General features: G+C 34.2%; 8 protein-coding genes across 12 annotated transcripts; 2 read left to right on the top strand and 6 right to left on the bottom strand.

Annotated features, from left to right (window-relative positions):
- Positions 1–12,515: 12,515 nt before the first annotated feature.
- LOC100242331 (uncharacterized) lies at positions 12,516–18,047 on the bottom strand. 2 transcript variants are annotated; one of them, XM_002274310.4, is made up of 9 exons: positions 17,410–18,047; positions 16,582–16,676; positions 16,102–16,181; positions 14,559–14,600; positions 14,366–14,493; positions 14,009–14,189; positions 13,667–13,845; positions 13,233–13,463; positions 12,516–13,126 (listed from the first exon to the last, which is right to left on the bottom strand). In XM_002274310.4, exons 1-9 carry the CDS (start codon positions 17,838–17,840, stop codon positions 12,823–12,825), a joined length of 1,671 nt encoding a protein of 556 aa, XP_002274346.1. In that variant the 5' UTR covers positions 17,841–18,047; the 3' UTR covers positions 12,516–12,822. The 2 variants fall into 2 exon arrangements, with proteins under 2 accessions (XP_002274346.1, XP_019081784.1); XM_019226239.1 differs by having other exon boundaries at positions 16,582–16,697; positions 17,410–17,516.
- A 943-nt stretch (positions 18,048–18,990) lies between these two features.
- On the top strand, positions 18,991–28,090 carry LOC100254350 (dnaJ protein ERDJ2A). The gene is made up of 11 exons (XM_002275922.4): positions 18,991–19,359; positions 20,603–20,830; positions 20,947–21,042; positions 21,342–21,462; positions 21,607–21,713; positions 21,828–22,045; positions 23,792–23,969; positions 24,072–24,191; positions 25,171–25,257; positions 26,173–26,283; positions 27,053–28,090. The coding sequence occupies exons 2-11, from the start codon at positions 20,645–20,647 to the stop codon at positions 27,893–27,895; spliced, it is 2,067 nt and encodes a 688-aa protein (XP_002275958.1). The 5' UTR covers positions 18,991–19,359; positions 20,603–20,644; the 3' UTR covers positions 27,896–28,090.
- Positions 28,091–28,212: 122 nt separating this feature from the next.
- LOC100247467 (pentatricopeptide repeat-containing protein At4g21190) lies at positions 28,213–31,705 on the bottom strand. Its single transcript, XM_002274282.5, has 6 exons — positions 31,502–31,705; positions 31,313–31,397; positions 30,738–30,836; positions 30,394–30,537; positions 30,087–30,299; positions 28,213–28,633 (listed from the first exon to the last, which is right to left on the bottom strand). Exons 2-6 carry the CDS (start codon positions 31,394–31,396, stop codon positions 28,286–28,288), a joined length of 888 nt encoding a protein of 295 aa, XP_002274318.1. The 5' UTR covers position 31,397; positions 31,502–31,705; the 3' UTR covers positions 28,213–28,285.
- A 715-nt stretch (positions 31,706–32,420) lies between these two features.
- On the top strand, positions 32,421–39,122 carry LOC100252576 (uncharacterized protein At3g49140). Of its 3 annotated transcripts, XM_002274251.5 has the most exons (11): positions 32,421–32,577; positions 32,792–32,882; positions 33,070–33,268; positions 34,660–34,762; positions 34,855–34,922; positions 35,588–35,758; positions 35,860–35,985; positions 36,308–36,649; positions 37,339–37,491; positions 37,615–37,710; positions 38,629–39,122. In XM_002274251.5, exons 1-11 carry the CDS (start codon positions 32,496–32,498, stop codon positions 38,731–38,733), a joined length of 1,536 nt encoding a protein of 511 aa, XP_002274287.2. In that variant the 5' UTR covers positions 32,421–32,495; the 3' UTR covers positions 38,734–39,122. The 3 variants fall into 3 exon arrangements, with proteins under 3 accessions (XP_002274287.2, XP_010662670.1, XP_019081637.1); XM_010664368.3 differs by lacking the exons at positions 37,615–37,710; positions 38,629–39,122 and adding an exon at positions 37,031–37,077 and having other exon boundaries at positions 37,339–37,430; XM_019226092.2 differs by lacking the exons at positions 37,615–37,710; positions 38,629–39,122 and having other exon boundaries at positions 37,365–37,486.
- Positions 39,123–39,647: 525 nt separating this feature from the next.
- On the bottom strand, positions 39,648–41,211 carry LOC100259461 (protein SAR DEFICIENT 4). Its single transcript, XM_002275781.5, has 2 exons — positions 39,971–41,211; positions 39,648–39,857 (listed from the first exon to the last, which is right to left on the bottom strand). Exon 1 carries the CDS (start codon positions 41,022–41,024, stop codon positions 40,002–40,004), a length of 1,023 nt encoding a protein of 340 aa, XP_002275817.1. The 5' UTR covers positions 41,025–41,211; the 3' UTR covers positions 39,648–39,857; positions 39,971–40,001.
- Positions 41,212–43,454: 2,243 nt separating this feature from the next.
- LOC100257712 (uncharacterized) lies at positions 43,455–52,327 on the bottom strand. 2 transcript variants are annotated; one of them, XM_010664370.3, is made up of 14 exons: positions 52,104–52,327; positions 50,624–50,775; positions 50,025–50,188; positions 49,704–49,850; positions 49,555–49,606; positions 49,294–49,468; positions 48,408–48,490; positions 47,949–48,161; positions 47,039–47,155; positions 46,626–46,782; positions 46,084–46,191; positions 44,953–45,018; positions 44,602–44,867; positions 43,455–44,047 (listed from the first exon to the last, which is right to left on the bottom strand). In XM_010664370.3, the coding sequence occupies exons 1-14, from the start codon at positions 52,156–52,158 to the stop codon at positions 43,955–43,957; spliced, it is 1,848 nt and encodes a 615-aa protein (XP_010662672.1). In that variant the 5' UTR covers positions 52,159–52,327; the 3' UTR covers positions 43,455–43,954. The 2 variants fall into 2 exon arrangements, with proteins under 2 accessions (XP_010662672.1, XP_010662673.1); XM_010664371.3 differs by lacking the exon at positions 47,039–47,155.
- Positions 52,176–53,944, bottom strand: LOC104882187 (protein SRC2). Its single transcript, XM_019225983.1, has 2 exons — positions 53,473–53,944; positions 52,176–52,315 (listed from the first exon to the last, which is right to left on the bottom strand). The coding sequence occupies exons 1-2, from the start codon at positions 53,942–53,944 to the stop codon at positions 52,176–52,178; spliced, it is 612 nt and encodes a 203-aa protein (XP_019081528.1).
- A 14,079-nt stretch (positions 53,945–68,023) lies between these two features.
- On the bottom strand, positions 68,024–68,621 carry LOC104882214 (protein SRC2-like). The gene is made up of 2 exons (XM_010664488.1): positions 68,277–68,621; positions 68,024–68,200 (listed from the first exon to the last, which is right to left on the bottom strand). Exons 1-2 carry the CDS (start codon positions 68,619–68,621, stop codon positions 68,024–68,026), a joined length of 522 nt encoding a protein of 173 aa, XP_010662790.1.
- Positions 68,622–70,147: the final 1,526 nt, after the last annotated feature.

The following is a 70,147-nucleotide window of genomic DNA, read 5'->3' as shown; positions in this document are numbered from 1 at the left end:
TATAGACGTGAACAAAAGATAAGTTATTAGCTAATTTATAACATTATTTTATTATCAATCAACATAAATAAGTTTTAATCTCAATTTCACAACTTGTTTAACTTCTTTAACAGTTTTAATTAAATTTGAAATTTATTAGTATTTGATAAGTCAACTTAATAACTTAATTTAAGTTATTAAGTAAATTAAGTATGTTTGGTAAAATAAGTTAATGTTATGAATTAAAGTAAAAAACAATTTGAAGTAATAAATAAAAATAATTTATTTATTTTTAAGTAGACGTGCATTTTCATTTTACCTTTTTATTATCATTTACCGTAATTATCTCTAGGCCAATCTCCTTTGTTACTCTACGATCTCTATTTTTATTCTTTTTTTTTATCATAATTATAATTTATGATAATAAATATGTTAATTTGATGATTTAAAATAAATTTTAAGTTAATTTTATTAAACAATCTTAATACTTAAAAATAAAAATTAAGTAATAAGTTTTAAATTAACAACTTAATTATAATTTAACTTAAAGTCAACTTAATTTATTAAGTAATAAGTATTAAGTTTTATCAAATATCGAGAATATTTGATAAACATAATACGTAATGATTAATGACTTAAAATGAATTTTAGTTGAATTATACTTAAGTTACTAAATCATTAAATTGGTTTACTAAAATCATATTTAATTTATTAGTTATTAACCAAACATACTTAATATACATAATCACTTAAATTATTAAATCATATTAAATTAATAAGTTAATTTATTAAAAGACCTCTTCTTCTTAGACTCTTCTTCTTATTTTCAAATTGCAATCATGTCTTTATATCCTCTTTCTTTAGTCGTAACACTTTTAGTGGCTTGGGTGTCATAAAACGCACAACTAATCTAAATAATTTATTAGACTTTTATATGAAAATATGGTGAATAAGTCATCTAGATTGCAAATGACACTTCTTATCCTTAGTCATGGTAACATCAATTTGATTAGTAATTATTCTAGTTGAAAAAAGTTTTCCATGTTCTAACTTCCCACTCAACTCATATCAATTGGAGCAAGCACTAAGATTTTCTTATATTTAATTATGGAATTTTACTATTTTAGAGTCCAACCATGAGCAAAAAGATTAGCAAGTGCACTTAATCTCCAAGCTATTTATCTAAAGAAAAAGATGAAGCATTTAGTCTCCTTTCACAATAGGATATTAGTTAGCATTATGTCACGGACTTAGTTGTTCACTAAGCTCGTGTAACACTTAGGCAAGTGAAGACGCTTAATCTTGCTAAGTTGGCCTTGCTCCTCAATGCTTAGCTTGCTCGGCTAAGACACTTGTGACTCAAAAGCTTGAGAAGCTTAGTAGGCAACTCTTTAAAGAATCGAAGCTTTCACTAACTCAAGGAAACCTTTACAAGTGCTTGAAGGCTCACTTGCTTGGTTAGGAAGTGATTTGGGTGGTGCCTTGGCCAAATGAGGGTCTCACCTATTTATAGGCACCAATGGAACTCTCTGGAACCTTGGAGGGTTCCTTACAAATCAAGAATATTCTAGAACTCCCTACATTAATCTATGTACAACCCTATGTACAAGAATATACAAGAGATCTCTAGAATTCTCTAAAAAGCCTTGGACTCCTCTCATGCCTTTCACCATAGTGTAGAGATGTGTGGACATCTCTAGGCATCTCTAGAACCTTCCACACTCTTCCCACCAATGTCTTAGTGTAGATGGCTCTAGGAGTCTCCAAAAGCTTCCCTCCTCCTATATAAGCCCATGGGGAGGGTCATTTGAAGCATCCTGTAACAATTAGCAGCTAAGTAATCCTTCAAATATGATTTTGACTCATTTCTTTTTGTACTTTCCATCTTTTTAAAGGTTTATTTGAAGAGTTTGATAATTTGGAAATGGAAGACATGAATTTTATTATTTAATTTATACAAGAATGTATTGTGAATTATACAAAGAAAGAAATAATAATGAATATCCTAAAATTAAGAAAAATATTATTTCCTAAAGTAAAAAATCAAACGTCTTTATTATTGTTATTCTATGTTCTGACATCCTGTGTCTTCTTTGATGAAGGTTTCTTTTGACAAAGACTTGATAAAACTATCAAATTATTCATTTTTTTTTAAATTGCAATATGTAGGAAAAGTAAAGCCTCTTCCCTTCAAATAATCCTCGAGCATTTCAACCATAACTATATTATCCAAATAAAAACTTATACATACTCTAAGAACATTTTTTCTCATCCTTCTAAGTAGTGAGTGATTGTATGTGTCCTTGAAGAGCTACTATGATTTAGCTAAAAGAATGATACGGTAATTTAGTAAGCATAGTAATAAAAAAAAAATCATACCTTTATCCTAAATCATGTGTAAATGGACAAACTTTGTCTAGGTCTAAAATTAGCTTTAGTAAGATTTTTTATAAGAACTCATGAAGTGACGAATTTATCGTTATTGATCGATAACTAGTATTGTAGGATAAGACTTTTGCTTACCTCATCATCTTTAATGTCTTTAGCAAGTTTTTCTCTACTTAAGAGATGTTGAAGAACACTAAAGCTACAAACTAAATAGATCATTTGATTTTGTTACAATAGGAAATTTACGATGTTTAGTTTGATTTCAATTAAACTAAGAAGAACATTAATAAGAAGGCTAGAACACCGACACTATGAAATAAGGAGATGATTTGTTTTTGCCATAATAGGAAATTTTTTATGCTTAGCTTAATTGGAATCAAATTAAAAAGAATATTGATAGAACACTCGACATAGTAGGAAATTTGTGATGTTTAATTGGATTTGGCAAGGCTAGGTCAAGCCTTTTAGGCATTTGACCATTTATGGAGAAGACCCAAGTACGAGCCTCCTCCCCTAACTCTACACCATGAAGAGTTGGGTGAATTTTACTATTTCATTTTACAAATTTATACAAGAATATATTATGAATAATAAGAATAATAATAATAATAAATATCCTAAAATTAAAGGAAAAAATATTATTTTTTAAATTATCGATCTTGACTTATGGAATAATATTGATTGAAATGGATTTTTATCATAATTCTATGCATTGCCTTTATTATTCTCATTCTTAATCTTGTTATTTCATGTTTTATTTTCCCTTAAGTGGTGTGTTTTTTTTACTTAATTCTAAATAGAACTTTAATGTTTAATAGTGTTAAATATTAGATTGTTTGTTTTTGTAGTATTTTATTTATATTAAGTATTAAAAAGTAAAGAAAAACCAATGTATTATTTTTTTTATTTAAAAAAAGTTACATATTTTGGTTTTTTCTATTTAGTAAAAAGTTTATAATAAGTTATAAAAAAGTAGAAAAACAAATAATCTATATTCTGAAAACAAATTGTTTTCAGCAAAAAGTCGAAAAAACAAACACCACGTTAGTATTATATTTTAGTATCATATTTTGTACCTATTTAATCATTCGGCATTTAAATCTATGCAAGCCATTTAATTTTTTTCATTTAGTTTTATATCTATAACGTTGGTCAATCTTCTAAGCAAATAAGTGTCTAATTTAATTAATCACTTAACATGAAATATATACAAACATTTTAAGTTAATTCATTCAAAATTGTGGGGTTTATATATCCCAAATGATTCTTATGATAGTTTCAACACTTTGTTATTTTTATTATTGAATTTTCTCGAGCTATTTGGCTTTATGTACTTAATTAAAAATAAATTTAAGGTTTTCATGTTTTTGAGGATTTTCCTAGCATGACTTCATGTTCCAAAAAAAAAAGTAACACATATAGATGTCACTTTCAAGGTATCAACTTGTTGAGATTTTTATCAAAATTTTATCCTCAACAAAATTTTTGTATCAACGAAGCGAAAATGTAAAATGAAAAAGTTAGAGGTATTTAATAAAATTTTAAACCAATATGGGTTAAGCGGATCTAACCAAAACTTGAGAAAAAGGGAATGAAATAAATATTATAGTATAAATACATTATATATCAATTTAAGCTGACAAGACCAATACACCTTGCAACATATAGAATCGACAATTGATACTACAACTTTTAACCATGTTATGATGCATTAAGAAGATGATAAGATTGTTATATGTTTCATTATGTAATGAGAGAGAGAGAGAGATTTATGCTTTATTATGTAGAGAGAGAGAGAGAGAGGGAGATATTTTAACCATGTTATGATGCATTGAGAAGATAACAAGATTGATATATGCTTCATTATGTAATGAGAAAGAGATTGATTTATGTTTTATTATGTAGAAAGAGAGATATTTGAACCATGTTATGATGCGTTGAAAAGATGACAAGATTGATATATGCTTCATTATGTAATAAGAGAGAGATTGATTTATGCTTTATTATGTAAAGAGAGAGAGAGATTTTAACCATGTTATGATACATTGAGAAGATGATAAGATTGATATATGCTTCATTATGTAATGAGAGAGAAATTGATTTTTGCTTTATTATGTAGAGAGAGAGAGAGAGAGATATTTTAACCATGTTATGATGCATTGAGAAGATGACAAGATTGATATATGCTTCATTATGTAATGAGAGAGAGATTGATTTTTGCTTTATTATGTAGAGAAAGAGAGAGAGATATTTTAACCATGTTATGATGTATTGAGAAGATGACAAGATTGATATATGCTTTATTAGAGAGAGAGAGAGAGAGAGAGAGAGAGAGAGAGAGAGAGAGAGAGAGAGAGAGAGAGAGGAGGTGTGTGGTGGTAGTAATGTATCATAATCCATGGGTTTGGCAAGAAGCATGTTAAAAAAAAGGGCAGATTTTCCGTTCTTATGAATAAGGAACTCATCCCACCCCACTTACCCATCCTCCTTCCAACCAAACTTATATTCCATTAATTTTACATCCATGTCTAATGAGAGACTTGAGTGAGTGAGAGGCCACAATCCATCACTTTATAGCGTGGGGAAGAGGCCATGCCACACACTAGCTAGGAGTAGGGGACGCCCCACAGCTCCAAGGAAGCACCCACCACGTGTTGAGCTCACTCACTACGAATCGATGATTGTGTCTGTGGCCTTTGTTGGTGCCTTCTCCATTCTTAGATACCCTGTAGAATAACTGATACCAGAAATGGAAACACACTCCTATCATACTCTTTTTAAGTGAACGTAGGGGACTTTCAAGCAACAGCCAGAAATGGGATATTGCTGTAAAGGTGGATCCCATTTTCCCCACCTTGCATCTGTGGGTGTTCATTGGGACCACCTGAAAGGGAAAGGAAAAGAAAAAAAAGGCACAGTTTTGATTTGACTTAATTTACCTCTGTTTAAGTACATGGTCTTCCTTCATCTTTGTTCCCATCAAGAAATGGAATTCAGTCTTTTGAGCCAAGCGGTGTTGGATTGGTTTGCTTGTTCATCCAAATTCTGTTGATTTCAAAGCAAGGTGGAACCAGGGTATTTGGTAAACCATTAATTAAAAGTGATTTATTGATTTAATTTATATCGATCTCAATTTTTTAAAATATAATTTTAGATTTAAATAAGAATAAGTTAATTATTTTATCTTGATATTTAAAGTCATTTTTAATTTTAAGTTATGGTATTAAATTATTTTAATAAAAATATTTGAAATTGACATAAATTAAATGCACGATTACCCTATTCAAGAATCCTTATATCATATTTGGTTTATGAAAGTATCGAGAAATAAAAAATAAAAAATAATAATTTTTTTATATTTGATTATCTTATAAATAATACAAATATATATATATATATATATACAAAACAAAGAAGAGGGTTAGAAAATACAGAAGATATCCAACAAAGAAATTTAAAGAAAAAGAACCAAAAAACTTGTTAGTTCATAATAAGCTTAAAACCGACCATGTAGGCGGTACAAAATAAAAACATAAACTTAAAAATAAAGCTTAATTAAAACCGACCATATAGGCGGTATCAGAACATAAAATAAAATAAAAAATAAAATAAAAATTAAAACTTAATTAAAAACCATCCATATAGGAGGTAATCAAAACATACTTATATTATACATAAGGAGAAATATCTTACAATGGACAAGGGAAGAAAGCTGATCTTAATAGTTGGACCATAATAAGTCCACCAACTGTAGAACCAAAATGGGAAAGAGGAAAGCTGATTCTTAGATGGAAAATAGAACATCCATGAATGATGGAAGTCCCTATTCTGGATCAGAAAAGCATTAAACCATGCTCTCTGATAATCCAATAAGTATGTTTTGATTACCTCCTATATGGATGGTTTTTAATTAAGTTTTAATTTTTATTTTATTTTTCATTTTATTTTATGTTCTGATATCGCCTATATGGTCGGTTCTAGATAACAGATCCGTTGAAAAGCATAAGAAAGATGGCTATAATTTCATACACTTTGGTATGATTCAAGTAGCAGCTAAGCCTTTGACAAGATTAGGTTTAAACACCGCTATTGTCATGTGTTTAAGGGACAATAGGCATCTCGAATACAGAGATTTTATTATAGGCGCAGTCCAAGCTGGACTGAATGATGGCCCAGTTTATTTCCAGTGTTATCCTAACTTCACAGTTAGATTAAGAGATGCAGACATCTTAGATTCAGTTGTCCTGCATATTAAGACTCATGGTTTTAAGAAACTCCTGAAATGCTTCTTGAGTACGGGTTAGTCTACCAGCTTATTTGTTCAGATCCTAGTCAAGTAAGCAATTTTGGCAGAAAGATTAACTTAAGCTTAACCCAAGGCTTTAAGTTAAAAAAGAAATTTGCAGAAGCCATTTTCTTCAGCAAAGCTCCTGAATGGACTTCTAATGGCAATGTTCTTCCAGCCCAGCATTATGTTAATCTTCATTTTCAAAATAGAAGACCTACACTTCTTGGATATTGAGTAGATTAGAGTAGCCACTGCATCCTCAATATCTTGGCCATCTTCGTCCTTAACCACTTCATTACTCTCATTAATCCTATAGGCTTTAAGGATACTATTTCTATCATCAAAAGTGAGATAATTATCCCACCATCCCTTAAGCTGACCTGTAAACCCAACAACAATGGTCTGAGCTACAGCATGATCTGGCAGTCTATTGTTTAATTTATAGGCTGTACTAACCATGGTCATTTCTTGAAACTTAGTGAGTATGTTATACTCGGTCATACCGTCTATGTTCCATTCATAGATAGTACCACTGGTGTATGAGGCTTGAGTATACTGATTTCTTTCCTCAAACTGCATGTCAGGAAAAGTAGGCCTAGGATAGTAATTCCTAGTCTTAAAGGTTTCCAAGTTGTTAATAATTTGATTATGGGGTTCCTCAAACATCTTAATTAGTTCATCAGCTTCTTCTTCTGAACTAATATCACCTTTAACCATGTTGATCCTCTTATCAGGCTGAACAGTCAAAGGAGTAACAAGATTATCCTTAATCTTCTGATTAATCCTATCGACAAAAGCTTGGTTGACTTGGGGATTTTCTTGGAAATCTTTAGAGAATTCATATGGCTTATTTTCATTATTACTACTGGTAACCTTTATACGCTTAAAGGGATAATTTGGATATTCCTCTTGTTTGAAGAGTTCAAACCAGATCCAAAACTTAATATTTTTCTTTTCTTGTCTTAAGTAGGCATAGAATTCTTCTTGGTAAATGGTTCTAATGACCTTAGGGACAGTGCTAAAGAACCAATCATTTCTTTGCTTATTGACTTCAGAATAGAAGTCCTTTCTTAAGAGATCCTTGTTGATCTCAAAGTCCTCATCACTTAGGCTTATTGTGTTAATCATCTGAGAATAGGTAGGAGACATAACAGGGGACTCATCCTGTTGGGATTCCTGAGTAGACTCATTTAGAGTTAGGGTTATGACTTCTTCTTTGAAAGCGAGGTTAATAGGCTGATAATGCTGAAGATCAATGCAGACTCTGCTGATGGTGAAATTTCTATTGCAGTTGCACAATTGCTTGTTATTATGCTGATGCAGAAGCGGCTCGTTAATATTTCTGCAAATCTTTGAACCATCAAATTCCATTTCCTTAATTAAATTTAGTCCTGGGACACAGAGACCAGGAATAACTGAGAGATGGACATGCAGATCCTGAAGATATGCTGAAATGAAAACTTGTTTTTCTTCAGCACTGGACCTGGCTTTTTCACAAATTAGATGATAAATATCTGGATTAAGAGTGGACAGGATCTCATTCCTTTGGTGAAACATTCTAAAAATAATGCATTCCTGCTCATCCTTACTTAATTTCTCATTCACCAGTGGGGTGAATGGGTTTTTCTCACCATTTTCCAGTGGGGAAAATGAGGCTTGAGCGTTTAACATGAGCTTATGAAAGTCAACTGACTCAAGTTTTCTTTCAAGAGTCTCATACCTTCCCTGCCATTCAAAAATGCAATTGACATAATCAGACAAAGTGTTAGCATTATCAAAAGATGAATTTGTGGGTAAGGAATCTTCCACAAAAGGTAGAGATTCCGATCTTGAGTCTATATCCATACTAGTGGATGGTGAAGTAATGTGATGATTGAAGTGGCTGGAAGAATCTGCTATTTCAAAATGGTCATAAAAAGGCGCGAATTTCTCAGAGAGAGCTGAATGGGAATCCTTAGAATTAATGGACCTAAGAGGTTGTTTGTCTTTCTTGGGGGCCATGTTCTTGTGAATCCTGCAAGTTCCATGAATTGAGTGATTAGGAATGAAACTTTCTCCTTTAATAAACTTAATTTGAAAACTAGGTTTTAAAATAATCCAATCAGTTAAATTATACTTGAAAGCTATATACTTAATAGTTTTCTCAGATGTGAAAACAACTTTTAAAATTCCTTGATTCAAAATATCAGTTTGAAATTTTGAAATGCATAAAGGAATGCTTAAAATGTTATTATGCATGAACTGGTTGCTTATTATCTTACTTGGGACATCTAATCCAACAAGGTTAATTTCTTGGTTAAGAGGGGTGATGCAACCAATTGGATTAGCAAATTCAAAAAGAATTTCCTTATCTAAAAACTTAGTTCTTATACCTTGGTTATCTACCCACAAGGGATAAATAGAGCTTAAGAAGGGTATTCCTAGAAGGGCTTTTTCCTTAAGGTTCTTAACAAGGATAAAGGTTTGTTTAATACAGATGTCATGGTTACGGATATGAACATCTGTTAACTTATACTTAATGGCAAGTCTTTGGCCATTGGCTCCAAATAGAGACTCACTAGTCTCTTCGCATAAAGGAATAGGAACCAGACTTTCTTGAAGGCAATTTTCAGCTGCTCCTGAATCAATCAAGGCAATAATATCAAAGACAAATTTATCTTTGACTACTATAGTAAGGGAGATTTCCCACCTCTGGAAGATAACCCTACTTACAGTATTCAAAAAAGTATTTGTCTCATTATCATTAACATGAGACGATTCTGGAATATCCGTATGGATTTCTTGGTTGCCAATTCTATTGATTTGATCTTGGAGATCAGAGAGACCTAGACTTATGAACTGTCTTAACTCCTTAATCTCCTTTTTATGCTGCTTAACTTCTTCATGAAGTTCCTTAATGCTGACATCCTTGGGAGACTGCTGGTCGAACCTGTTTAAGATATCGTTAAGGTTATAAGAATTAACAGTCTTCTTGGCTTCTACCTTAACAACAGATTTCTTAAAAACTTCATAAAGGTTTTGCTTAGTTTTTTCATCTTCAACTTTTCTTAAAGTATCTAGGATAAATTCTTGATCTTGGCTTATGATATTTATGGTTTTAGGACGACAATTACAATTACCCTTAATACGAACATCTTGGTCACTAGAAGATTGGCTAGAAACATCGCCACTGCTATCTAGTTGATTAATATCATCTTCAATATCTGAATCAGTCCTTGATTCAGAATCTGAGTTTAACATTACCTTACAAAGCATATTTTTTAGGTCATCTGAGACACTTAAGTTGTTAATCTTCTGCTTAACTCTACAATCTTTTTTATAATGGCCAACTTTGCCACACTTAAAACAGATAATTGGCTTGACATCTAAAGGAGTTTCTACCTTTTTCTGGGTATCTTTGTTAACTCTTCTTTGGACGTGCCTTGACTGCTTAGTATCATTCATCCTATAGTTGTCATAGGTACCTCTCTTACTGTGGTAAAACTTATCCTTGCTAGGCTTCCTGCTTGGTTTTTGCTTAGAGGGAGGCATAGTTTCCTTTTGGCTGAAACCAAACTGGCTACAGAATGATCCAAATTCATTCTTGTAGATTTTTTGTTCATTCTTCATTTGTTGCTTAAGCTTGAAGTCATTGCACAGCTTAATCCCTTCACCTGTGACAATGCTTATAATCTCACCATAGGTTAGCTTATCATAAGGGATTTGACCGTTATACTGTTCCCTTATCTTGATCCTAATTCTTTCAGAGAAAAGCTTGGGTAATCCTGAGATGAATTTTTCTTTCCAAAAAGACTGGTTACAATCAGACCTTAGCATGACTTTGGTTAGGAAGACTTCCTTATACCACCTAAAATCATGAAGCTTAGGACACTTAAGGTTGGTTAATAGATCTGCAGTTTTATCCTTAATTTTTGCAGGATCTCCAATGAAGTGCTAGACCAGTTCTCCTCCTCCATCTGGATATTGAACAATTTGTTCAATACTTTCAGAACGCTGTGCTATGGCTGGAACAACATTAGCAAAATGCCAATTTTCAGGGAAATCAACATCTTTCCACAAGATCTTCTTGGGGATGATGAAATCCGACTTATCTAGCATATCAGAGTGAAAATAGGTGGTCTCACCTTTAGGACTGGTGCAAAGAGCCCCAGATCTAACGCTTGTGTTCATGCTCTTATAGGCAAACCTGGTTATGATAGAAACAGGACTGTTTCCTGGTTTGATCTTAAAGCCATGAGTCTTAATATGCAGGACAACTGAATCTAAGATGTCTGCATCTCTTAATCTAACTGTGAAGTTAGGATAACACTGGAAATAAACTGGGTCATCATTCAGTCCAGCTTGGACTGCGCCTATAATAGAATCTCGATATTCGAGATGCCTATTATCCCTTAAACACATGACAATAGCGGTGTTTAAACCTAATCTTGTCAAAGGCTTAGCTGCTACTTGAATCATACCAAAGTGCATGAAATTATATCCATCTTTCTTATGCTTTTCAACGGATCTATTATCTAGAAGTCTTATGACTTGGTCGTCTTGTTCTAAACTGACTGTCATTTCAGAGGTCTTAATGGTATAATCTGTGAAGAACTTAAAGGTTCCTTTCTTATAAATTTCTTGATTAGACACCTTGGGTAATTTCCAATCATCTAAATCATTTTGAATCTTAGGATAATTGATCTCTTCACTGTTTACAACAGTATCTTGAGAATCACTGGATCTCTTAGACATGGTTCGGAAAATTGAACTCATTTTAGGGTTTTTGATCTAGAGCCTAATAGCAGATTGACAAACCTTATGAGACGTCACCCCAACCCTCTTACAGCCTAACAAACGCCTATCCACGGCTAACAACGGCTCAATCGGCAGGGCTCGTGCTCCCAGGCACACTGCTACCTATCCTAGGATAGGCCAAGAACACCCAAAACAAGACCCAACTCCCCTCCCACATGGCTCTGATACCATAGACACCCAGGATAAGGTCATGTGCAATGAACAAATGAATTACGCCATGATTCAAAACAAAGAAGAGGGTTAGAAAATACAGAAGATATCCAACAAAGAAATTTAAAGAGAAGGAACCAAAAACTTGTTAGTTCATAATAAGCTGAAGCTCTCCCTTCTCTCTTCTTTCTCTCTCTCCCTTCTCTCTTCTCTCTCTCTCATCATGTAACCTCTTCAAGCTTTCTCCAAGCTTTCTTCAAGCTTTCTTCCCTTGTCCATTGTAAGATATTTCTCCTTATGTATAATATAAGTATGTTTTGATTACCTCCTATATGGATGGTTTTTAATTAAGTTTTAATTTTTATTTTATTTTTCATTTTATTTTATGTTCTTGTACCGCCTACATGGTCGGTTTTAATTAAGCTTTGTTTTTAAGTTTATGTTTTCATTTTATACCGCCTACATGGTCGGTTTTAAGCTTATTATGAACTAACAAGTTTTTGGTTCCTTCTCTTTAGCAAGCCTTTCCAGCATAAGTATCTACAATTCAGCTTCCAAGCAATATATATATTCAAATTAATTAAAATTTATACATTTTTAAATTAAATTATTTAACTTTTATATAGTTAAAATCAATGGATGAAATGAGTGAAATAAGATATTAAAATAATCTTTTTTTATTTTTTCTTTTCTTACATTTTTGTTCCCTATTTTTTACTCCTAATATTTTTTGGATTTCACTTTTTCTTTCCTCAAGAATCAAAACCAAACATGGCCTTAGTGTTTGGATATAAACTAAAAGAAATGTTTTTAATAATGCATTATATAACAGAAAATATTTTTGAAATGAGCAGGGTGGATTATGAAAGCTATTAACCCTTTTCAAAGTCGCTCCCAAACGAGCCATACGTGATGCAGCCTAATGTTACCGAGAATGCCACTAAATTTTAGTCATTCTGTTACAACTTACAAGTATCTAACCTTTGAAAATCATAAAATCTACCAACCATCAAACAAACACCCTTTACAATATTTTGGTAAGACATCCCCAGTCAACCTAAAACTAGACTACCAACGGGCAACAAATGAAGCAAATAAGGCATGTTAAAAGTGAATTACAAAGCAAATTTACAATTTTTTTTCCTTTTTATTTTGGGATCGTACATGAATTCACATCATTAACCCTCGGCTAAAGAGAAACTTATTGCTAATCAGACTCTTCAATTGTTTTCCCCACGAACCGATGGAACAGGACTTCTTGCTACCAAGCCTGAGCCGTAACTACCCACATTTGCTACAAACAACGGGTCCCTATTTTCGACTTCAAATTCACTGTTAATGCAACCAACTGCATTTTCCTGATCTGCCTGCTCCAACTCTTTTGTTAGATCCTCCATGGTCTTCTTTAAATTGACCTTGCTCATCCCAGACTCCCCTGCAGAGATGCCAACCATCGTAATCTTTGGAAGAAACGGGGCGAGCTGTAACTCTTGCTTTATGTGTTCCCTGGATGCATCTTCAATTCTGAATGAAAAGGGGAAGTTATGAAAGGAAGCACCATAATATGGCAGAAGAATGCAGAATTGCAATCCCCCATAGCAAATATCAACAACTGCCAATGTGAATGTACCTTGCGTTTGATCTGTTTTGGGGTTCCTGCCTTTTGTTCGACCATGGATGGTTAAACAAATCCCAAACGGGGAACCAGGATGCGGAATTTTGTCCTTGGTCTCTTTGAGTGTTATCTTCTAATTTGGGGTCAGAAGGGCCAAGCTCTTCAGTATCTTTATTGTCATTTCCCATTTCAGGGCTGGCAACAAATCTCTTTGACGGAGATGCTCTACGAAAGGAAGCTGCACTCCTGCAAAATAAACATGGTGTTGCAAAAGAAGACACTAAAGAGGTGAAAAACAAAGAGGGAAAGAAAGAAAAAAATCATGATCTCTGCTCAGATCTCATCATGGTATCAAGAAATAGACAGGATCCACCATCTGATGAATTGAAAGGGGGCAAGGCGGTGTTGGCAACACTCTTTTGAAATCAATGCACATGTTAAGGATGTACCTTTTCTCAAACGAATCCACCATGTAAGGAAATTTTGGTTGAATGCCAGTGGCTTTTCGTAACCACCGGTTCCCCAGCAGCACTCTGTCAACAGCATACAGAAGCTGCATTTCAGCAGCCTTTGATATGACACTCAAAGGTATTCCAGGATGGCCCACCTCATCAAGCACTTCTTGAACCTTGGAGAAAATATTTGCCACTATCAATGACATCAATCTAGTTACACAGGCACTGATTTTATTCAACTCAAATTCTTTGTTACTTTGTTTTTTCTTTGTCCAAAATTCTTTAACTTCCTATCATGCAATTCTGAGAATTAATACAACACACTAGGTTGTGTACCTCTGGTGGCTCCCATAGGCTCTCAGCATTGTCTTCAAGCACTTCTGCTGCCAAGTTGTCATCGATTACATCCCGCCGGCGTTGGACATGCCGACTTTGAATTAGATGATGAAAATGATGATCGATGGACTGTTCAAGAATACTGTCCAGCGTATGTTTATCAAAGAAGTATGGAGTATACCTGATATAAGGAACAGTAACATATTAAAAACTTAATTGAAAAGGAACAGAGAATACCATCTCTATGTTGAAACATAAATTACTGTTTAGTATATAGTGAATTAGAAAGAAGCATCTTTTATAGATGTCAAGATCCTGAAACTATGAAACAAACAGAATCATGGACAAATCAGATACCACTTAATCCCATCTGTTGTTGCTATTGCTATGTCTAAGTTTTGGGCAGTGAAAACAGGAACACCATCTATCCTTTTCCTTCCACCATTTTGTGGGATTTTCTTAAGAAGTTTGTTGGCTGCCTTGACCTGCAAGAGCAACAAAATATTGAACCAATGCTAATATACAACAAGCAGGGACAATTACCATTTACCTGTTTCTCATTTGGAACAAACCGGAATAAGTGAGGTTTTTCCTGAATTGCACATGGCAAACAATGTGTAAGTTAGTCCAGAAAAAAGAACCAAGATAGAAACCCAACAAAATATAAAAAGTTCAGGAAACCTTCTAAATAAATAAAATAAACAGAAGCCTTAACTTGAAATATTCATAGCATAAGCTGTTCTTGTTCTGTCTATAGAATTTATAATCAAAACAATGCATTGCTGATGTAGGAATAGAAGATACTCTAAACTAACAATGTTTAAATCAGGCAATATTAAAGGCTTTCAGGATTCTTCCCCATCCTTGTAGTACCCTCAATGTGGACCGCATTACTCTTAACTAGTGCAATCACTAGTCTAAATTGTCAATGACTAAAGCATCTATGCAACTTAGGCCATATCGGGATCGCTGGAATAGAGAATGCTCATTCATTATAGTGTTTGGATTGTTTTGCAGAATAAGAAAAGGAATAAAAGTTATTTTAGCACCTCGTCGTAATACAATACTTTTACTTACCAAAAAAAAAAAAAAAAATAGGAATAAAAAATTCATCATTATAGAAACCAAATCCAACTGTCTTTAGAATTTGAATCTCTCTTCTACATGGCAGTATGATTCACCTCCATTACCTTCCTATTTATATTCCTATTCCCCTGTGTGAAATGCACCCTTATAGACATTGTGTTCTCCCATTAACAAACACACTAGACCTTAACTTTATCATTTCTTGGGATGTCTAGGAAGTAGATGCACATGCCTCTATCTAGTACAAGAGAACTAAGTGTTAATTGAATGGCAACCAGCACTTTCTATCTATTGAAAATAAAATTAACCCAACTATCTTCAGCTGACTGGATTTTTCTGGATGCTGCTTCCTGCCCTGCCATTTATCCTTCTTAGAATCCCAACTTAATCTACACACACTTCATGAACAATTGGTTCCTTTATTTTCCAATACTCTTTACCAAAAAAAATGATTAGCTTCAAATTAACCACTATGTATATAAGAATGACTAGAAAAATGTGGAATGTGGACTACAATCAACAAAAACCAGCATGTATGTAAGTAATATTAAAAACAGTAGCAAGATAGTTTAAAACTGTTAAAGAAGTTGAATAATCTTCATTGTCACAAGCTACTTGCCGGAAACATCATCCAAATGAGTGACAACCAAATGACACTGCCCATTATATATTTCATTCCCAGGTTACAATCCCAAAGTGATTTGCAATATTAGAAAAACACACACTGACATTATTGAATTCATCAATGCAAGGTGAAAGGTTTAAGCTAAAATGGACTTACAAACCAACAAAAATTTCTCTATATTAAATAGGGATATTCACAGAAAGAGAGTTAAAAAACCAATGAAAAACAGAGTTGAACTGACAAAAACAAGCAGGAACTCAATACTCCTAGGTTTTTTTTTTTCCTTTTTCTTTTTTCCTTTTTTTAATAATAGGCAATACTCCTACCAGAATATACAACCAATAAACACCAATTAAGTCCACTATAGTCAAATGGGTCGTACCATGAAATGCCCATAAGCTAAATCAAGACGACATGCACCCACGCCACCACTTGGAATGTTCAGCTTTTTAACATACCGAACTAGACAAATGAAACCAATCAAAATGTCAGTCATCACTAGTTTCAAAGAAACTTAATCAGGGTTAAAAAACAGTTATAAAGACAAATAAAATACATAACACTAGAGCTTGCATGAGTGGCAAAACTGACAATCAAAATGAACAGACCAAAAACAGAAAACTTCCTACTGCCAACTCCAAACACCTTAAGAATCATAAATAGATCCGATCAATTTCAAAGACCTAAGACTAGAAGTGTTCCTATCCCTGTTCAAAAAAACCAATGGGAAGGAGTTGTTTACTGGGGTTGATACAGGAAATTGTGCCTAAGGCAATTGTAATCCAGCTGTATAGAATCTTCTGCCTAGCAGACAAGTTGATGATAGAGAAGGAAAAATGCATCAAGGTATTGTAAATGATACCTGCATCACCTAGATCCATGAAAAACCGAAATACAGGGCCATTCTTATCACTCTTAGTGATTGTTGCAAACATCTTCTTAATCCGCTGAGGCATCCTGAGGAGCTACAATCATCAGCTGAAAATACTTTAAAAGAAACAATTAAGCAACCACCAAAAAGAAAAATGCAGAGACATTAATAAACATAGACTTATTCATATAAATACAAGTGTGCAATCTTTCCTTGGATGACAATTATAATAACCTTCTAATCAATATTCCCTGCATAACAGTGAGTTGCATCCATTTAATAAGCAATTTACCGAAAACTGCCTAGAGTTAAAGGCTTAAGGAACTCTTGTAAACTTAAGATTACCGAAAAATCCCCGTCTTCAGAAACGTTATTTCAGCTAGGCCAAATTATCTAATACCTTCAGTTGAATAGACATATATTCATTTTATCGGGTCAGATCAATTCAAGTTCAAGAAAAGGAAAGAAAAAATAAAATAAAAGAAAAGAACAGAAACTTAGTCCATCTACTTGACCCAACTAGAAGAATCTTTCTTTGCCATACAAAGCTATCTACAAGCTTCCTCCCATCATTGGAAATGGAAAATCTTCTCATTAATCTTTCGATATTCCCCTCAGTTCTAGCCATTCTCAGGTCAAATTTAATGAAAAAGAAATCAAAAACCATTGTTCAATTTCTTCTCGTTTTATTCAAATGTTCGTGAAATCGGGCAAACCATCAAAGTTCTGATAGATAATTATCAATGGCAATTACTGACAAGAAACTCAAAAACTAACAGCAATTCAGCCAATACTCAGAAAGATAGACAAAGCTCGGACCTTTTCGAAATGAAAGGTATATCAAAATGATTCGAAACTGCCATGATACCATTCCCAGAAACATCACACATACTGAAAACCTGCCCCACAAACGCTGGTCCCCCACCTTTTGCGGAAGTGTTCAGGCCGCCGATTCTCACATCCTTCGGGAACGCTGAGCCCGACTCCGGCGACTCTCCCTTCGTCGCGGACGCCGAGTTAGACTGAGCTGACTCGGAGGATGGAAGTTGAGGGGCAGGGGAAGCAAAAAAGAGGGGGACGCAGATCTTCGATGGGTTTGGGAAGCACACCGGAGCTGGTTTAGGAGAAAACGGCGTCGTTTTGGAGGGGAGGAGGGAGAGGAGATTGGAGGCAGTGGAGCAGAAGAATTGGTGGGCGGCCTTGAGGGGGTGGTGGTGGGGAGGGTTCTGGGGTTGAGTTGGTGAATCCATTGACGGGTTCTTGGTGATGAGAGCGATGGGTTCTACGTTGAGATTTGCATTCTATAGGGTTTGCAGATAAGGGTTTTGGCTTTGGATTGGAGAAGGGGCTGTTTTGGAGAGACGAAGATGGTAGGTCACTAGCGGGTGACACAGTTTTGGCGAGGAAAGATGAAAGGGTTTTTGGGCAGGAGATCTTGACTGTTTCTTTCTATTATTAATTTATTATCCTTCAACCTCATATATTATTTATCTATTTATTTATTTATTATTATTATTATTATTATTATTTTTCACTATTTCTTTGGAGGATTATTATAATCATATGTATATATAATCTTTCTTTGTTTTATATTTTAAATTAATAATTTTAAATTTTTTTCATTTTCTTTTAATTTTTAAAATATAATTTAATTACTTTCTTTTTTTTTCTTCTTGAAAAACAATGAATTTCTTACTAAAATGAATTGATATAATTTTTTTTAAAATTTTTGGGCTTTTTTTTAATTTCATTTTTTTATATGGATTATCTTAATTATGATTTACCAATTAAAAAAAATTAAGACATTATCTTTAAAAAAATTAAGACATTATCTTTTTTTAATTTGTTTTATTTTTCCTCTTTTAAAAGGAATGAATACTATGAAAAATTGAAAAATCATAGCTATTTTTATTTTTATTATAAACTTGCTTTGTTTGGAAATTCTAATTTATATTTTATTTTTACTAAAATTATTTTTTAAAGAAAGATCGATATCTTCATTTATTCAATAAGAACAAACAAAGATAAAATCAAACCGATTCCCAAAATGGCTTTCTCAATATTTCACAATACCAATGTTGTGACTATTCACCAAATATAAAAAGCATATGACTATTCATTTGTTTCAAAAAGAAATTGAAGGATTTCTTAAAAATTCTATAAAATTCATTTGTTCTTTTTCTTCATACACGAGAAAACAATTTTTAATTGTCGGTACAAAAAATAAAGTAATGGATTCTATAACACGGGTTATAATAAAGGATCGGTGTCATTATGTTAATAAAAAAATTGGCTCAGTAGTATAGTATAATATCAAAATTGTTGGATTTTTTGTTATTCTATTAAAACCATAAAAAATAGATATTGTTTAAATTATGAATTGGTCTTTGATTTTCCTCCTCATTTTCTCCCGCTTTATTCTTTTGCATTTCTCTAATAATTTTTAAAATCCCCAAAAAAAGAAAAAGAAAAATCATTAATGAAAATTAGCATTATTCCACATTAATGAAATCATCAATTTTATTCCAATAAACGCCTCTTTCCCAAGATTTATTGACTCTAACAATACACATGAAGGCCCTACATCATAATGGGTAAAATTGGAATAAAAAAACGGGAAACCCTTCTGTTACGTTTCAACACCTTCACACAAGCTCCAAGAATACCCTCTCTCCAAAATTTCACCTTCACATTGGCGCCATCGCACGGAAAACCAATTTCTCTTTGAATAATAAGCAGCAGATCTTGATCCTCGTCTCCATTTTGCAGGTAATTTGTTTCCATTTCTTCAATTTTAATTTGAGTTTTTGGGGTTTATGATTCATGTGTATTTATTTTTCTTTATCGTTTTTTTCGGTTCAGAATTTAATTTGAGTTTTGGGGTTTATGATTCATATTGGAAGGAGCTGTTTCGGTTTTCTTGGGGTGGTTTGCAGATGGATTTTAATGTTTCAGTTCAGTTATGGCGTGATTTGGGTTTTTCTTGTTCAAAGATTGTATTGTGTGGGTTTTTAGCTGCCTTGATGAATTGGGGTTTCAGTTTTTGATTGATGTTATGAATAGAATTGGGTTCTAGCTATGATTAATACTATGAATAGAGCTTTGCTACACGAACCTGGGTTTGTTTAGGTCTGACCCGTAAAAAAACGTTGATTGAATCTGTTTACTGGAAACTTTTAAGGGTAAGTTGTCATGGAGTAGTAGCTTATTCAATTTCAGCTTACCCATGAAAAGTCAGATTGATTTGGTTTGGATTATAGGTTTCGGTTTGGTTCTATTTGATTTTTTTTTTCTTTTTTTAGTATAGATTCTTGAATTGTTTGAGCACTGCCCATTGAATCTCTATGAATTAATTTCGGATTTGTTGTGAATTTCATGTTTCAGTGGATTATGAAGTGTGTTTTAAAGTAATATCAGGAAAGAATGCATTCTAATAGCCCCCAAGAATGATTTTTACTGGGTGTTTCTTTATTTCAATGTGGAAGAAAGAATCAGAAAATGAAAGTAAAATGATTTGACTGCAACTCCATACATCTTTTATGTTCCCCCGGCAGCAAGTACTACTTACTTCTATTAAGAATTATTTGAATTGTGAAATCTCACGCAGAATTGAAACATTATAGAAAAAACTATACTAAATTTTTAATGTAAAATGTTATTGTATTGAATTATTCGAAGTTATTCACTTTTAAACCTATTAAGGCATGCATCAGTTTCTATCGGAGGCAGAGCCAGCTAAGACCTAGAAGGGGCATGCATGCCCCCAAACCCACTTCTCAAAAATTAAAATAAAATACTACATTAGGCTGGCATTGACTCCTTTACAGAGGCAAAACAAGGTTTCCACTAGGCCGAATATCTCAACTACATCTTATTCTGCCCCCTGCACCCCACCTAATTGAACTTCTGGCTCTGCCACTTGTTTCTAAATTGGATTTGCTAGTATTGTCCATACTTGCTCCCTTCAATGTATCAACTAACCAGGAAGCTCTAACTTGAATCATTTTTGCAGGCATCATAACTATATACTTGTTATTGCAAAGAGAAAGTCATCATGGCTGCTTCAGAAGAGAACAGTGCATTGTTCCCAATTTTCATATTGACTATAATGGCCCTCCCTTTGGTGCCTTACACTATAATGAAGTTATGCCATGCTGCCTCCAGGAAAACAAAGAGCATCCACTGCCAGTGTTCTGAATGCACTCGTTCTGGGAAGTACCGCAGATCAATATTTAAGCGGGTGAATAACTCCTACATTTAAAAGTTTTTTTATTCTCTACAATATGAGATAGTGGTGTAATCTTCATTTTATTGTAACTATACCTATTTTTTATGGTTCTTTATATTCTTTTGCAGATCTCAAACTTCTCGACATGTAGCAACTTAACCCTGGTGCTACTTTGGGTCGTCATGATCATCTTGGTTTATTACATTAAACACATAAGCCAAGAGGTAATGACCTTTATTTGATATTGAAGGCTGCATTAATAGGTTCATTTATTTGTTATCCTTCTGAAAAATGTTAGACTTTGGGTGGGTTCTTTTATTTAAATTTTTGGTATTTCCTTCTTTTGTGAATCAGAAGTTTATATTAGGTTTCAATATAAATTGATAGTGACTCAAAAGTCTTAATATTTCCAACTACTCGGGGCTTGTTTGCCATCAGAGAGGGTTTTCATTTTCTACTTCTGCTTCATAAGTTTGAATGCTATGAATCTTGCTGAGGTCAAAGTCTTCTGCTGTTTATGCAGATTCAAATATTTGAGCCATTTAGCATTCTTGGATTAGAATCTGGAGCTTCAGATTCAGAAATAAAGAAGGCATACAGGAGACTCTCGATTCAATACCATCCTGATAAAAATCCGGATCCAGGTTGAGGTTCTAGTTCTTCAGTTAATATGTGTTCCTTAGTTTTACTTTGATTTAGCAAGTACTGCGTCTTCTTTTGAATCATCTGTGTTTACTATCAATTTCTTTTTGCATTTATTTATTTATCTTTTTTTTTTTGTTTTCCAGAGGCCCACAAATATTTTGTGGAGTTCATATCTAAGGCTTATCAGGCTCTCACAGATCCAATCTCACGTGAGAATTATGAAAAGTATGGCCATCCTGATGGTAGGCAGGTAATGAATTTCCCTATGATAAGGAAGGACTTGCTTTGATATTTACCTAAAAATAAAGAAACTATTTATAAGAAATCATGTTTCTGAAACTGAATGTACTATCTGTTGATGCAGGGATTTCAAATGGGCATAGCTCTCCCTCAGTTCCTGTTAAACTTTGATGGAGCAACTGGTGGAATTCTTTTACTTTGGATTGTTGGTGTTTGTATTCTCTTGCCACTGGTGATAGCTGTTGTTTATCTATCAAGATCAGCAAAATATACTGGGAACTATGTCATGCATCAAACTCTGTCTACTTACTATTACTTCATGAAACCTTCTTTGGCCCCAAGGTATTATGTTTATTTAATTTTTTTCCTAATTCATAATTTATTCTTAAAGAATATTTCCACTCAAGTAGAGTCTTGGAAGGTGTTATTTGGATACAGCCTTAAACTCTGGATAGTTGTACCAAGTGGCTGCTCCTAAGACCTGGATCCAATATTAACACTTGGCACACATAGACTTTTACTGTTGCTGCAGATCATTGCTCCTATTAATGTCACTCATAAACTAAATTTTTATCCAATGAGAAGTGTGGATGAGAGTTGGGATCAAATTAGGATTGGTGTGAAACTTCTTATTCTTCCATCTTTCAGTAACTTCTTGTGAAAGTCCACATTTTGTAAAGCTCGCCTGCTGATAAGATGTCTTCCTCTTACCTTTTTTACTTGCCAAATATCAAGTTGATCAAGAATCAAAGCTATATCATCCATGTAATGCTCTAAATTGGAGCTCTATTTTATTTTTTATTTAAAAAACTTGTGGTTTTTGGATTGGATGGTTGTCAAAATCCCACCAACCTGATAAATGCAACAGTAAGCTTTACAAAATGTGGGCCCTATGAAAGGCATTGATGGGTCTGAGAATAAGAAGCTTTAAGTATTAATTGATCATAGGCACACTCATGGGTACACAGGAACATATTGCTTTGCATCAATTGTTACACATATTATTTTGAATTAGTTGCATCAGTGGTGTAACATATCTTGACTATTCAAAATAGAATACTCATTATCTAACATGTTTGTTAACATCAGAATGCTATATAAACCACCAGAATCTCATATTTAACATATTATATATGATAGACCAGTGGTATTATCTATGCCAGTTGACATCGCAATTTTATAGAAACTACCCACTTCTCAGGGGCATAAGGTATTGTCCAATCGAATACTGATATTATCTAACATGTTGATCGATTTCACGATGTTATGTAAACTTCCCACATCTCATGTCTAATGTTGACAATAGACTACTGGTGTTATCTAGGAGAGTTGGTTGGTGTCACAATGTTATGCAAACTACCCAGATCTCATTTCTCATGGGCTCTCTCCCTCTCCCTGTCCCTCGCCCTCCCACTACCCCCTCTCTTCGTCCCAGTTTTTCAGTACAACTGATTGAGCTGAATGTTACAGTTCAAACCATATTGAATCTCTGTGTGTGTCTTTCTCTCTCATCTCTTCTTGCTGATCAAAGCTAAAATCTGTAGTCATTAGATATGATTGATTAATTTGCGATTTATGGTCAAACCACATTGAATCGGTTGAAGTCATCATTTTGGGGGTAATATTCTCATAAGCTAATTGATTTGAGTATTATGCCTAGACCAAATTGAATCATTTTTGAAGTCATCGTGTTGGGGTAAATGTTTTCTTCAATGTTGCATGTGTGAATTTCTTTTTTCATTTTTCAATCATAAAATTAGATGATGTGTTGATTCTCGGATCTTTGGCAAAATTTAGTCTGTTCATATGTTTTCAGTTTTAGAAACTCTCTTTAACTTTGTTATTTTTTGTTTTTTCATGATATCTTTGGGATTTATAAGAAATCACTGAATCTTTCCTTTGGTGATTTTTTGGGATACATGTGTATATATGATGTGTAATGTGTGTGCATATATGTGGATGTATATGCACACATTATATTTGCTTAAGAAAAATGGGTGTTTATGTTTATATATGTTTTTATGTATCTTAGTGTGTGATTTCTATTATAAGTTTTGTTTATGATGATGTGATAACTTGGTTTTACAGCAAAGTTATGGATGTCTTCATTAAGGCTGCAGAATACATGGAAATTCCAGTCCGTAGGACTGACAATGAGCCCCTTCAGAAACTGTTCATGTTAGTAAGGAGTGAGTTAAACTTGGACCTTAAGAACATTAAGCAAGAGCAGGCAAAGTTTTGGAAGCAGCATCCATCACTAGTTAAGGTAATTTGTTCACCAAGTTTTGGCTATATAAAGCAGTTAAAGATCAGCGTCTTAGTCTTTAATGAAGCATCAGCTTCTTACTTCTTTGCCTTTTCCTTTCAGACAGAATTGTTGATTCAGGCGCAATTAACTCGTGAATCAGCAACCTTATCACCTGCGTTGCTAGGTGATTTCAGACGTGTGCTGGAACTCTCACCTCGCCTTCTTGAAGAACTAATGAAGGTGAATTCTGCATCCCGTCTAAAATCTCCAGTTAGACTTCTAATATTGATGATGAATTTATTATGCATTAAAAAACAGTGATATCTCCTGTAAACCAGCAGTGTTTCCTGTTGTATTTTAGACTCCAAACTTAAGGCTTCTTCATTTTAATGGAAAGCTTCAGAAAGAAATACTAAAAGCTGTAGGATGTGGCATGTATGACCAGCCTGCTTTTTGATAAATTAGCAGTGCTTGAGAAAATAAAGGAACTCAATTTTACTCTTCTTTTTTTCTTTTTTTTTCTTTCCCTTGTTTTTTGAATCATGGAATATATTTTCAAAAAATTATCAGTTATTTTGTGCTTCAAACACATGAATAATAGATTCTCAAAATCCATTATGTGGGTATACTTAACAGTAATACCAAAGTATATTCACACAGTTTTCTTTCAGAATTTCCCCAGCCCATTATTTGTCAAGTCTCTTCTGAACTAGGATTTGTTTTAACAGAATATAGGATGGCTGTGATTTTGGGATCTTGCTATGATATTAAAGTATGAGAAAAGGATATAGAAAATTAACTGCTCCATTCTTTGTTCTCTACGTTCGTTAATCTATGGCAGAAAGTATACCCCTCCCTTGTCTTGTTAGAGTTTCACATAATATATATATACTGAAAAAAAATTAATGAGGTAGCAAATGGCATAGTTTGTGGCAGTAATCTGCTAGAGGTGAGTCATACAAGAGATGAACCACTATTATCAGTGACTGAAAATAGAGTGATTTAGAGTAATTAAATCATAAAGAAATGTGTTTAAAAAAAAAAGAAGGAAAAAGAGAATCACTCCACAGGTTGTGGCTAGGATACTAACTTATAAAGTTGTACTGGCTCTTTATGTTCCAGTGTTGTATTTGTTGCTCTCACCTCATACTCAGTCACTTGTTCATGTGTATGTTGCTTCTCATGTGCCATTATGTTTTGCTTTTTTCTCTCTATACAGATGGCAGTTGTACAACGCACTTCTCAAGGACATGGATGGTTGAGGCCTGCAATTGGTGTTGTTGAGCTTTCTCAATGTATCATTCAGGTGCCGTGTTGAAGTACTACTTGATATCATATTGATGAAATTTCCTGAAGTTTTAAAAATTTTAATTGATTGAAGTACATTTTCATTAAGCTTCTTCTTCATTTTTTTTTTTTGCTTTGTATAAGTCTATAATTTACAGATAATTATTTTTATAGCCTGATAAAAAAAAATTATATTTATATTTCCTGATTTATCATAAACTCTGAATAATTTAGGAATGTCACTATCTCTCATGTTTTTTCACCATCAAATGCACCATTTCCTCAAACTTATCCCTAATAACTTCTAATTCCTTCCTGAATTTCAAATTATTCATATTGGTAAAACTTCTTGTCTAAGTTTCAAATTAATGCCACTTGCAATAAACCCTGAATCTTGATTTATGAGTCTGATACTTCTATAAAACTTAAATATGCTGCAATTTCCACTCATTTGTAGTCTATGAGTTGTGTCCTTATGTTTGAATATACTTGAGTTATAACTGGTGAAATTTGTACATTTTACATTTTTCTTGGAAAAGCTGATTGCTGCCTGCTGCAGGCATACTTGTATCTTTTGTTAGTCATTGATTGTGGAATATTGGTATTGGGTATATACGTTATTAATTTTTTTTTATAGGTCAATTTTTGTCCTCACTGGGACTCGAACCTAGAACCTCCCACAAACCATCCCCACCCTTTTACCACTTGAGCCTAGCCTTCAGGGCAGGGTACATAGATTATTATTTCTCATCATACATTGCCCAAATTTGTGTATCTCCTTTTTTCATGAAGTCCCTGCATTTTTGTAGCCAATTTGTAGAGCATGAAACTAATACTAGTTACTATATGTTGTTTATATTGAGTCCAGACTTTTTGTTCAATGTATAGCCCGCCTTAACGATAGAGTTAATATTTCTATTTGATTTTGATGCAGGCTGTTCCTCTCAGTGCAAAAAAGGCAGCTGGAGGATCTCCTGAAGGCATTGCACCCTTTCTGCAGTTGCCGCATTTCAGTGAGGCTATTATAAAAAAGATAGCCCGTAAGGTAACTAGAAATATTCATACTTTTTGACCAGAAATTTCCTAAAATTCAAAAAGCTTTAATTACCTGTTCCCCAATGGTTTCAGTTATGATTTACTATGTTGGAATTAATTCAGCTAAACAGAGACTTCTGCCACAATCTTTTGATAATAACAAACACAAGAATTAGGAGCACACTCCTCATTTCTGTTCCACATGCCTTTGTCACCAGTTCTATCTCTCATATGCTTTTTACTTTTCTTTATAGCTTTCAACTCCGAAATATTTGCTGCTTGTTTTGAGTTAAAAGTTACTGAATCACTGTAATCCCGTTTGCTTGGTGTCCTAAATTGGATTGCATACTATGCATCTGATCATTCGAGTTGTTAAAACTGATTTCATTTTCAACATAACCTTGCGGTTAGTTTTGAACCTCTTAAGTTTATAAAGATTTTAAAAATATTCACTTTATTATTACTAAATATGAACCATATAATTTTTATGTGAATGCACCATATCCGAAAAAGAATGAATAATTTAAGAATAATGGGGCATCTTGATCCTAGGATTGAATTTCTATGGCCCAACTAGTTCCTTCTGATTTAAAGACGGTGGTCAAGCCTGTCCAAACACTAGGCCAGATGGATCATCCTGTCCATACTCACCATTAATCAAGACTGAATAATCTGCATCAGTCTGTGAAACAAAGTAATAATATCTTTTACTTGGGTAGTTTACTTTTTGTGCTGCTATTCTGATTTTTCCATATTATTTTTTTCTTCTTCATTTGCAGAAAGTGCGGACATTTCAGGAGCTCTCAGACATGCCCCTGCAGGAGCGTGCTGAGCTGCTTACTCAAACAGCTGGTTTCTCTTCTGCTGAAATACAAGATGTTGAGATGGTACTGGAAATGATGCCTTCCATAACGATCATAGTTACATGTGAGACTGAAGGCGAAGAGGGTATACAAGAGGGTGACATTGTCACAGTTCAGGCCTGGGTAACACTCAAACGAACTAATGGCCTCATTGGTGCCCTCCCTCATGCGCCCTACTTCCCATTTCACAAAGAAGAAAATTTCTGGTTCCTGCTTGCAGACCCCGTGTCCAATAATGTCTGGTTTTCCCAGAAGATGAGTTTCATGGATGAAGCTGCAGCTATAACTGCTGCCTCAAAGGCAATTGAGGATACAATGGAGGGATCTGGAGCAAGCGTGAAGGAAACAAGTGCAGCAGTCAGAGAAGCAGTCGACAAGGTGAAGGCTGGCTCCCGACTGGTTATGGGGAAGTTGCAGGCCCCTGCAGAGGGGAATTATAACTTGAGCTGTTTCTGCTTGTGCGACTCTTGGATTGGCTGTGACAAAAAGATCAACTTAAAGGTGAAAGTTGTGAAACGGACTAGGGCTGGCACCAGGGGAGGTCCTGTGGCAGAAGAGGGACCTATTTTGGAGGATGGGGTCGAGGAGGAAGAAGAGGATGAAGGAGAGGAATATGATGATTATGAGAGTGAATACAGTGAAGATGATGCAGACGAACAGCGAACGAGTAAGAAAGGTGCTGTTGCCAATGGCAAGGCACATAATAAAGGCAGCCAAAACCGGTCAAGTTCAGAGTCTTCAGGCACAGATGAAGAGTGATATGATTGTCTGATTTCTATCCTACATTGAGCAAATAATCTTTATTCTTAAAAAGTATTTTGTTTGGAAAGGGAACTTAAAACAGAGCCCCTATAGACATGGGTCCAGAGGCCCCTCATGGCTGGTTTTTAATTACTGATCTGTGGAACACCTGCCTCTTTTTTTCAAGAGAATGATGGGGTTTTATGCATTTTAGACCTTGTCTCCCTCTGTCATTTACTTTCTCTTTTGATTTTGATTTGGTCTGAAGCACATATTTAACTTTCTGCAATTGCTGTGGAAATATAAAAAAAAAAAAAGAATTTCCAGAAAACAGGTTGACTAAAACCCATGAATCTCAAGCCGATGAGAATTAAATAAAAATGTATTACAATGAGCCTCTCTGGCTTGTCAAGAAGAGTTGTGAGCTTCATAAATTGGTTCATCTGCATCATCTACAGAACTATCTGCTTCATCATGCATTTCATTTGAATTCTCAGTTTTGTCATTGATTTCATTTACAGCCTCACCAGGATCATCAGATTCAGCCTCACCAGGATCATCGGATTCACCAGTCAGTTTTGCTCGAATTCTAACGCGCTTTCCTTTGATATACCGGTATTCCCATTTTGGTGGTGGGTATTTCTTCTGTAGTTTCTCGTATTTGTCTAACATACCCAGCTTCTGGAATACATCTCCAACCATTTTAACGATTGAAGTATTAGGCCGAATCCCGAGCTCTTCCATGTCAGCAAATATCTACAAGAGAGTTATAAAATCAAGTGATTATCAGATAAAGTCTATAGATCATCTAATTTACAAAATCAGTGTTGCTCTAATGCCCTACAAATGCAAAATGAAATTCACAAGCTCTGTGTTGAAGGAAAAGGAGACAGCAGAGACATCTAAGCATGTAATTGCTGACCAAAATGGTAAAGAATTTATATAGGCTATCAAATATAAAAAAAGTGGCAAACCAAATCTGAAAAGCAAGAGATGGTATACATGGTTTCATACGTAGGCTGTGCAATTGAAATTCTAGACTAACTTAAAAGAAAACACAGGTCTAGTTTCTCTCTGAAAATGTGAAAATGACAACTAGGGGTGTGCAAAAAACCGATTGAACCAAAACCAAACTGACCCGAATTGATAAAATTTTAAAGATTATTTTAACAATTTCAGTTTTCTAAACATAAATGGGAACTAGACTGATTCAATCCACGGTTTTCCATTTAAAAAAACGATAATGAATCAAACCGAACTAAAAGTTATGCATATAAAACTTGACATACAATATCCATTGATTACATTATTAATTTAATGCACATTTTTCACATTCAAAGAGATCCCAAACCACACTCTACAGAGTGTTTTTTTTTGGTTGTTGTGCTACTTAGTATAGCTTATGCAAGTTATAACACTAACTATTCAGCTTATACAGGATGTAAAAATAGCCATTTATATCATTGGGAATCTTAACAATATAATTTGAAATAAGTTGTAATAATATGACATAAAAAAACATATCATAAAACAACTTGTCATACTAGTATCATTTAAATCGAATCAAACCAAACCAAAATAAAGTAAATTGACTTAGATCAGTTATTTTTATTAAACCGACACAAACCCAACCAATCAATTTCCTTTAAGTTCAATTACAACAGTTCTTAATGCATAAAAACTGATTAAATCGATTTAGTTTGACTTTAATACTCAAAACTGAACCAACAGAACCATGCACACCCCTAATGACAACCATTTTAATTCAAACAAGATGTTAAATCTAAGAGAACAGTCATCTCATATGCTAATATTGCTTCAACATGGACACAAAGAATAAAAATCAAGGAGATGGACGACACATTCAGAATTTCAACTAAGAATGTGTCCTTCTAGCCGCCTCAACTCCACTGGATTCAGATGTATATCAGTTTTTCAGTCTTCAGTACGCATAAATTGGATTCAGATTTGAGTTGTGAAAAATATGTATAAACATAGACTTAAAACATCTGTAAAGATACCAATTGATCAAATCAAATGAAGCCATATTCTGATTAGAAACATCGATAGGCTACTAAATGCAACATTATCATGTTCAATAATATTTATATATTGGAGCTTCAACTTTGCCATTCAAATGCATCAAGAAGATGAACACTGACTTAACATGACAAATAGTTTTTAAGAAAAAGAGAAGGCAAAGAATTACCTCAAACATCTTCTCGTGCATGTCTCTCCTATAGTAGATGGAGATCATTTTATCATAGAAAACACGAGGCAGACTTTCCAAGTTCTCTGAGAACAGCTTCGTCCAAAGCTCTTCGGCTTCATCAAGCCTCCCATCCTCTGCCAAAGCATTCAGCAGTGTGAAATAGCTCCCCATTGTTCTCCCTTGACCTTTGCTTAACATCCACTTCGTCACCTAGATCCCCATATACAATTTGATCGATCAAAAATTCAGAAATCATATCTAGAGATACTCTAAATGGGAAAAAAGCCCCGAGAATCCACAATACCTGAATTATCCTCTTCCATTCTTTTTGATCCTCAAGGGTCTTCAAAGCTTTCTTCACTGTGATTAAAGGGAATTCCAACTCCCAAGCAATGAAAGAATCAAGAGCCCCATAAACTTCCTCTTTGACATTTGATAACCCCTTTATCTACATAAATAGATCCCCCAATACACACATCAATTCAAATTTGCAAGATCAAATTTAAAAAATAAAATAAAATTGTAAAGTTTCTCTAGACAATCAAAATTTCTCTGTATTGGCAACATTTAAGTCGATCCATTCAGGGAATAAGAGCTCTTGACATCATATGCAGTAAAACCCAGAATTCAAATGAAAGAAAAGCTTACACAATCCACAAGCTTTGCCGATTTGGAGATGGTCCCAATTCTTTGTCTGGTTTTCCATACCCGAGGATATCTCGGACGAGGTCCTTTTGCACCACAGACCTACACATCAAGAGGGTTGAAGTGGAAATGAAATTATTTTCTTAAAAATTTAGAATCCATTGGTTCCGGATTATCGGAAATAGCAAATGGGAAAAAATTGAGAAATTGAAGCATAGAGGGATTTGAGTGTATGATGTGTGAATTCCATCCAAAAGTTGTGGAGCTTGGTTTCGATTACATCTAAAAGTTGAGAAATTTTGACCAGATTCAATTCAATACCAAAAAAACCTCACTAAATTCCTATTTTGCACTCAATTTCCTGGTGTTTGAGTTCTTCCCAGTGCCAAACAAAGCAAAGGAAATGAAATCTACTTCCTTTACTTCCAAACAGAGTGTAAAGCACAGTTTGGCTGCTGCGAAATCATTTGAAAACAGCAGAAAGCTTGAATTCTTCGTGTTGCAAGAATCCCAGCTTTCATTACTTTCTTTTTTCAAAGGAAAAAAATATTCTGCAAGCGCAAACACAAACACGTTACCACGATGCTTCTCGGGTTTTTGGGAATTTCAACCGCGTCCAATCTTCTAGTAATGGTAGCCGGAGAGTATCGCAAACAGAGCATCCTGAGAAGGTGTACGAGATAAGCAAAATGTGAGCTGGAAAAACCTATTAGGATTCCTAAAATTTTTCTTTCCTTTTCTCCCGATTTCCTGAGAACCAAACTTACCCGCCTGGTTTCTGAGGGTCGTGGACGATGCTCACAGGGAAAGGAATTGTTGTGGGTCAGTGTAAGAGAGTGGGTATTTTCCTGTGTTCGCTCGTCTCTGTTTGGTTCGAAAGAAAACCTTTCCCCGTGCTTAAAGGGAGAAATGCTCTCCGGATTTTACACAGATAAGGGCCCGTTTGGCAGAAAAAACGAAACAAATTTTCTAATATCTAATGATTAATTAAGTGATAAAAAACACCAAAAATTAGAAGAAGGCATTTTTCCAATTTTTATTATGAAATGTTTTAAAAAACACTTGATGGAAAAAACTATTAATTAAATGATAATTTTTTTTTCATTATGGTAATTTTTTAAAATTAAAATTTCAAAATACTTAAAAAAAATAAAATATAGGATAAAACTATTTCATTAGCTTGTTTTTTAAGAATTATTTAAAAAAATAATTATATAAATATATAAAATAATTAAAAATAAAAATATTAAATATAAAATTTATTTTTAAAATTATTAAAAATAAATTAAAAATTTTCAAGTTTCAAATAAACTTTTATTTTATAAAATATCTTAAAATAATTTTTTAAAACTATTTTTGAAAACTATTATCAAGTTTGGAAGGTTTTTGTTGTTTTTCCCCTCTATTTTTGAAAGCCTAAAACTAGATGCTTTCAAACAAAAAACTTTTGTACCTTTTCTGCTTTGAAGTTTGAAATATTATTATGAAATTACAAATATCACCCCGTTGTTAAAGGGGTAGTATCGGCATTTTAATCTCCCATAAGAATATACCTCCTATCCGAATATTTTAAGTAGCTCAAAACTTCTTCTTTTCTCATGCGTATCATTTATCCACTTACACTCCGCCACCTGGCCAATTGTAGCAAGAAGAGCCTTTCACTACCGCATATGATTCCACCACCCACAAGCCAAGACACGGGAAAGAAGCCCCGCCTCATCCGATCACCAAACATAACACTCCAGAGGGAAATAGGCGAAGATGATCGAATCAACCATGGCCTTTCGATTCCGCGCCGGCGCCGGTGCCCGTGCCGGACTCTTCTCCACCGCCGCCGTCTCTAGTAACTACTACTCCTCTACACTCGCTCCCTTCTTTTATCTGTTCCTCGTTTGGTTGCTGAGAAATTTAAGGAAAGAAAAAGAAAATAAATTTATATATCACAATGGAAATTAACCTCCACTGAGCACTACATTTTTCTCAGCAACCAAACGGAGCATTACAGTCTGCACTCTTATGCAGTCAACTTGAAATTTTGTGTGGCTCATTGTTTATAGATTGTCGTGCCACGTGGAGTTCTGATGAAGCTCCGGGAGTCCATGTCGCCTCCCGCCGGCTATCTCACTCCGGCAGCTTTGATGCACCTCGGTACTAATTTTAATTCTCAATTCTCCGTTTGGTTGCTGAGAAAATGTAGGAAAGTAAAGTCTCCATTTTTCATTACTTGGGGAGATTCAGCTGGAAAACATAAGCTTTTTGTATATTTTCCTCGGTTTTCTTAGAACTAATATGTATGTGAGAATGAACAATTAAGAATGTTGATATTGATTTACAGGACTAGATTTATAGGAGTAACCAGTGGATCTTTCACAAAAAGGCGAAATCCCGTGAAGCATAGGTTTCGGGTATCTGCTGAGCATTTGGGTTCGAGGGAGCCGCAGTACCATCCATTTGAAGAGATTGTGGAATCATCATTTCCGGAGAGTGGAGAAGCTAGACTTACAGCTGCTGAAACTACTAGGACTGTTATTGAGGTAATATAGCATACTTTCACTCTGAAAACAATGGAGGCAACTTCTCGAGGAAGATGATTTCTAGTTGCAAGTTCATTGATGTCAATTCATTTCTTTTGATGGTAAGACAATGAGCACAACACAATTTCTAGTTGTAGGTAGGTGTTAAGAATTGAATTTAATGGGACATCTTAATGGCTAGTTAGTAACCCATGACATTGGGGGCATTAAATCACCAGGCACTAGCAAGATGACGATTCAATGAATGTGAACCAAAGGGTTGCACCTTTCCCACAATTTGCTAGGTTTTTTTTTTTTTTTTTTCCTTTTTGGTTTGGATGATAATTGTGGGATCATGGGTGCTTTGGAGTCTTTAGTGATAATTAAGCATTTCTTCTCATCTCTCTAAAACTGACACTGACCTACCTCTTGTTGACAATATTATCAAGCACAAATTTTGTATTATGCCTATGTCATGCTGAAAGCATCATTGCTGATGTCACAAGAGTTTACACAAGACACCACATATGTTGATATAAGATACTATGTCGAGAAGTTTTATGATTGATCTATGCTTAGTTATGCTTATCTTTGGAACCTCAATTTCAAGCTTCGTAGTAAGGAAATTATATGGGTCACGGTTCTCTTGTTATAGAATCATGATGCATCCTTGAGGACCACAATGTCACTACCTTAGTTGAAGGATTGCTCATCCTTCATTGTGCTTGTCTCTCTTCCTTCTAAAAAATCATTCCTTGAGACAAGTCCTAAGTATTAAGAAACTTAGATGCTTTTCATGGGGTGAAATTGTTCATAGAGGGAGGTTCTTTAATGGGCTTTGTAGATTGGTTGGGATCTTGCTAAGAGAGGAGAGTTGTTTCTGTGTCTTCTCCTTTTTTGGGTTGTGCCTTTTCACGCCCATTGTATACAACATGTGTACTTTGGTGCGCTCTTTTTGGCGCTTTATTTAAATCTCTTTTCATTTGCTTATCAAGAAGAAAAAAAGAAAAGAAACTTAGATGGTTTCAGCTATGAAGTAATTTACGATATGAAGGAAGAAAAAGATGGGATTCCAAATCTAAAATTTAGCCTACAAATATTGCTTCTTTGTTGTATTATTCAAGCTTAAAGAAATGTTTGAATGGAAATCTATGTATTCTCCATACAGGAATGAACTTTGCCTATATATTGATAGTTTTGTTTATAGCAATGTCCTTTGCAAATATTTTCTAGTGCTATACTTATACTGAAAATATGGCTCTTTCTTCTCATAACTTATACACACAGAAATAGAGTTTTGAATGGTTCTCATACTTATTCTTCCAAACTTTTAGCTTGCTTCCCACTCATTATGTATTGGATTTCCTGTCATCTCTGCATTGCTAATTTTCCTCCTACCTTATCACTTTCAGGTCAACAACAAAGCAACACTAATGTTTTCAAATTTAATCAATAATGAAGTTCATGAGAACATTTTCTGGCCAGAGTTGCCGTATGTAACAGATGAACATGGAAGTAAGGATATTTGATGTTTGTTTATTTATTTTTGTTTGTGGTTCCAATCTGATTTATTGTACTGAAGTGTTATATCTCTGGCTTGGTGTCAGATATTTACTTTCAGGTGAACAACGATGAAGACATTATGCAATCCCTAACTTCTGAAAATAACTTTGTGGTATGGACTGTGGACTTCTAGTCAACTTGCTCATGTAATTTGCACAAATACACAATTAGACAAATGCATATCTTAGGTGGGGTTTGGATGACTCACTCAAATCTTTTATGTTTCCAGTTGACATGGAAGTGGGAAGAACAAATGCTGTTTGGTTATTTCGTCATGACTCTCTGAGAAAGTAGCGTATAAAACTTACTAGTACAACATTTTCTTTTAGCTTTGTTAAATTCATGATACATGAGGTCCTTCCCCCTTAGCATCTCACTAAAGCATACTCAGTGACATGCTTATTCTGAAAGTAACTTTGTGGTATGGAATGTGGACTTCTAGTCAACTTGCTCATGTAATTTGCACAAATACACAATTAGACAAATGCATATCTTAGGTGGCGTCTGGATGACTCACTCAAACCTTTTATGTTCCCAGTTGACATGGAAGTGGGAAGAACAAATGCTGTTTGGTTATTTCGTTCTGACTCTCTGAGAAAGTAGCGTATAAAACTTACTAGTACGACATTTTCTTTTAGCTTTGTTAAATTCATGATACATGAGGTCCTTCCCCCTTAGCGTCTCACTAAAGCTTACACAGTGACATGCTTATTCATCCCACCAAACAACATTTGGGAGATTATCCCATGTAACAAGAACTTGTTTCAAACAATGCAGCAAGTTATTATAGGCTTGGATACCTCGGAAATGCTCAATGAGATGGAGTTAACAGGTCCAGCAGAAATTGATTTTGGGATTGAGGAAATTGAAGATGAAGATAGCGATCTTGATTACGAGGATGATGAGAATGATGATGATGATGATGATGATGATGAGGATGATGAACAGGTGTCAGGTCTTTTATGTTCTTGTACTTGGCCTGATCTATTCTTTTGTGGGCTATGCAGCCATGTAATATTATCCATTTCTTTTTAAATGCTTCTTTGTAGGACTGGGTAGCTATTCTTGAAGATGAGGAAGATCAGGAGGATTCTGATGAGGCAGTTGGAGACTGGGCAAAATTGGAAACTATGCGTTCTTCTCATCCAATGTTTTTTGCTAAAACAATGGCAGAGGTAACCATCTTTAAATTACATTGTTGAAAAAAATAGTGGAGGTATCCATGTCCAAATTATTCTGCTTAAAACAATGGTTGAGGTAATTCCCAGACATAAATATTTCACATTTAATGGAGTACGATGGAAACATTTTTAGCAGGGTGGCATGAAATCTGGGTGTCATCTACAGTAGCACATATAACATTAATAGTTTTTACTCCTTCAATGTTGAGTATCTCCTTTTTGTTTAATGAAGCATTGGATAGCAATATGTTACTGTTGGTCATGATTTTGGGTGAACTTTTTCTGTTGGTGAATTTTTTCTTTTTTTTTTCGGCAGGTTGCATCAGGGGATCCTGTTGATTGGATGAATCAGCCTCCAGCTGGTATTGCCATCCAAGGCCTTCTAAGACCTGCCTTTATAGAAGAACAATCTGTCATCCAAAAGCATATATCTAGCCACCAATCCAGTAATGCTAATGTAAATCAGGTTGAGAAAAATTCAGAAGACAAAGCAGAAGATCTTGAAAAGATTAATGGTCATGGACAGGAATCAGGATCATCTAGAGATAATTCAATCCAGGCAGAAGATATAGAGAAAGACCACAACATGATGAATGGGTTTTCATTTTACAAACTGGAGATGATTAAAATACTGCTGATTTCAGCTCATGGACTTCAGGTATGCCTTTAGATTTTTCTGATGTACTTTAGCCTTAGGTGTTTCTTGTCAACTTCTATTGAACATTGAAACATGTAACTTGACATGCATGATGTGGACTATAATACTTTAATTGTAGTACCAGACATTCTTCTGGTGTTTGTTTCTCACTGAAAAACCTAGTGCAAAATCTTAGAACCCGTATTAGTGGCCTTCTTACCATGACTGAAGCCTGCTTTACTTTAATCATGTGAAATACCATTTCTTTAAATTCAAATCAATTTCATCAAGATGAAAATGCTATATTTGTGTATTCTGATCTCAGTATATGTTTATAGTCTGTCACCTGTCCACCAAATATAGATTCACCAACTGAATTTTGGTAACTTGTGCTTAATTTAGGTTTTGGGATACTCGGTGCCTCAAATACTGCAATTGGAAAATTGTTAGTAAGTAATTTTTATCAGTAGTGTTCCTTGTCATCCAGTTGGCCTGAGAAATAGGTATTAAACTTTAAAGGAACTACTGAAAAGGCCACATGAAATCTCAAACCTGGAGAGTACTCCATATTTTGTTATCAGTGACTTTGGAGACACTGTTTCTTTTGTAAATAAATGCACGATAAATTGATAAATCATATATTGTTCAGAATTGGTGATAGAGAATTTCTTCTGATTACAATAAAAACTTTCTATTGTTCTATTCTATAGGCTGTCGTTGACCTAGAAGATTTCAGGAATGCTCAACCTGATGCCATTGCACATTCAGCAAGCAAAATTATATCTCGCTTAAAAGCTGGTGGAGAAAAGACCACACAAGCTCTCAAATCTTTGTGTTGGAGATGTAAGGGTATTCAAGTGGAGGTAAGACACATAAGCGTTCCAATGAAGTTTCAAAGTTCATTTGATAATGTGGCTGAATTATCATAGGCTAATAGTTATGGATTCATCACAGAATATATCATTTTTTTGTGCAATTTATTGTAGGAGGCAACACTTATTGATGTGGATACCCTTGGTTTTGACTTGAGAGTTTGTTCAGGAAGGCAAGTCCAAACATTGCGGTTTACATTTAATACACGGGTATGCCAATCATCCTTTGGCTACAAGTTCTTTCCTTTCACATTCTAAGCTTGTTTTCTAGTTAATGCTAAGCTTGTTAGTGGTTTTATGAGCTTTCTTTTTCAGATTAGTGAAATATTATGCTCTTCTAGGTTCCCTTGGCCCTTATAAGGATATTTTAGATTTCTATTTGGCAATCAATACTCTCGTGTTTGTGAGTTTTGAACTTAAGATGTTTGCACATGGGACATTGTTTTTTCCTTTGCGCCCTAGTTCCCTTAGAGCATCATTTCAAGTGGTTCAGTCTAACTAGAAACAGCAAGGGTTAGGAGTTTGCCACCCTTGCAGTCCAGTAGAAATGATGCAACTTACCTCTAAAAAGGAGCTGTAAATCACCATCCCAAGGATACAAGTCTTTTGATGAATTTATATAACATTTTCTCATCCTCAGTCTATGACCTCTTGCTTTCACAGACATTATGCTCAGAAATTGCTCATTCCCTCTCTCTGCCCTTTCTTTATTGCAATGCTCTCTTCTCAAGTGACATCGACCCATAATCTCTCTCTGCTGTTCTGTTAGAATTCATTCCTTTTATGGCAGCTTGAAACAAAATTATGTATGATTTTTTTATTTGCTTCCTCTGTGGCACAAATTATGGATATCTAGGGGTATGAGTGAAAACTTAAAAACCGATAAGACCAATCCAACCCAATCAAAACTGATCAGATGGGTTCAGTTGTCAACAAACTGATCATATAGACTATGATGAAATTTATTTTTAAATGCATTCACTATGATGTATTTTGAACTTCAAACCCAAGTTGGTTTTAAGTTTGAGAAATCTACATGCCCTTGAACTGCATTTTGAAGTAATCAGGAACCAGCAACAAAATGCAATGTGCCACCTCTTTCTAATAATTCTCGACCTCTATTTGCAGGCTACATCGGAGTACAGTGCTGAGAGACAGCTTAACGATCTACTATTCCCCAGGATCCACCAAAAGACACAAAAAAAGAAACAAGCTCAACAAAAAGAATACTAACTCTGTAATCAGCATACTCTAGTTCCCATTGATTTGTTGTACTATCTTGAGCTGAGAAGGGGTAAAGCTACAACAGGTAGCAGATTCCTCGACCCAGTTCCCAGCTTAACTTGTAAGTTGTAACCCCGGCAACTGTAATGGGAATCCATTGCTTTGCCAATTTTTTTTCCTTCTGTTAATCATCCATTCAAACTATGTGCTCATTTATTGTAGCTATTTTTCTTTCTGGTCTAACAAATGTTCTGTAAATTAGATGTGACCGTATCTTATCTGAGGTGAATATTGACGTCGAGAAGATTTGTTAACTTAAAATCAGAGAGATTGTTAAAACTTTGGAAGAAAGATTGAGATGAACCTTTTTCATTAAGCTAACTGCAGAGGATTTTTTTTTTTTGGTCTTTTCCTTGCTATTGTTGAATTGCTGAAAGTATTGATTGTGCAATATGGGAGCATCTACCAGGTCTAGTTTGTCTTGGCAAAACAAAAACATAATAATGCCACAGAAAAAGAACCTGGAAAACGGAAAATATGAAGTTGAAAGAGCCCTAAATGAAAATTGTAGTGATGTTTATTACGAAAAACTACCCTTTGGGAAGAGGAGAGAAATCTATTTCATCAGTAGTTAAATATATAAGAATGCATTCAAGAACATTATCAAAACCATTAGGAGATGTTTGGCATAAGAGAATGAGAATGGATATTTCATTCTTTTTCTCGCTTATTCCCATGTTATTGAACTATACCACACAACATATTTCCTAGCATTCGGAGGAGGAATGGTACCACATGCCCAAATGACAGAAACATTCTTATCTGTAATTGGGAGCTTTACACATAAATGCATAGTTTGAAAAGCGGAAGGTGCTTGCACCCAAGGCACAAAAATCTTCCCGCTACCTTTGTTTTAGGAAGTATAGACCAAACCTTTTATGACATTAGATATCACATTCATAAGACGTTTCTCAAAGGGTCGTCATTTGGATAATCCATCTTGGGTTTAAGGACAGAGTTATTACATCCCATCAGAAAGGATCAAAATATGCATATAATGATATGAACTAAGAAACAAGTTGAATAGTACAACACCATCCAAGAAACCACAACCTCAGCTACTTCCAAATTCCCTGAAGTAAAATCAAACAGTAGAGAAGAGCTTATTAGAAGAATCCATATATACTAAGATTATCCATACTTATTAGTCTTATTAATATAAGCCTCCCCCAAAAACAGTACTTACAATAGATGTAAGCCAAGCCCCATGGTGAGGCTTAGAGTCCACCTCCATTTTTGATGTAAGTCTCATATACCAGTTGAGCACTCAGAATATCTACAACTGCAGACCCAACTGATTTGAACACTGTCACCTCCTCTGAATCCCTCCTCCCAACCTTCTCCCCTATTATCAATTCCACCAAATTACCCCCAATTTCTCCCTTCCCAATCACTCCCCTTTCAAAAGCACCCACCAGCTCTCCTGCCTCCTCCAATGCCATTTCGTTATCGATGAAAACTCTCCCCCTCTTTATTGCTTCATCATCACACTCCCTCATTGAATGCCTGAACGACCCGACTAAATCCAGATGCGCCCCAGCCTTCAACCTTGCGCCGTTGACCAGAGGGCTCTCAGAATTCGTGGCGCAGCTCACAATATCGCCCATGCCCACCACTTCCTCCAAACACTCAGTGCTCTCAAAACAAACACCCTCAAACTTTCCTTCGTTTTCCAGCTCTTGGGCCAATTTTCTCGCCTTTTCCACTGTTCTATTCCAAATTATCACTCTTCTCAAACTGGGTTTTGCTGTGAGATGGGCTTTGATCAGATGAGGGGCTAGAGCGCCCGAACCAATCATCACGAGAACCCCCACATCGTTTCTGGCCAAAATCTCGGAAGCCAAACCGGACACGCAAGAAGTTCTCCACAGAGTCAGTTCAGTGCCATCCATGGAAGCTAGGGTTTGCCCAGTTCGAGAATCGAACAGGACGTAGCTCCCGTGCACTCCCGGTAATTCAAGGGTGGAGTTCTGGGGGAAGTAGGTGACGAGTTTGACACCGAGGTAGGGGAAGGAGGAGGAGGAAGACCAAGAGGGCATGAGGAGGAGAGAGGAAGAGGGGGAAAGGGCGTAGTTTTGGCGAGGTGGGGAGTGGAGACTGGAAGTGACTGTGGGAAGAGACGCGCGGAAGTGGTGGATTAGCGATTTGTGTGTAAGGATGGATCGGAGAGTTGCAGTGTTGATGAATACTGGGGTGAAGGAGGCGGCGGCGGCGGTCGGTACGACTGGCGGAGTAGCCATGGAGGTGGAGGAAGAAGGAAGACTGAGTTGGACGATGACTACGTAGAAAACGCTTGGTTTTGTTTGTCTCGTGGAAAATGAAACATTTTCCAAAGAAGAATACTTTTTCCATTAGGAAAATTTCCACAAGCCAACTTTTCCTCTATCATATGTTTTTGAGGAACATGGAAGATACCATTCAATACCTATCCAATTTACAATATTTAAAAATGTGGGAGAATAAGTATAAATAAATATTAATAATTCACGACAGGTGGGGATTTGAAAGTGTTTTTAATTGAGATATTATTTTTAAAAGCATTATTAATTATAAAAAGTGTTTTTAGTATTTTTAATATTTGAAGGATAAAAATTTTCAAATATTTATAATATTTTTAATATTTGAAAATTTTTATGTTGTAAGTATTAAAAATACTAGAAATATTTTTTAAAATCACTATCAAACACACTTTTTAGATATGTTTAATCATTAAAAAGTACTAAAAAAAAAAAACAAATAGTTTACCTATTTTGGATTTCATTATAAAAAATATAAAACAAAATCAAATATAATTAAAATTAATTAAAAATTCATATATTTTTAAATTATTTAATTTTTATATAATGAAGAAAGTAAGCAAAATGAATTTAAAAAAATAAATAAAAATAATTTATTAATTTTAAATCTATTTTTCATTTTTATTTTTTTACTTTTTCTTTTCTTTCACATTTCCTCTTGATTTTCTTTCTTTCACATTTTCTTTAAAATTTTAAAAACCAAACATAGCCTAAGAGAATCACTTGTCAAATACATTTTAAGTGATTTTTCAAAGTTTTTAAAAATCTTATCAATTTAAAAAACATTTTTTACATTATGGACGCGTTTGATAGGGGGAATGAGAATGAATATTTTATTTCTATTCTTATTCCTTCTTGAATAGGAATGAATTTAGTAATTTCAATTCTTGCATTTGGATGTATTTAGGAATGTAAAGTTGGAATGATTATTTGTTTTTATTTCAATGTTAAAATATTTTTCATTTTTAGAAAAACTCTCACATTGTGCATAGTTTTAAAAAAAATTAAAAAAAAAACTATTTAGGTGTGTGATTTTAAAACAAATTTGTTTTAAAAATTTATACCACTATTGATGGTTGTTTTTGGAGAAACAATTTTTAAAAGCAAATTAAGAAGTTTAATAATTTTTAAAAATAATTTGATATATATATAATTATAAGAATTAATAGACATAATTAATGCTTTAAATTCTTTAATGAATTTTCTTATTTTTAGGAATAATTTGAAATTCAAAAATTGATTAATTAATTATACATTAAATAAAAAATTTTAGAATATCATATCCTTAGTTAAGTATTAAAGGCATGCATAATGGTCTCCAACGGGCGGGTCGGGCCGGGCCGGGCCGTAAATAGGAGGCCCACGGCCCAGCTTGGGCCGGGCCTATGGGCCCGTTGACTGGTCAACGGGCCGGGCCGAGCCATGCTAAAATGCTAGGCTCGCGGCCTCGGCCTATGAGCCCGCGGGCTTTTTGTAGTTTTTTTTAAAAAAGGGGTGGGCCTACAGGCCGGGCCTAAAATTAGGCCCGCGACCCGGCCCACCTAGAAACGGGCTCGGGCCGGGCCTAAAGTGGGCTTTGGGCCGCGGGCTTTTTGGAGACCCTTAGGCATGCATGTAATGAAAATTTTGACTCATTTATGCCTTAACAATTAAATTTTGTTTGTTTTTAAATTCATTTAAAATAAAATAATATTAACAATTATCAATTTTAAATTATTATTATTTATTTTTAACAAAATAAATCAATTATGCTTTAATAAGATATTAATATACATATTTTTTCTTATAATATTTATAAAAATATAATTTATGGTTTTATTATAATATTAATATTCATATTTGATTAAAAACTATTTACTTTTTAATTTATTTATAATTACAAAACTATTTTTATTTTTAATAAGACTTGAATTAAAGTTAGTTTATATTATATAAATGAAATTATTATTTTTTATTTTTTTACAAAATCTTAATAAAAAATATTTTTCAAAATTAATTTATCCAAAAATGTTTTTGATCTTTTAATTTTTAAAAAGTTTTTTTAAAAATAAGTTGCATTAGATTCTTTTTTGAAATTTAATCATATGGTAAATAAGGCTCAACTGCTCAAAGATAATGTAAAATACTAATGGAATAAGTCATGTTGTCCTTAATAAAATAGACTAGAATATAGATGAATTACTTAAACAATTGATAAATTAAGTTGCATAAAAATTAAACAAAAGCTATATAAATGAGTTAATTAATTAAGGTAGGTAAGTGGGACAAAAATTAATTTGGGGTCAAAGTAGAAAAAAGACTTATAGTTGAATATTACTTTCTTATTTAATTATTTTAAATTAAACGGGAGACGAGTGAAAATATCAAATGATAAGAATAGAATTAGAATTAGTACCTTTATTAAGTGTGAATTTAGGAAGTAGCAAGTTGGTGTACATCTTTTGGAGCCAGGAAACCGCTATCGCTTTGCAAATGTTTTTTACTTTGAATTCAGCAGGATACATACTGAATGAAAAGCTTTCTTTTCCATAGAGCTGAAAGCTGATCATCATCTTGGTATTTGGTTAAATTGACAGATTATACCATGAGTCGGAAATGTCAGCTTGAATTGTTTCATATTCATGGAGGAAACTGATATGGGGATTTCTTACATGATTTCCACCAGCTCTGCATCTGTCAGTTGTTTTGAGCTCAACTGAAGTTGATGTTATCTGTGAGAGCCCTTGCTTCCTCATGAGTTCACCACATCCGATGACATCACGAGCCAATCTACTAATTGTTAATAAGCTTGTCTTCGAGAGGAAAATGCCACAAGAAACTTTCCTTTTGCCTCTGAGCATTGATCATTGAAAACTGGATTTGGTTTTGATGTTTTAACTTTTGTGGTTGAAGTAGGTTTGTTCAGTCTGGGAAGCAGTCCTTTCAGCAGCCATCCACCAATCATCGTCTTCATCATCTATGTTTTCCTGCCATAGAAAATGAAAGGGCATTGTTAGGAGAAAAATGAGTCATGTTCTTCAAGCTAAATATTTCAAGCTCATGCATGTTTTGAACTGACCCGTTTCTGACAATTGGTCAAGCTTACAGGGTGATTTGTGAAAAATTAGATTACAGCCACAGAGTTGGCAGCTAAATTTGTTTCAACAGAAAATAAAATCAAGGTAATAGAATGTATCATACAAATTTCATCTTTCTACTTGACCAATTTGTTTGATACCACATCGAATCAGAATAGAACTAAAAAATATCATATTTTCTTCATACTGGATAATTTGATAGCAAGTAATTCTTTTCTTCCACCAGAAATCATATTTTTGAGAGCTTTCTGGGAGCAAATCCCCACCTACATTTTTGTCCTCAATCTCAAGAGTTTTCCCAGTCCCATTTGGGCATATGAGCATCTCAAACAAACATGTTGCAAACATATGCATGCCCTAGAGCTCCTTCCAAGCTAGAAGATGGCAGTGGTAAAAAAATTAGGTGGCAGGAACACTTATATGAGTAGAGCAAACAGTCTAACCGTGTCACTGAGGTCTCGCATATGTTGCACACTTTCGACATTATCTGCAAATCTTATGGCTTCAAGCCACCATGCATCTTTCTTGCAGCTGTCGGTAATGCTTTTGTCATTGTAAAGTGAAACACATTCCTGATCATTTTCCACAAGACTGTATCCAAGGTGATTGCTGGTTGACTCTACATGATGCTCTGTCTGTACTGAATCCATGAGAACTGCTGTATTGGGAATGACATCCATTGGTATTGGACGCGAGGGAGATCGATAACCTGATAACCTCAGCATCCAGTGAAAACTGAGAATCCATACATCAAATTTGTTTTTTAAATTAAAAATTCATGAAACTGTATGCACCTCTGCAATCTGGATCATGACATTTCTGATAAAAAATAGCCCTTCTGAGGTCAACAACATAGATAACTGAACAAATAAAACGTCGATAGTTGTTAAGCCAGTTTTGTATCAGACATAAGGAAAAAAGAAAAGGCTGGAAAAGCAGGAAAACATGCAGGCAATCTGTCCACCACAAAAATGATATTTTTATGGATCATTTCCAGAGAAACTCAGATCCAGAATATGGGTTCTGAAGCAATCTTACAAGGCACATGCTAAGCCTGGAGGGCTCAGCACAAGATTGTCCCCAATTGAGTCTGATTTTGAAAATGGTCCATGCTGGTTTGATCACCATAACCATCATGAGCAGATGCTTTTGATGGGATCCATACAAAATATTGAACTGTTCAAGTATTGTACTATGTTATCAATCTTCCACCAAATGCCAGAAAGAATAATGTCATGGGCAGGGAGTTTCTAATGTCCCTTGCTAGCATAGGCAACTCAGCCTTAAGGCACACTAGGAAACCATAGTCAGCAAATAGACATAGGCAAGCCATAGGGTCCCACATTCATAGCAGATGGAGGGGATTAAACCACAAACTCTATTTTAGATCTCTTGGGGATAACTCTCAAATCTCCCACCTAAGTATCTAGACTCTCCACTGACTTCCATGGAACATCCTAATATCCTATAATATTGAACACATATCCAAACAATTCTATCTAATTCCTCCTAGCGCATCACCATTAGACACTCCTTGCTGTCCACAAGTAGCATCCACATAGACAACCTTCACATGCATGGTTTTCCCCTGCAAGTATCATCTTCTGCAGGCAATGCACATTCAATAAGCCCCTAAATATGCTGCCAAGAAAATCGACCTTCCCCAAATTTTTGGATCCATGATAATAAGAATGTGCACCAAACCACTCTGACCAGTTCTGTACGACAGTGAGCTCAAATTGATCTTTCTAATTCCAGAAGACAATTAGTTGACAAAATAATATACACATGGTTTTTGGCTCGTTTAGCTAATAATATAAGTATTTATAAATAAAAAAGATGTACAAGCACTAAATAATTACTTTAAGAAGAAGTTTAAACTAGAGAAACATTTTAGATAAGGGTATTGAATAATTAAAGTTTACCATGATTGCTTTTATGCTGTCTGCCAATTCGCTCACAGTATCTATTTCTTGACATGCTGTAGACCATCAATCTGTATTCAGAGAACCAATACCAGCTTCGAATTTTTCCTAAAATTGCACTAAATAATCAGCAATGTGATGTAAAGGGAGATTTGATGCTGACACAATTTGGCAGCAGAAGTATGGAAGCAGAAACACTGAAAAGATAACAAATTTCATATTTGACCTTGTTTCTTAAATGAAGTTGAAACAAAACCATATACAACCTAATAATACAAAATTTGAAGCCCTGTTGGAGTTAGGGTCCCCACTCCCTGATTTGTGTTACACTCAAATATGTCAGAACTAGTAGGAAAATTCAGTTTGGGAATAGGACTAGAAAATTATTATTTCATTGTTATGTTTAAAAGCAGGGAAGAACTTGATCAGAATAATGAAATAAATAGCAAAGAGAAAACAGCTTTTAATGTGCTCCAACAAACAAAACCATGATTTACTACATTGCCTTAAAAGTAAAAATACAAATTATGACAAGATACCACCTGATACATTTCCAATGGAGGCAATTGATTCTACAAATATATCCAAAGCTGGGAATGGTGAATTTCCCATGAAGCATGTGCCTGAAACATTGCTTGTGCAAGCACTCAATGCAAAGTCTTGAGGGGAGCTGGAATGTTTTCTACAATTATGGTTCTCCTGTATGAACAAAAATTTCCATTGGTGAACACAGAAATTCTCAATTCAACAAGAACAAGCCTCTTCTAAATATGACAACAATAATTTATCCCCAAACTTAATGAAAGGCCGTTAAGACACTTGGATCCTGTGAGCAGCAAAAACATTTTCAAGAGTACTGCTTAAGCATCCAAGTACTGAGTGCATAAAATATCTAAGTACTTTTTAAGGCACCTTGAAATATGAAAATGAATCATATTCAGAATCTAAAAACAACCTCCATATCAAAATGTAGGGTCTTCACACAATTTAAATCCATTTTACAGACTAGAAACTTCTCACAGTCAACATCAATATTGCAGATCAAGGATGCCATGAACATTTCTTCCTCACACTGCAATTCATAAACATAAAACTAATCATTAGATAAAAGGCAAGTTAGTATGTGCTAAGCATCAGATAACCTTATATGAATTAGAATTGGATTTGATATGGTCAAGTTGTCATAAAAGCAGAAAAAACAGGATTTTCTTTTGAAGATGTTTTTTTGTTGAAAGATAATGAATATCAAGATCAACATTCTCTGGTGAATGTGATTCCACACACCTCAAGCTTCACTTAACACTTTCCAGCCACACTAATGTGCCATCTAGTTAAGAAAAATGATAAATATGAGAAGAAATGTGAAAGTTTTGCTACTAATAATCCCAACACCAGAGAAACAAGCTCATCGTGCTGACAAGCAAGTTTAAACCTTTGAAGAACTAGCAAAGACATTACAAATAAAGCACTACCATTCATCAAAACACTCTATGGACTGTTAGATACAAAATAAGAAAAAAGCAAGGACAGTTGCAGTTGTTGAGCAAAGAACATCTTAAGTTCTAATTGTATTTGTTGGAGCTATTCTGCAGACAAACAAGATGGCAAACTCAAACCTAGATACCACCCAAATTCACTGGGTGATGGAACATGGGCCATTTTTATGTAACCCAAAATACACATAACCCAGAAATTCCCAGACCAAACTCATTAAAAGCACCATTCAAATTTTGAAGAAGCATCTTAACAGCCCCTAGGTTGATCTAGAGAAAATATTAAAGGAAAGTAGAGGACAATATCTAAAAAAGTTACTATTGATCAGGCAAAGTTGAATTGTTGTTCCTAGTTAAAAAGGAGTATCATACCATGTCCTTGCATTTGAAACGCCCCGTAGGTAGAAGCACTGAATTCTTCCCAGCCTTGGATGATAGAGCTAACCGAAAGCAGCGATTTCTGGAATAAACAGCAGTGTCTACAAAAAGCTGGCAGGGGAACTCAGCAGAGGTTGATCCTTTTGAAATAAACAACTTCTTAAAATTTCCATCCCCCTCCCCTGCACTTGAAATCTGTGAGCATATCTGATAATATGCCAATGGTAACAACAATTAATATTTCTACAAGAAGAAACAAAATCATTCACTAATCTCAAACACAGCAGAGAGATCAACTGAACAAGTTTATATCAGAAGAGGCGTCTTCAGTAAATTTAATATTGACATGATATAGTCTCAATCTTTATAGTAAGTAGGAGATTAAAAAGATAAATCTAGCATCAAGTCTATCAAGGTAATAACCAAGTAATATCCTTATTTGAAAAGACATACCTCAGCAACAAATACACCAGCATGTGAGTTGTCCTTGAAGGCAATCTTTGGTATGCGAATAATTAGATGACGTGAAAATTTTTCTGTAAGTTAGTATTATTAGAAATAACAATAAAGTTAGAAGGAAAGAATAAAAAAAGTTGATCACAAAAAACTTTGGCAATCTCTCTCTCTCTCTATATCTCTCTCTCTCTCTCTATATATATATATATATAGAGAGAGAGAGAGAGAGAGAGGGAGAGAGAGAGTGTGTAAGTGCATGCCCCTACCAGATCCAGCAACCAGCTTAATTTCAAACCCAACTTCTACTTGCTCCCTTCAGTATTTAATTTCAAACCCAATCACCACGAACATTTTGTATCCTCTCCCATGAAGGAAAAATAGTGTTTCTTATGAGCACTGACAATATATTTTTTTTCTTTGATAGAATACAAGTACTGACAATATATTCTTCCAAGAAGCATATGATATATATTTAGTAACTTCAAGGTCCACTTTTCAAAGAGCATTCGTTTTTTTTCCTAACATTTGTTCAGTTTCAACCTTTCAAGTCATTATAGCTCAGCAACATTGAAAAGCATTAAATTCAATTGAGATCCAAAAGAACATAAAGAACATGGACCAAGATGATAATTGTGTCTGAATCAAATTGGCCTTTGGTTTTGCCTAATCTACTTCCACTCTTCTACCTATAACTCTTCATCCAGACAACCAAAGAAACAAGGGAATTTCAGACAATCAGTGAAAATAATAATGAGGCAATTTATGAGTGATTTAGGAGACTGTGTCATACTCTTTTATCAAATAAAATTTCCTCACAAGTCTTAGGAGACACTCTAACGGTCACAACCATGATTGATATCATGCACCTACTAGAAAACCATACCTCCAGTGGAGGAATCAAGCTCTACTATCCATTTCTCATTTACTTGAATAGAGTATTTCTCCAGTAAGGCTTCTGAAACAACTGAGATCAAGAGATCAACCATTTCATCTCCATCTTTTTCTGCATTGTCTTTCTTATTGAACTCCAAATCAAAATAAAGGTGACATGGGAAACCCTGAAAGCAACATAGAGACAAACTATTGGCATTCAAAGCCAAAGAAAGCACTAAAGTGACTCTCACACATATTAAAGGTACTTCACCTCTTGAATCACTTCATAATGATGGCGGAACTTAGAATCCATATTTTTGTACCTGAACTTAAAATGACCAGCAAAATCAAATACTTGTCAGATAGCAATTGTGTTTAATTCATAAAAAATATTATGAAGCAAGAAAGAATAAAGGCAACCTTTGCCAGAACTCCTTGTATGTTGAAACCAGGAATCTTCTTTGTCCATTCAAGTGATCCTGATAACTGAAAATATGCACATCAGCATGTCCTTGTGCAAACTTAATTGATTCATCCTGTCTTGGAAATGTAGCCCATACTTCCTCCCTGAGCCAACAAAAAACTAGAAGCAAGTCAGACATAGGAAAGATAGTATGAGATGAAATATAATCCCTCCAACCACTCAAAAAGCCCAAATAAATAAATGAGCAAATGAAAGATGAAGAAAGATAAGTAGAACTTGATAGTGAATAAGTAGATTAAGACAAAAATTACAAATACCTCAGGTCTGATTTATTTTGTTCACTGAGCTCAACACGTATTTCACGTAATAATCGCAACAAACTGGATGGCCTTTTTGGAGGCACACCATGTGGAGATCCATAAAATATGACTGGAGAAATGTGACAATTAAACCTCTCTGCTTCAACTGTTCTAGGACCAAGCTGAAGGAATAATGATATATAGAATTAAGCCATGCATTAAAATAAGTAATAAATAGTAAAGTATGATCTGTCCAACCAACAATTCAAACAGATTCAACGGCTATCACTTTCAAAATTCATGATTAACTCAAGAAGCCAAATGATTATTTTCTGTAGGAACAGCACTTAATTGAATATAGCTTTAGCATACAAGAATTTGTGTGTGCATGTGCACACAAGTCACCGAGACTGGATATCAAGCTTCAATGAGATGCTTGGTGTTACGTACAACTAAATACCAGTCTATATGAGTTATGACTGTTCCATGAATCAGGATACCTGCTTGCTTGCTGCCCACAGAAAAAATATAGAAACTTCATTTTAAGCATAAAGCAATCAACATCAAAAAGAGAAAACATGGAAGTCTAAAAACAAAAGGAAAGATAGAGCATATACTTCCTTCATGCAGGGCTGCACATTGTTTGCGTTTTGATGTCTTTCTCCAGCTGATCCTGGAGATTGAACATCAGAATATGTAGAGGCCACATGAGTTGAACCTGCTTGCTTCAATTTTTCTTTATTCCGTTTTCTTTCTCTGATAGCAGATTCTGAAATACAAGGTAAATATACAAGGAAGCAATTACCATAAGAAGACAAAGGGAAAGTTAAGTTATTTAATTCAAAATGTCAAGAAATAGTATGGTGAAAGGCATAATTCTCGATTCACTTCAAACTTCACAAAGTTGTTTCATTTTCTGGAGACCAAGGTTCACACCATTTATGATTTCCTCTACTTGGTTTCCGAGAAACCGATGAACAGAAAAGAAAATTAAAGTTTAAATCTTATGTTTAGTGGTTTTTCTTTTATAAGAAGGGAAAAGAAAAATTAACCTAAAATAAAATATGTTATATTGAGTAGAGAAGTTTTCCCTTCTTTGCCTAATAATGAGATGTTGGTGCACAAAGTTTCAATTTTTCCTGAACTTTTTCAGCAGCCAATTCAATGATTGTACCGTTTTCATAAAATTTGAATATACTTTTCCAACTTGGTTTTTTGGGATCATAGTTCACTAAAAGGGGATGTTTCATCGGCTATCTGGGTGAGCCCACCTGAAAGTCAGCCAAGAAAAGGGTATCAACAACCCCAAACAAATGGAATAAAGTGAATTAAGTTCTTTATCATTAGTGTTTTTGTGAGCCATTCCTTAGTCTATGCTTATCAAAGAAAAAAATCACTGAAATTTTTGCTTGAAGGGCCAAAAGAAAAAGGTAACTTGAAAATGCTGGCACACCATGCCTTAAAAAGTGGACTCAAATCTTTCAACTTCGGAGAAGTTTTTGTAACGACCTAATTGCGTCCCATATTGAGAAATTAAGGGTTAGTGATTTGGCTTATAAGCAATTGGGCACCCTACCTTTGATAGTCGATTTTCAAAGGTGAGTTCTAACCAATGTGTGCGTAACATTTTTATCCCTAGAAAGTCTGAAAACCAATCCACTTGAAGGAAGCAAGAAAAAATCTAAAATTCCTAATATTGAATCATCAGCAAATTTGGGGACGCATTTTGCCTCAATTAAACATAATTATCAGAAAATTCCACTTTTACTAACTTTAATTAAATGTCCGGTCACAGTAACGAAAATAAAGCCCTAACCAAGCATTTAAGAAAAGAGAAGCAAGCACACCGTGTTTGGTTGGCAGAAAATTGAGGAAAAGCTCAAGAAAACAGTTCTGAACTTATTTTAGTATTTTATATAGGCTTCCAAATAATGAAAATCGCAAAAAAGTAGAGGTCTTGGTTTCTCGTCCCCAATTTCAGACATCTCATGATTCACAATTTTGATTTTTCTTTTGCTTGTTCCCACATTTTCTCTGCGACCAAACATACCATAAATCGATCATATCTATCTATACAAAGACTAGTAGAGAGAGTACTTGGAGGAGACACGCCACATTTGAAGCACTGAAACAAGCGATCGACGTCGTCCATGGCGTCTCGTGAAGAACTCAGAAAACACTGTAGCAAGTCAGCAACGCCGCCGTTTCATTCTGTTGTGGCAGAATTCGACGTCGTCTGAAATTCATAATCTCCGTTTCCCACTCCACAGAGCAAAAGTCGGGGTTTTGGAAATTAGCGACGCCGTTAACTGCATTAAAATGTAGGCAGATGCTGACATACCATAATGGTATGTATTGAAATTCAAATTTGGACCGTTGGATAGGTATATTTTTATTCTTTATAAAAATAAATAAAAGTTTATATTTATTTTAAATTATTATCATTTATATTCAAACATAATTTTAATAAAAATATTTCATTATTTTAATAATAACATGTTAGCATATGAACATATTCTTATCTCGTGTTTTTTTGGTTTATCATAATAATATTATCGAAGATAATTTAAATTTGTATAAAACTACAATCATGTAAAATAGATTTATCAAAATTATTTTAACCTTTAAAATTGGAATTAATTTAATTTATTTTTTTTGAAGTTTAGATTAAATATATCTATTTTTATAAATTTGAAATCTCATCACCTTTCTTACTTTGAGTCAAAGGGTAAGTAAGTCAAAATAAAAAATGAAAATCACATTTCTTACTTTGAGTCAAAGGGCAAGTGAGTTAAAATAAAAAATGAAAATGAAAAAGGGTATGGTAAAATTTAAAACCTATCTTCTTTATCTTTCTAGTGTTTACACCTTAAAACCCTAATACTTGAGATCCCATCTTTTATTTAAATTTTTTTTTTTTTATGTATTTTTATTTTAGTTTATTTATTTTTCTTTTAGTATTGTCTATCCTTATGAACAGTTGCAGCAGCTCTAGTAGGCTTTTCCCTCTCCCACATCTTTGGGTCAAACCTTGATGGATGCCCTCACTGAGGTTGAAATATTCAACATTTATGGCTCTCCCCAAACATGGACTAAAGATTAGGGAAAAGATCTCTTATACCATTCTAAAAGGGATTCTTGTTGGAATCATGGAGATCTTTGAAGAGAAGAAACATTGCTCTACAGGTAAGAAACATACAATCAATAGTAAAAAATACACTAAAGTGATTGACACCAACACCTCCCACCATACACTAAAGGTTAAGCTTTTACAGAACAAGTAGCAGAAATGTAAATTACAGAAAGAGGGTCGAATCTGAAACATCCTATCAAACCAAGTTTGATTGAGCTCGATATACTTATCATGCTCGTTAACATATAGGAACATCTTCTCCAAAGAATGGAATATCCAGATCGATGCTTGCTCCTAAGGTTGCCTCTAAAACCACTCTCACAATAAAGATACCTGCAACTGCCAAATTTCTGGTCGAGAAAAGGGATGGTTTCTTAACCATCACTATATCCCCAAAAGAGTATGAAAAGTTCAATACCCCCTGTGAATCCGCTCCACCCTTTTTCACTGGGTAACTTACAATACCGCTGCTGCGGCCTTGGCTGGTGGGTGCGGCACCATCAAACAGGTCCTTGAAAGATAGGCTCACCTCACCGATGTACCGGTCTCCTAGGGCCCGGCTGCAGTATAGCTTGATGACGAACACGACGCCTTGGTGTTCGACTGCCTGATTGCCTATTGTGAATCTAATGGTGGAGTTCCATGCGGGGTTGGTCTCCCCCTCTGTGTCCACTGGGGTTTCTCTCTTTATTTGGGGATTGCCGGGGATTGAAAGCTGGGCGTAGACTTTCATTCTGAATATTTCTCGGACGTTCTCAAGACCTTGAGCTGAAAGAATGGCAATCTGGAACTTCCTGCACTCCATGTTTGAATTCCTGATCAGAAGATGCAAAGAGAGTAATTCAACTTAATTCAAAACCTATGAATTCCAAGGAATCACTTCGGGATTCTTATAGCTACACTTTTCCTCAGTTGCTTCTGGTTTTATGTTACGTGAAAGAGATCCCAAGACTTGGTCTACGCGTTTAGGCTGCATGTGGGCAAGTGGGCAACAACATAATCAATTGCAGAAGACTTGGCGGCGGCCAACCAATGATTACTGACAGTAATTGTTCATATTTTAAGAAAATCTGAAACTAAATTTAATCTTCAAAAATAGCTTTCTTATATTTAATTACTATGAAAAAGTCTTTTTTTTTTTTTAAAGTGTATGAGGAAATTTATTTTTCTCTCAAATTCTCATAAATAACCTAATTAAGATATGTTATTAATCTTAAATTCTCATATTATTTTGGGAAGATTTCTTTAAGATTTTAGTGGGTCTAAGTATGTAATATTATCAATTTTTGTGACAAATATAATTAAAATACAACTAGTCTAAGTATGTAATATTGCTAAAGCCCAGAAGACTTTGCTTTAAGTGGTTGATAGTTAAGCCGTGGTTAGCACTTGGAATAATCAAAGACCATGACCTACTTTTTTAATGGAGCTGCAGAGATTCTTTCTTATCAACAATTCTTTTGCATGTTGATCCTATCAAACACACGATGTCTCACAACTAGTCATTAATTATATTGGTAGTCTCACAACTAGTCATTAATTATAAGGGTCATCACACATCTTGTAATGACAAGACAATTTTGACAGGACAATTTAGCCCCCGTTGAGAATTTTAGTTTGAAAAGTCTTCTTTTGTGTGGTTATTGAAAAGTGAAAATGAAAAGTATTTGAAGAATAAATATTAATTTTGAATTGGTGAAATTGAATTTATTGTGTTGGTCAATTAGGTGAGTTGAAAATTTTGTACCACGTCAACCTTAGGATAGAAAATTTATTAGAATTTTAGAAATTGAAAATTTTTGAAAACGAAAAACAAAAACAAAAATAAAAAGTGAATTAGTAAAATTAATTAGAATTAATTTTGTAAAAATTAAATTAAATTGTTTGTTAATAAAATTGAGAAAATTAAATTTTTGGATTGGCGTTTTATAAATTAAATTGTGTTATAAAAAAAAAGGGAATTTGGAAATAAAAAATAAGCAAATGAAAATAAATAAAAGAAAAAAAATAATAAATCAAAAAGTTGGATGGTGGGCCGTGAACTGTTGGTTGTTAAAACAAAGGGAATTACTTCATTGGGCCTTGGACTGGGCTTGAGTAGCTGGTGATTGAAAAAAAAATAACGGTAGAGAAGGAGACTTGCGGACTGTGGAGAATCTCAGGAACTTTGACTGGTCATTTGGATGACTGAACGTCATCCGTTTCGGCTCAAATTTTGAGGAGGTGTTCTACTCGACGAAAGGAACAATTTTACGATGACTGATTTTGATTTTAACGGTCAAATTCTTAGATCTGTGATAGATGAACCTAGTCCTAAAACTTTAATTAAATGCATTTTTCATTGAAAAAAAATTATAATTCTTGTCATTTTGAGTTAAGTAGGTAATATTGGTATTGTAAGAATATTTTTGGATGATTTGGAATTTTTTTTTGGAATTTTTGTAATTTTGGGAATTTATTTTTAGTTGATAATTAATTGTTTTGGATTGTTAAAAATTATTAGAAGTGTGGGAAAAGTCTAAAATTAGGGTATAATTTCAAATTTATTAGTATGTGAATTTTCGAGAATTTTTGGAATATTTTCTGTAATTTGCAATGTTTTAAAAACCGGACCGGACCGGCCGGTCCGACCGATCGAACCGCCGACCGGTCAACTTTCCGGTTCGGTCCATCTCAAAGAACCGTTTTGTGGTCGAACCGGCATTGAACCGTTCAAACCACCGGTCGAACCGCTGAACCGGATAAACCGTCCGGTTTTTCACGAACCGGCCAAGCCTTCTTTTTAAAATTCTACAAAAATTTGTTTAAAATTAAAAGGCCCATTATCCATTGAGCCCATTCCACACCCATAACTTTTGAAACTCTAATTAATTATAAGCCCATAGTTGGTTTAAACAACTAGGCCCAAACAAATAAATCATTAGCTTATTAACATGTCCCTTGGGCCATGCCTTTCAAGCCCAATTTGTTGGCTTGTTTAGCTTGGTTTGCCTGTTGCAACTTGCAAGGTATTTATAGAGCACTTGAAGCACATGGAATTCATGTGCTTCCGATGTGGGACTGGAATAGGACTACCTCAAAGGCTGGATGCATGGCAGCATGAGGGCTGGACGCATGAGCTATTCATATATATATATATATATATATAATAAGACTTAACATTAATGTTTTTATTTCAAATTATTATCATATAAAATCTTTAAAGAAATGTAAATATTTAAATTCCTGTTTATTTTTATAACAATTATAAAAATAATATAAATTAATTAATAGAATAATTTTAAAACAATAAAATACAAAGACAAAAAGATAAAATTAAATATATAATTTTTTTCATTTTAAATATATCCTCATTCTTAAATATTACATCTTTCTATTTAATAAAATTTAAAATATTAAACTTTATCATTTAATTTAATATACCAAATATAAAAATCAAACATTATTAAAATTTATAATTTTATATATTTTTAATTTTTATAATTATTTTTAATTTTATATAATATATAAATTATATATTTATTACATCACCGGTTCAATAGTGGTTCGACCGCCGGTCCGACCGGTGAACCGTGAACCGGTAATTTTTCCGGTTCGATCACCGGTCCGGTTCTGAAAACATTGGTAATTTGGTTGTGGAGAATTGATTAATTTAGAATATTGAAAATTATTAGAATTATTGAAAAATTCCGAAAGTGTGGTATAATTTTAAGTTTATTGATATGTGAAATTTTGAAAATTTGTTGGGATATTTTCGAAAATTGTAATGTGGAAAATTTATTTTATTGGATTATTGGAAATGTTGGAATTGTTGAAGTTGTTGAAATTATTGAGAAATTTTGGAATTGTGACATACATTTGCATCATGGTTGTGTGAAGAAAAGATAAAAATTGTGAAAAGTGTATGAAATGGAAAAAAGAAAGAAAAAAAATGAAATAGTGACGAAAAGTGAAAGTTTGTGTGAGGCAAATTAAGAAGGGAGAGGGATCCCTAGGGTGAAAGACCCAAAAGTTTACTCCAAGAAGACTTCGAATGGGGAATGTATTTGGGTGCGGACGCGTATCCTTTGGTGAAAGCTCGAGAACAATAGTGCATTGTATGACTGTGTGTCATACGTTCATATGCATTTCATTTATTTGTTGAATATTATGGAATTGTGTATAATTATATATATTAAATTATGGGGCTTGATCAATGTTGTTGAAATGTTTTTTTTTATTTTTTATGTTATTGTGTAACTTAGTAATTCCCCATAACCCCTTGGGTGTTAGGTACCTTACTGAGCAATGTGAAAATGTTCACCCCTTCCTTTTTACATTTTTTTTAGATGTAGATATCACTCCTTAGGATCCACAGGTGGGGCAGGGAGGACTTTAGGATGCCCTTGGAGCGGTCTAGTGGAACGTGTCTTATTTATGGCGTTTGTGATATTGGAACTTGTTTTAATAAATTGTGAACTATGAATGTGTAATGAGACCTTAATTTGATTAAGTGGATTAACTATGAACTTTTATTTTTGACTGTAATGATAATTATTAAATCTTGATGCATTTGAGTAATGTTTGAAACATTGTTAGTTGGTGAGAACCCTAGTGCGGTTTATACGTGGAAAAAAAAATTCAGAGTGTTTTTGTTGACTGCAAGCGTGGAGTATGAGAAACCCTTAGGGTCAAACCTTTGATATGGGATCATGGACCAAATTTTGGGTCGCCTAGAATTTGGGTCGTGACACATCTCGATTTGATCTCGTGCACCCTACTCCACTTTTTGGAGTTTCTATTGTTTAGACGGAATCATGGAAGCCATTTTCTTGATGGACAGTTACTTAAACTTGCTTGAAGGAAAATCCTTTCCTACTTGTGTCTTGTTCTATATATATTGATTTAGATGTTTGGTTGGTTTTTGAAGCTATTTTTGCATTATATCTTTCTTCTACAAAATTAGTTGTCTCTGCAACAAATATATCATTGAAACGAGGGGCTTTATAAGGACAGATGTGGACTTTATTGCATAGATAAGACATTGACTTGGGTAGTCAAGAACGTTAGTGGAAGGGTCTTTGTGGGGCTTAGGTGGTGGAATGAGGTGTATGAGCAGGGTGGGAGCATGTGGGAGTTTGAATGCCTTGACCGAGGAGTGTATTCCAAAGCGAAATATATTTCCTTTTTGATAAGAAATTTTATATATAATGAGGAAAATTAGTCCGAATATCTCTATAAATATTTTAAGTTATAATGGAGAAAAAAATGATGAGCGATATGGGTTTGTGAAAACTATACATAATGCATAAAGATATGATGAAGAGCGAGAGATATTACTCAATGGAGTAAGAAGGATCATGGGGTAGATGTAAGGAAGAGTAAAAAATACTTAATGAAGCAAAATGACTCTTGATTTAGGGGTAAAAGTATAAAAAGTAAGGAAATGTGGGATGTTTTGGGACTTAATAATTATATATTGTAAACCCTCTATTTTGTCTTCCTCGCACATGTCGTTTACAGCAATTCCCTGGCGGCCCATTATTACTCGCATAACCTATCTGCTCTACGCCACCTTGGGGACTATGGTTGAGGGATTTATTGAACTCTATTGCGACTCCTGGTAGCCCTAATTTAGACTTATTTAGACTTAGGCTTACCTAGCCACCTTTGGCCCATTAGGCACCACCTTAAGCGCCTTAGGCCCATTTAGACACTTTAGGCACACTTAGATCACTTTCGGCCCATTTGGGCACCCTAGGCCCATTTAGGTAACTCTAAGCCCACTTAGATTACCCTAGGCCCATTTAGGTATACTTGGCCCATTATGCATCACTTTATGCCCATTTAGGTCACTTTAGGCCCATTTAGGCACCCTAGGCCCATTTAGGTACACTTGGCCCATTAGGCGTCACTTTAGGCCCATTTAGCCACTTTAGGCTCACTTAGTCACCTTAGGCCCACTTAGATCACTTTAGGCCCACTTAGGCACCCTAGGCCCACTTAGGCACCCTAGGCCCATTTAGACACTTTAGGCCCACTTAGTCACCCTAGGCCCACTTAGATCACTTTAGGCCCATTTAAGTACACTTGGCCCATTAGGCATCACTTTGGGCCCATTTAGACACTTTAGGCCCACTTAGATCACTTTAGGCCCATTTAGCCACTTTAGGCCCACTTAGATTACTCTAGGCCCATTTAGGTACCCTAGGCCCATTTAGGTACACTTGACCCATTAGGCATCACTTTAGGCCCATTTCGACACCTTAGGCCCATTTAGATCATTTTTTGCATGGGCATGGTTTGCATGGTTGCATGACTTGTATGACTTGCAAGACTCGTTTTTGTAAAATCACATTGTTTGACTTTTTTTATTTTATTTAATTTTTTATTTTTTTATTTTTTTATTTTTTACCTTTATATTTTTGTTTATTTTATTTTATTTATTATTTTGTATATTTCTTTATTTATTTTATTTTCCTATTATTTTATCACTTTTCCATAATACTTGTCTTTACTTCTTTAGTTTAATTTAATAATTTTGTTTAAACATTTTTATTATTATTATTATTATTATTATTATTATTATTATTATTACTATTACTCTATTAACTTTGAAATTTTGTAGGAAGTCCACCAATAGAAAGATAAAAAAGTGTCTATGATGTGAAGCTCGGAGTGGGTAGCTACCATATTGGTTCCAAGAGTAGACATATGGAAAAAAAATGAATGGAGCCATGTTATGGGGAAGATTTAGCTTATGTATGAAAAAAGAAATGATGAGCAGCAAAGAAGGTAATGTAATTTGTCTTTTGGGAAAAGAATCACGTGATGATGGAAGGAGGTTTCAGTAGTGTTTTGGGTCAAAGCATATTTTAAATGGAAAAAGGAAAAGAGATGATATATTTTAGGAAGAATTGAGGTGACATATTGAATAGACAGACTGTATTTTGCAAGAAAGAGAGCGGGGGGAATTCTTAGAAGGAAATAAAAGTCAACTCACATGCAAAAAAGGGAAGAGAGGCGTGATGAAGGGGATTTGGGGGTTTTTTTTTGGAGAATATGAGAAAGACAAGGAAGAGGAGGAAAAAAAAGGAGAATTTTTTTTAGAGGAGAGGGCCTGAAGAGAGGGGGGAGATGTCTTAGAGAGAGAGAAAAGAGAGCTCTGGGAGAATTTTTGGTTGATTTTTTGAACGAGATTCAGAAGAAAATTGTAGACATGGAGATCACGTTTCCGGGTGGAACTTCTAGAGGACGCATAGGCTGATTCAGGGACTCTTTATGGTGAAGGAACACGCGAGTCAGATCGAAGAAGCAGACACAACTAGACTGAGAAGAAAAAGTGACACAATCGTGCTAGACTGAGAAGAAAAAGTGACACAATCGTAAAAGATGGTAGTTGCAAGAAAGGTTAGTGTTCTTTGACTTCGTTTTGTTGGATTTAAAATGCAAATGAATGTGAATATATGGTCAGTCCTGATGTGAATGATGCTATTGGCATGTTTTTTTTATTTATTTGTTAAAGGAAAGGGAATGAAATCATGGACGGTTATAATAGGATTTAATGTCTTCCGGTGAGTGTTTTGTTGGATTTAATGTATTTATATGAGATGTGTTAATGATTGTTTGAACAAAATATAAATTAAGTTAGGATTTTTAGTTTTTTTTGGGTTTTTGAATTTATTTTATTTATTTTATTTTAGTTATCATTATTATTATTGCTAATCTCATGTTAATTTTTGTAGGCATTTGTCTTGGATGATTCGGGATGATAGTTTAAAAATTAGATTTTTTATTCATTTTGGATAATTTTGTGATGTTAATGAAAAGTTGAAATATTTTGCAAGTCTTTTTTAGTTTTCAATAATTTGGATATTAATGAAAACTTATATTGTGCTTATTTTTTTAGCTTTGGAATAATTCATAATGATTGTTTGAATAAAATATAAATCAAGTTAGGATTTTTAGTTTTTTTTTTTTGGTTTTTGAATTTATTTTGTTTATTTTATTTTAGTTATCATTATTATTATTGCTAATCTCATGTTACTTTTTGTAGGCATTTGTCTTGGATGATTCGGGATGATAGTTTAAAAATTAGATGTTTTATTCGTTTTGGATAATTTTGTGATAAAAAGTTGAAATATTTTGCAAGTTTTTTTTAGTTTTCAATAATTTGGATATTAATGAAATTTTATATTGTGCTTAATTTTTAGTTTTGGGATAGTTCCTGATGATGATGAAAAAGTTCGGATTTTTAAGTGTTTTGATAATTTTTATGATAGCTTTGTTTAAAAATAAAAAAAATAAAAAGTTGTAATATTTAAATTATTTTAAACATTTTTTTCGTTCTCTTGGATTAAAATATAAAATAATTGTTTATCTTATTTAAAAAATTTATTATGTTTTAAAAAAATAAAAATAAAAATTTGTGCTTTCTAAATAAAGAGTTGTGGAAATCATCCTGTTGTAAATAAAATAAAGTTAAAAAAAAATTATTAAAGAAAAATTTAAATTATAAAAGATATTCTTACATTAAAAAAATATATATATTTTTAAATTGTCAAATATATTTTTATGAGGTTTTATTATTATTACCATTATTAATTAATTAATTTTTATTTATTTATTTTTCTCTTTCTCTTTTTTTGTAAATGAATTTTTGAAAATATTTTCTTTGCATGGAATTAAAGCCTTTTTTATTTAAGTAAATTGAAACTTCCTTTTATAAGATTAATTAAAACTATGGACTCAATTATTACTATTATTATTATTATACTCATGAAATAGTTCCTTTATAAAAGTGATAATTACATTTATTTTCTTGTGAATGAACTTTTTAAAAACATTTTCTTTGCATGGAATTAAAGTCTTTTTATTTAAATAAATTAAAGCTTCTTTTTATAAATAAAATTCATTAAAACTATGGAATCAATTATTGTTATTATTATTATTATTTTTAATACTTATGAAATATTTCCTTTATAAAAGTGATAACATTTATTTTCTTGTGAACAAACTTTAAAAAAAAAATATTTTCTTTGCATGAAATTAAAACCTTCTTATTTAAGTAAATCAAAACTTCCTTTTATAAATACAATTCATTAAAACTATAGAATAAATGTTTTTTTTTAATACTCATGAATTTTTTATTTTTTATTTTTTTATGAAAGTAATAACATTTAATTCCAAGTTATATTTGTGTATATTAATTTGGGGAATTGGTGAAACCCCTACATAAGAAAATCTTTTTCAAAATTTATTTTTGCTACCACGCTGCTATTTATTGTAATTATATTTACATTTTTTTTTCTTTTTAGGAATTGTATACAAGATATGTATGATAATTAATTATTTCGTATGCTGATAATTTTTGCTAATTAGTTAGATAAGCATGCTAGGATTTATTATTTATTATTTGTTATCTAAACCCTATGTCCTGATGAAGCGCATTAGGAGTTATATATGCTATACGGGTACGTTCCCTGCTAAACCCTATGAATATGATTGTCGTTGTGTACTATGTCTATGCTTGCTATCCTATTTGATTGTCTTGGTATATATTTGATGATTGTTTGATTATCTTTGATAAAATGCATGTTGTGTGATGTATCTCAATATTAACTTTCATGTTTTATGATAGCGCTTGAGAAGTTGTCCAGGTATGCACCCTAACTCTCTTTTATCGTAATTTGATCCTATTTGGCATGTTATTTTTTGAAATCACCTTAGTCTATCTAGGTATCCATGATCAACTATTTAATTGTCACGTTTCCCTCAACTTAGTTAGTAGAGACCTCTTTAGGGCTTAGAGGGGTGCTACCTCCTAGAGGTACCTTCCCAATAAGTAACCTGATCCCCGGACTTAGACTCGGGTTTTTCAAAGACAAGCTTTTCCAAAAATTATAGTCACTTTTTTTAGGGTTTTATTTCTTGTTTTATTTTCCCTTTAAAATAAAAATAAAATAAGTGGCGGCTCCAACTTTTCCAAAACTAAATAATTTTTCACAAATAAAAAGCGAGTCTCGCCGATCGAGTAGGGACGCACGTGAAAAATGCGGGTCCACATATATATTTTGATTTATCTGTTGAACTGTCTTTTTATTATATAGTGAAATGTTATCTCTTATCTGTTTTGATCGGTCCCTTTTAATGTTCTTTATTTTATATAGGAATATTATCTCTCATCTAAAGAGGTAGGTATGATCAGTCGGATTAAATTAAAACCTTATCTACCTTTGTGTATGAATGATTTTATTTTATATTCTTTCAAAAAAGTTTCCACATATACAACAAGTGGTATCAAAACTTTTTTTGTTCCAACATTATTGGTGTGTTAAGGTATTTTCACTTTCTTTTTTATTTTTACAGTACTTCATTTAGCATTTTCAACAAAAGAATCATTTCATCTAATCCCATAATTATTTTATTTGTTTTTGGATGTAGTGATCATTGGCTTAGATGAACAAGAAGGATTCTTGACTCTTTTGGTGGACAATTTTCCTTATTGCAAGTAAATATAGGTTTTAAGCTTGCAAAGTCCTTATCCAGTAATATGATTGGAGAAATGTGCTTGTGACAATTAAACCTCTCTGCTTCAACTGTTCTAGGACCAAGATGAAGGAATAATGATATATAGAATTAAGCCATGCATTAAAATAAGTAATAAATAGTAAAGTATGATCTGTCCAACCAACAATTCAAACAGATTCAACAGCTATCACTTTCAAAATTCATGATTAACTCAAGAAGCCAAATGATTATTTTCTATAGGAATAGTATTTAATTGAATATAACTTTAGCATACAAGAATTTGTGTGTGCCTGAGCACACAAGTCATTGAGACTGGATATCAAGCTTCAATGAGATGCTTGGTGTTACATGCAACTAAATACCAGTATGTATGAGTTATGACTATTCCTTGAATCAGGATACCTACTTGCTTGCTGCCCGTAACAAAAATATAGAAACTTCATTTTAAGCATAAAGCAATCGACATAAAAAAAGAGAAAACACGGAAGTCTAAAAACAAAAGGAAAGACAGAGCATATGTAACAACCTACTCCCAATCGTGTAGATATTGTCCGCTTTGGACCCAAAGGGGCCCTTACGGCTTTAAAACACGTCTACTTGGTTAAGAGGAGCCTCTACATAGATAGTGCTAGAAACTTTCTCCCTTATCCGATGTGGGACATTACAAATACCCTCCTATACAGACACAACATCCTCGTTGTGTCCCATGGAATTGCAGGGTCAAATAGACAAACACCCCTTACGGGGCCAAACAAACCCCCACACCGGGGTTAAGAATCGGCTCTGATACCATTTGTAATGATTCACTCCCAACTGTGTAGATATTGTCCGCTTTAGACCCAAAGGGGCCCTCACGGCTTTAAAATGCGTCTACTTGGTTAAAATAAACCTCTACATATATAACACTATAAACTTTCTCCCTTATCCGATGTGGAACATCAACTGTGTTGTTTTCAATCTTTCCTTAATTAAAGAGACCTTTTCAACAGTCAACTGCACAAGTTCAAGCCCCAAAAGTTTCTTTTCTCCAACATCATCCCAACAAACAGGAGATCAACATCTCCTACCATATAATGCCTCAAAAGGTGTCATCCCAATGCTAGCTTGAAAGCTATTAGTATAGGCAAACTCCACTAAGGGCAAATAATCATCCTTTGACCTTACATTATTCAATTCTCTGTTTTTTGGTTGATAAAGTTTTCTAAATAAAGAAGATAAGAGGAAAATCTAATTTATATATAGGATTTTTAATTGTAAAAGGACTCTTTTACCTTTAATGAGTTTGTGATGTCCCGCATCAGATAAGAGAGAAAGTTTTTGCCACTATATATGTAGAGACTCCTCTTAACCAAGTAGACGCGTTTTAAAGCAATGAGGACCCATTTGGGTCAAAAGCAGACAATATCTACACAGTTGGGAGTGAGGTGTGGGGGCTTGTTTGACCCCGTAAGGGGTGTTTGTCTGTTTGACCCCGCAATTCCATGGGACACAACGAGGACGTTGTGTCTGCATGAGGGAGTGTTTGTGATGTCTCACATCGAATAAGGGAGAAAGTTTATGACGCTATATATGTAGAGATTCTTTGTAACCAAGTAGATGCGTTTTAAAGCCGCGAGGGCCCTTTTGGGTCCAAAGTGAACAATATCTACACGGTTGGGAGTGAATCGTTACAACATATACTTCCTTCATGCAGGACTGCACATTGTTTATGTTTTGATGTCTTTCTCCAGCTGATCCTGGAGATTGAACATCAGAATATGCAGATGCCTCATGAGTTGAACCTGCTTGCTTCAATTTTTCTTTACTATGTTTTCTTTCTTTAATAGCAGATTCTGAAATACAAGGTAAATATACAAGGAAGCAATTACCATAAGAACATAAAGGGAAAGTAACTTATTTAATTCAAAATGTCAAGAAATAGTATGGTGAAAGGCATAATTCTCGATTCACTTCAAACTTCACAAAGTTGTTTCATTTTATGGAGACCAAGGTTCACACCATTTATCACTTCTTCTACTTGGTTTCCGAGAAACTGATGAATAGAAAAGAAAATTAAAGTTTAAATCTTATGTTTAATGGTTTTTTCTTCTATAAGAAGGGAAAAGAAAAATTAACCTAAAATAAAATACGTTATATTGAGTAGAGAAGTTTTCCCTTCTTTGCCTAATAATGAGATGTTGGTGCACAAAGTTTCAATTTTTCCTGAACTTTTTCAGCAGCCAATGCAATGATTGTACTGTTTTCATAAAATTTGAATATACTTTTCCAACTTGGTTTTTTGGGATCATAGTTCACTAAAAGGGGATGTTTCATAGGCTATCTGGGTGAGCCCACCTGAAAGTCAGCCAAGAAAAGGGTATCAACAACCCCAAACAAATGGAATAAAGTGAATTAAGTTCTTTATCATTAGTGTTTTTGTGAGCCATTCCTTAGTCTATGCTTATCAAAGAAAAAAATCACTGAAATTTTTGCTTGAAGGGCCAAAAGAAAAAGTAACTTGAAAATGCTGGCACACCATGCCTTAAAAAGTGGACTCAAATCTTTCAACTTCGGAGAAGTTTTTGTAACGACCTAATTACGTCCCATATCGAGAAATTAAGGGTTAGTGATTTGGCTTATAAGCAATTGGGCACCCTACCTTCGATGGTCGGTTTTCAAAGGTGAGTTCTAACCAATGTGTGCGTAACATTTTTTTCCCTAGAAAGTTTGAAAACCAATCCACTTGAAGAAAGCAAGAAAATATTCTAAAATCCCTAATATTGAATCATCAGCAAATTTGGGGACGCATTTTGCTTCAATTAAACATAATTATCAGAAAATTCCACTTTTACTAACTTTAATTAAATGTCCGGTCATAGTAACGAAAATAAAGCCCTAACCAAGCATTGAAGAAAAGAGAAGCAAGCACACCGTGTTTGGTTGGCAGAAAATTGAGGAAAAGCTCAAGATAACAGTTCTGAACTTATTTTAGTATTTTATATAGGCTTCCAAATAATGAAAATCGCAAAAAAATAGAGGTCTTGGTTTCTCGTCCCCAATTTCAGACATCTCATGATTCACAGTTTTGATTTTTCTTTTCCTTGTTCCCACATTTTCTCAGCGACCAAACATACCATAAATCGATCATATCTATCTATATAAGACTAGTAGAGAGAGTACTTGGAAGAGACACGCCACATTTGAAGCACTGAAACAAGCGATCAACGTCGTCCATGGCGTCTCGTGAAGAACTCAGAAAACACTGTAGCAAGTCAGCAACGCCGCCGTTTCATTCTGATGTGGCAGAATTCGACGTCGTCTGAAATTCATACTCTCCGTTTCCCACTACACAGAGCAAAGTCGGGGTTTTGGAAATTAGCGACGCCGTTAACCGTATTAAAATGTAGGCGGATGCTAACATACCATAACGGTATGTATTGAAATTCAAATTTAGACAGTTGGATATATATATTTTTATTCTTTATAAAAATAAATAAAAGTTTATATTTATTTTAAATTATTACTATTCATATTCAAACATAATTTTAATAAAAATATTTTATTATTTTAATAATAACATATTAGTGTATGAACATATTCCCGTCTTCTTCTTTTTTGGTTTATCATATTAATATTATCGGAGGTAATTTAAATTTGTATAAAACTGCAACCCATATAAAATAGAATTATAAAAAATATTTTTTAACTTTAAAATTGGAGTTAATTTAATTTTTTTCTTTTTAAGTTTAGGCTAAATATATCTAGTTTTATAAGTTTGAAATCCCATCGTATACCTTCTTTATCTTGAATCAAAGGAGAAGTGAGCCAAAATACAAAATGAAAACGAAAAAGGAAGTATCTGATAAAATTTTGAACCTATATTATTTGTCTTTTGAGATCCCCGTCTTTTATTTACTTCTTTTTTTTTTACGTGTTTTTCTTTTAGTATTGTCTATCCAAATGAACAGTTGCAGCAGCTCTAGTAGGCTTTTCCCCCTCCCACATCTTTGGGTTAAACCTTAATGGATGCCCTCAATGAGCTTGGAATATTCAACATTTATGGCTCTCCCCAAACATAGAGTATTCAACATTTATGGCTCTCCCCAAACGTAGACTATAGATTAGGGAAAAGATCTCTTATACCATTCTAAAAGGGGTTCTTGTTGGAATCATGGAGATCTTTGAAGAGAAGAAACATTGCTCTACAAATAAGAAACATGCAATGAATAGTAAAAAATACACTGAAGTGATTGACACCAAGACCTCCCACCATATCAGGTTAAGCTTTTACAAAACAAATAGTGGAAAAGTAAATTACAGAAAGAGGGTCGAATCTGAAACATCCTATCAAACTAAGTTTGACTGAAGTAACAATTTTCCTCAAAGCTTTACAAACTCAAGATTTGAGCTCAATATACTTATCATGCTCGTTAACATATCGGAACATCTTCTCCAAAGAATGGAATGTCGAGATCGATGCTTGCTCTAAGGTAGCCTCTAAAACCACTTTCATAATAAAGAAACCTGCAGCTGCCAAATTTCTGGGCAAGAAACGGGATGGTTTCTTAACCCACTATACCCCCAAAAGAGTATGAAAAGTTCAATAGCCCTTGTGAATCCGCTGCACCCCTTTTCACTGGGTAACTTACAATACCGCTGCTGCGGCCTTGGCTGGTGGGTGCGGCACCATCAAACAGGTCCTTGAAAGATAGGCTCACCTCACCGATGTACCGGTCTCCTAGGGCCCGGCTGCAGTATAGCTTGATGACGAACACGACGCCTTGGTGTTCGACTGCCTGATTGCCTATTGTGAATCTAATGGTGGAGTTCCATGCGGGGTTGGTCTCCCCCTCTGTGTCCACTGGGGTTTCTCTCTTTATTTGGGGATTGCCGGGGATTGAAAGCTGGGCGTAGACTTTCATTCTGAATATTTCTCGGACGTTCTCAAGACCTTGAGCTGAAAGAATGGCAATCTGGAACTTCCTACACTCCATGTTTGAATTCCTGATCAGAAGATGCAAAGAGAGTAATTCAACTTAATTCAAAACCTATGAATTCCAAGGAATCACTTCGGGATTCTTATAGCTACACTTTTCCTCAGTTGCTTTCGGTTTTATGTTACGTGAAAGAGATCCCAAGACTTGGTCTACGCGTTTAGGCTGCATGTGGGCAAGTGGGCAACAACATAATCAATTGCAGAAGACTTGGCGGCGGCCAACCAATGATTACTGACAGTAATTGTTCATATTTTAAGAAAATCTGAAACTAAATTTAATCTTCAAAAATAGCTTTCTTATATTTAATTACTATGAAAAAAGTCTTTTTTTTTAAAAAAAAAAGTGTATGAGGAAATTTATTTTTCTCTCAAATTCTCATAAATAACCTAATTAAGATATGTTATTAATATTAAATTCTCATATTATTTTGGGAAGATTTCTATAAGATTTTAATGGGTCTAAGTATGTAATATTATCAATTTTTTGACAAATATAGTTGAAATGCAACTATAGTCTAAGTATGTAATATTGCTAAAGCCCAAAAGACTTTGCTTTAAGTGGTTGATGGTCAAGTATTGAGCTGGTCAGCTCCTGGAATAATCAAGACCATGACATACTTTTTACATCATGTCTGACATATGGAGCTGCAGATATTCTTTCTTATCAACAATTCTTTTGCATGTCTCAGAACTAGTCATTAATTGTAATGGTCATCACACATCTCGATTTGATCTCGTGCACCCTACTCTGTTGATGCCTCGGGTCCTTGACGATCCACGTAGTTGCCAAATGGACGGATGCGCGACCTCAACCAAAATAGGTTCTTGATTCAGTCGTTATACCTGCAAAAAGGGCATTCAGACAGGGTGTCCGGACGCACCCTCCGATGGTTTTGTTAGCCATGGTTAGGGAGAGATAAATCAGTTGGCCTTTTACTAGGTCTCAGGAGATTACTTTCCTCTTCGTGTGAAGGTTTATATATAGTTCCAGGAGCACTGTTCTTCTCATTAATGGTGGGGAGATATTTTATGTTGTCATGATGACATTAGGTGGCAGCAGGGCCATCATCACCCTACGGGCGGCTGACAGGGATCGTGGTAGGTGATGATGCGGCTGTCAGAGATTGTGGGAAGTGATCATGTGGAATGATCGTAGGAAGTGACTTGTTGTCACTTCATCTTGTCCTCTCACCCTGCAGGTGGCGGAACGTGGGCCATGACTGGTTGTTGTGATAACGTGTAAGACTTGCCTTACTTCAGTCAATGATCCGGACAATTATATCCGGATGACATATGTTGATCATCCGGATGTAATTGTGTAAGCCATCCGGATGTTATGTTTATAAGTGTCGTTTGATCTTCCTTGAGGTAGTCTGGATAGGAAAAGCGCGCCATGTGTGCTTTATAGGAAGATCCGGATGAGGGTGACTTGGATGACAATGCGTGCCATGTGTCACTGTAAGATGCGTGCCACGTGTTCTCGGAGAGAGGGGTCCCTACAATGCCCCTCTTTTTAACTTGCCT

Source organism: Vitis vinifera, chromosome 16, assembly GCF_030704535.1.
Source record: "Vitis vinifera cultivar Pinot Noir 40024 chromosome 16, ASM3070453v1".
Taxonomy (NCBI): domain Eukaryota; kingdom Viridiplantae; phylum Streptophyta; class Magnoliopsida; order Vitales; family Vitaceae; genus Vitis; species Vitis vinifera.
Note: the sequence above shows the minus strand (reverse complement) of the source record. Positions and strands in the feature narration are given on the sequence as shown.

Coding starts and splice junctions, on each gene's coding strand:
- LOC100257712 (XM_010664370.3), bottom strand. CDS start 52,158: ATGGACGACGTCGATCGCTTGTTTCAGTGCTTCAAATGTGGCGTGTCT. Junction 48,162..48,407: donor CTGGTGTATTTGTTGCTGAG/GTATGTCTTTTC, acceptor GCATATTATCAG/ATATGCTCACAGATTTCAAG. Junction 44,868..44,952: donor TCATGATCCAGATTGCAGAG/GTGCATACAGTT, acceptor TGAGGTTATCAG/GTTATCGATCTCCCTCGCGT.
- LOC104882187 (XM_019225983.1), bottom strand. CDS start 53,944: ATGGAGTGCAGGAAGTTCCAGATTGCCATTCTTTCAGCTCAAGGTCTT. Junction 52,316..53,472: donor CAGAAATTTGGCAGTTGCAG/GTATCTTTATTG, acceptor ATTTTAATGCAG/TTAACGGCGTCGCTAATTTC.
- LOC100254350 (XM_002275922.4), top strand. CDS start 20,645: ATGGCTGCTTCAGAAGAGAACAGTGCATTGTTCCCAATTTTCATATTG. Junction 20,831..20,946: donor GCAGATCAATATTTAAGCGG/GTGAATAACTCC, acceptor ATTCTTTTGCAG/ATCTCAAACTTCTCGACATG. Junction 24,192..25,170: donor TTCTTGAAGAACTAATGAAG/GTGAATTCTGCA, acceptor CTCTCTATACAG/ATGGCAGTTGTACAACGCAC.
- LOC100242331 (XM_002274310.4), bottom strand. CDS start 17,840: ATGGATTCACCAACTCAACCCCAGAACCCTCCCCACCACCACCCCCTC. Junction 14,601..16,101: donor TAGCTTATGGGCATTTCATG/GTACGACCCATT, acceptor TGTGCAATTCAG/GAAAAACCTCACTTATTCCG. Junction 13,464..13,666: donor GTGGATTCGTTTGAGAAAAG/GTACATCCTTAA, acceptor TTTATTTTGCAG/GAGTGCAGCTTCCTTTCGTA.
- LOC104882214 (XM_010664488.1), bottom strand. CDS start 68,621: ATGGAGTGTAGGAAGTTCCAGATTGCCATTCTTTCAGCTCAAGGTCTT. Junction 68,201..68,276: donor AAGGCCGCAGCAGCGGTATT/GTAAGTTACCCA, acceptor TTGGGGGTATAG/TGGGTTAAGAAACCATCCCG.
- LOC100259461 (XM_002275781.5), bottom strand. CDS start 41,024: ATGGCTACTCCGCCAGTCGTACCGACCGCCGCCGCCGCCTCCTTCACC.
- LOC100252576 (XM_002274251.5), top strand. CDS start 32,496: ATGATCGAATCAACCATGGCCTTTCGATTCCGCGCCGGCGCCGGTGCC. Junction 35,986..36,307: donor TTGCTAAAACAATGGCAGAG/GTAACCATCTTT, acceptor TTTTTTCGGCAG/GTTGCATCAGGGGATCCTGT. Junction 37,711..38,628: donor GGTTTACATTTAATACACGG/GTATGCCAATCA, acceptor CTCTATTTGCAG/GCTACATCGGAGTACAGTGC.
- LOC100247467 (XM_002274282.5), bottom strand. CDS start 31,396: ATGCTCTGTTTGCGATACTCTCCGGCTACCATTACTAGAAGATTGGAC. Junction 30,538..30,737: donor CGGCAAAGCTTGTGGATTGT/GTAAGCTTTTCT, acceptor CTATTTATGTAG/ATAAAGGGGTTATCAAATGT. Junction 28,634..30,086: donor TGCACGAGAAGATGTTTGAG/GTAATTCTTTGC, acceptor ACTCTCTTGTAG/ATATTTGCTGACATGGAAGA.